Source organism: Pinus tabuliformis, chromosome 7 (genome assembly GCF_031772625.1).
Source record: "Pinus tabuliformis cultivar Carrire ecotype Pingquan chromosome 7, CPIR1, whole genome shotgun sequence".
Classification (NCBI taxonomy): domain Eukaryota; kingdom Viridiplantae; phylum Streptophyta; class Pinopsida; order Pinales; family Pinaceae; genus Pinus; species Pinus tabuliformis.
Window position 1 is genome coordinate 710536522 of NC_142293.1, and position 72089 is coordinate 710608610.

The 72089-nt window shown below is 38.9% G+C and overlaps 2 pseudogenes; both read left to right on the forward strand.

The window, feature by feature from the left end:
• Positions 1–35449: 35449 nt before the first annotated feature.
• Positions 35450–36082, forward strand: LOC149249488 (pyrophosphate-energized vacuolar membrane proton pump 1 pseudogene; annotated as a pseudogene).
• Positions 36083–51365: 15283 nt separating this feature from the next.
• On the forward strand, positions 51366–54122 carry LOC149249489 (ent-kaurenoic acid oxidase 1-like; annotated as a pseudogene).
• The last annotated feature ends 17967 nt before the right edge of the window (positions 54123–72089 follow it).

Here is a 72089-nt window from a genome sequence, read left to right on the forward strand (position 1 = left end):
TGGAGAAGCAAGAAGTGACTTAATGTTCCACTACTAGAATAGTGCCTCATCATTGTAACTATGTACTTGGATCTTTCACATAATTGAAACTAAATGAGCCAACACATTTTCATGCATGTATCGCAAATGTTTTAAGACTATTCTTGGGATGTTTACGGTATATTTTGTGTTCATATGTACTAGATAAATTGAACTATTTCGGTGGCTTTGGTACTCATATTGTTGAATGTGTGTTGTATTCACTTTAATAATTGTTATGTGAACTATTTTTCTAATAAATTTTTTCTTATTCTCGTGTCTCTCTCTTAGGTTAGTACTATTACTTCCTTCAAAAAATTCACTCTCGTCTCCCGCTTGTGAAGATCTCCTTTAACACATTGCAATCGGTGTTTCACAATGTAAACTTACTTGCTTGTTCAAGGTTTATGTATATAATCTCTTATGTTATCTGTTGAAACCAAGGTGAACCTTTGTGTTATGGTGGTTGGGTTGATACTCCGGATGGGGCTCCTATTTGAAATGGTGTAAGATATAATTGAGACTTCACATCAGGGAGACCCCCTGTATGTTGGCGGTATCTAGCACTGTCAGCACCTTGTCAGTAACTCTAATATTAAGGAGTATATAAACATCACAGGGATCTACAAGTCCCTTATAATCATGGGAATCATTCACAAACCATTACATTGCAACACACAAAAGTACATATCCTCATTGATAGTGTTGATAAACCCATTATCATGCAATATCATCATTCATCATTCGTATTGCACCAACATGTATAATATACAAGTAATCAACTTATATTAGTAGCTAGATGAATGGAAATTAAGAGAGGGACTTCAACTCTCCTCCCAATTGCAGGCAAAATACACTACTATCATTTCTTGGAGTTAAACATCCTCGAGGAATATTCAGACTTGTCAAATGAAGTGCTTAAGGGAATTTCACACCATTGATATCACAACATATGGGAATCCAAGGCACTTAGTGCCTCCAGCTAACAACGAAGAATCCAAAGAGCACAATATCTCCACCCAATAATCACTTTCAGGAATCTAGAGCCCACAATGTCTCCACCTAGAATCCAATATGAATCTAAAGTACACCAGGATTCCACCTGATAGCTTTCAATGGAATCCATAGTCCACCTTTAAGGTCTCCACTTGTGAAAACACCAAGATAAGTCCCAAAGTACTCAGGAATCCAAAGAACATAGTGTCTCCAACCAAAAAATCATTTCATGGAATCAAGAGCACTCAATGCTCCACCCAACAATCACTTACAGGAATCCAGAGCCCATATCCTCTCCACCTGATTCACACTACAGGAATCCAAAGCACACCATGGCTCCACTTGATTGTTGGGTTGTGTTATATTCTTTCCACGACTACCCCACGCGTGGGGGCAGTAGCCCCCCCTGTACATTGTGTGGGGCACTATTGGGGGGTATGCAAGGGGGCGGTAGCCCCCCTGCATGGGGTCAAGGGTAGCGCCCTGGGAATTTTTTTTTGGACCCTATATTAGGTGGGCAGACCTACCTATAATTTTGTGCATGGATTTCGCACATGGTTTTGGGCATGATAGTTTACTATCCATGGTATTTTGTAGATTCGGTCAAGGGAACTACGGCTATGTTCTAATCCAGGGTTAATGGATTAAGGTTTATGGATGCTTCGGCATGTATATATATGTATTGTAACATTGAAAGGAAAATAATGAAAAATCAATCTGTTGTTCCTGATTTTGGGATCTAGGGGAAAATATTTGTGTATATATGTTTTATGTTTTATGCTCTCGCCAATATTTATTTTCTGTTTTTAGAATTCGTATGCTGGTAATTTCTTTACGGGGTTAAAACCTACATTTGGTATCATAGTTGTTTTGGCTACAAGGGGATACCTTTACTGCTGAGGGGTTTTTGCTTAGGCCTGTGGTAGACCTTGTTCAGTGGGTGATCTGCAGGATAGATTCTTGTGGCGAAAGAAGACGGCGGGTAGTGGAAAGATAGAGATCGAGAAATTTAATGGTTAGAGTTTTGAGTTGTGGAAACTCAAGATGGAGGATCTGCTGGTGGATAAAGATCAATGAATCACAGTAGATCCGGGTACTAAACAAACAACAATGTCAGGTAAAGACTAGGTAGAGTTGGAACAGAAGGTAAAGAGCACAATATGATTATGTGTCTCAGATTCAATATTGTTGAATATATCAGGGAAAGCTTCGATGAAGCTTTGTGGGACAAGTTAGGGACTTTGTACCAATCTAAGTCTCTAGTGAATCAACTGTTCCTATGGAAAAAGTTGTATAACCTGAGGTGAAAGATGGAGACTCGATGGCAGAGCATCTGAACGCATTTAATACTTTGGTAAACCAATTATTATCTATTGATATTAAAATTTCATATGAAGATAAGTGCATCAGTTTGTTGTGTTCTCTACCAGATTCGTGGGATAGTCTGGTTGTTGCAATAGGTATCAATGCATATGCCTTGCAGTTTAATGAAATAGTCTCATCCTTATTGTCGGAGGAGATGAGACGGAAAAACATGGAGGGCCAGAATGGTGATGCCTTGTCATCATTGCTAAGTTGTAACTTGTACAAATTTCATCATAATGGTCAATATGTGTCCATGTGTCATGCCACATCATCATGTGGAATGTAATGATGTATTCTTAAAAAAAGGAAAAATTGTAATGTGTGGAAGTCCAAGAGTCATATTTGGAACATGAAGAGTCACATAGTCATATATGTCCAAAAGTCACATAAAGAAGTCCAAAGGTCATTTAGAATTTCAAAACTTGTTTAGAATTTAAGAGGTCATATTAAAAGTCTAAGAGTCATGAGGGTAAACCAAGAGTCAAGGGGAGATGAAAGGTCATCCCTCTTATTATAAAAGTAACCTCATAACTCGCTTAAGCTTTGGTGATCTAGTATTGGCTTCTCTACTTAGCATAGGAGAGAAAAGTATTCTTTGGAGAAGCAAGAAGTGACTTAATGTTCCACTACTAGAATAGTGCCTCATCATTGTAACTATGTACTTGGATCTTTCACATAATTGAAACTAAATGAGCCAACACATTTTCATGCATGTATCGCAAATGTTTTAAGACTATTCTTGGGATGTTTACGATATATTTTGTGTTCATATGTACTAGATAAATTGAACTATTTTGGTGGCTTTGGTACTCATATTGTTGAATGTGTGTTGTATTCACTTTAATAATTGTTATGTGAACTATTTTTCTAATAAATTTTTTCTTATTCTCGTGTCTCTCTCTTAGGTTAGTACTATTACTTCCTTCAAAAAATTCACTCTCGTCTCCCGCTTGTGAAGATCTCCTTTAACACATTGCAATCGGTTTTTCACAATGTAAACTTACTTGCTTGTTCAAGGTTTATGTATATAATCTCTTATGTTATCTGTTGAAACCAAGGTGAACCTTTGTGTTATGGTGGTTGGGTTGATACTCCGGATGGGGCTCCTATTTGAAATGGTGTAAGATATAATTGAAACTTCACATCAGGGAGACCCCCTGTATGTTGGCGGTATCTAGCACTGTCAGCACCTTGTCAGTAACTCTAATATTAAGGAGTATATAAACATCACAGGGATCTACAAGTCCCTTATAATCATGGGAATCATTCACAAACCATTACATTGCAACACACAAAAGTACATATCCTCATTGATAGTGTTGATAAACTCATTATCATGCAATATCATCATTCATCATTCGTATTGCACCAACATGTATAATATACAAGTAATCAACTTATATTAGTAGCTAGATGAATGGAAATTAAGAGAGGGACTTCAACTCTCCTCCCAATTGCAGGCAAAATACACTACTATCATTTCTTGGAGTTAAACATCCTCGAGGAATATTCAGACTTGTCAAATGAAGTGCTTAAGGGAATTTCACACCATTGATATCACAACATATGGGATTCCAAGGCACTTAGTGCCTCCAGCTAACAACGAAGAATCCAAAGAGCACAATATCTCCACCCAATAATCACTTTCAGGAATCTAGAGCCCACAATGTCTCCACCTAGAATCCAATATGAATCTAAAGTACACCAGGATTCCACCTGATAGCTTTCAATGGAATCCATAGTCCACCTTTAAGGTCTCCACTTGTGAAAACACCAAGATAAGTCCCAAAGTACTCAGGAATCCAAAGAACATAGTGTCTCCAACCAAAAAATCATTTCATGGAATCAAGAGCACTCAATGCTCCACCCAACAATCACTTACAGGAATCCAGAGCCCATATCCTCTCCACCTGATTCACACTACAGGAATCCAAAGCACACCATGGCTCCACTTGATTGTTGGGTTGTGTTATATTCTTTCCACGACTACCCCACGCGTGGGGGCAGTAGCCCCCCTGTACATTGTGTGGGGCACTATTGGGGGGTATGCAAGGGGGCGGTAGCCCCCCTGCATGGGGTCAAGGGTAGCGCCCTGGGAATTTTTTTTTGGACCCTATATTAGGTGGGCAGACCTACCTATGATTTTGTGCATGGATTTCGCACATGGTTTTGGGCATGATAGTTTACTATCCATGGTATTTTGCAGATTCGGTCAAGGGAACTACGGTTATGTTCTAATCCAGGGTTAATGGATTGAGGTTTATGGATGCTTCGGCATGTATATATATGTATTGTAACATTGAAAGCAAAATAATGAAAAATCAATCTGTTGTTCCTGATTTTGGGATGTAGGGGAAAATCTCTGTGGATATATGTTTTATGTTTTATGCTCTCGCCATTGTTTATTTTCTGTTGTTATAATTCGTATGCTGGTAATTTCTGTACGGGGTTAAAACCTACATTTGGTATCATAGTTGTTTTGGCTACAAGGGGATACCTTTACTGCTGAGGGGTTTTTGCTTAGGCCTGTGGTAGACCTTGTTCAGTGGGTGATCTGCAGGATTGATTCTTGTGGCGAAAGAAGACGGCGGGTAGTGGAAAGATAGAGATCGAGAAATTTAATGGTTAGAGTTTTGAGTTGTGGAAACTCAAGATGGAGGATCTGCTGGTGGATAAAGATCAATGAATCACAGTAGATCAGGGTACTAAACAAACAACAATGTCAGCTAAAGACTAGGTAGAGTTGGAACAGAAGGTAAAGAGCACAATATGATTATGTGTCTCAGATTCAATATTGTTGAATATATCAGGGAAAGCTTCGATGAAGCTTTGTGGGACAAGTTAGGGACTTTGTACCAATCTAAGTCTCTAGTGAATCAACTGTTCCTATGGAAAAAGTTGTATAACCTGAGGTGAAAGATGGAGACTCGATGGCAGAGCATCTGAACGCATTTAATACTTTGGTAAACCAATTATTATCTATTGATATTAAAATTTCATATGAAGATAAGTGCATCAGTTTGTTGTGTTCTCTACCAGATTCGTGGGATAGTCTGGTTGTTGCAATAGGTATCAATGCATATGCCTTGCAGTTTAATGAAATAGTCTCATCCTTATTGTCGGAGGAGATGAGACGGAAAAACATGGAGGGCCAGAATGGTGATGCCTTGTCATCATTGCTAAGTTGTAACTTGTACAAATTTCATCATAATGGTCAATATGTGTCCATGTGTCATGCCACATCATCATGTGGAATGTAATGATGTATTCTTAAAAAAAGGAAAAATTGTAATGTGTGGAAGTCCAAGAGTCATATTTGGAACATGAAGAGTCACATAGTCATATATGTCCAAAAGTCACATAAAGAAGTCCAAAGGTCATTTAGAATTTCAAAACTTGTTTAGAATTTAAGAGGTCATATTAAAAGTCTAAGAGTCATGAGGGTAAACCAAGAGTCAAGGGGAGATGAAAGGTCATCCCTCTTATTATAAAAGTAACCTCATAACTCAAGAAAATGGGCTTTTGGAGGCTTAAGCTTTGGTGATCTAGTATTGGCTTCTCTACTTAGCATAGGAGAGAAAAGTATTCTTTGGAGAAGCAAGAAGTGACTTAATGTTCCACTACTAGAATAGTGCCTCATCATTGTAACTATGTACTTGGATCTTTCACATAATTGAAACTAAATGAGCCAACACATTTTCATGCATGTATCGCAAATGTTTTAAGACTATTCTTGGGATGTTTACGGTATATTTTGTGTTCATATGTACTAGATAAATTGAACTATTTCGGTGGCTTTGGTACTCATATTGTTGAATGTGTGTTGTATTCACTTTAATAATTGTTATGTGAACTATTTTTCTAATAAATTTTTTCTTATTCTCGTGTCTCTCTCTTAGGTTAGTACTATTACTTCCTTCAAAAAATTCACTCTCGTCTCCCGCTTGTGAAGATCTCCTTTAACACATTGCAATCGGTGTTTCACAATGTAAACTTACTTGCTTGTTCAAGGTTTATGTATATAATCTCTTATGTTATCTGTTGAAACCAAGGTGAACCTTTGTGTTATGGTGGTTGGGTTGATACTCCGGATGGGGCTCCTATTTGAAATGGTGTAAGATATAATTGAGACTTCACATCAGGGAGACCCCCTGTATGTTGGCGGTATCTAGCACTGTCAGCACCTTGTCAGTAACTCTAATATTAAGGAGTATATAAACATCACAGGGATCTACAAGTCCCTTATAATCATGGGAATCATTCACAAACCATTACATTGCAACACACAAAAGTACATATCCTCATTGATAGTGTTGATAAACCCATTATCATGCAATATCATCATTCATCATTCGTATTGCACCAACATGTATAATATACAAGTAATCAACTTATATTAGTAGCTAGATGAATGGAAATTAAGAGAGGGACTTCAACTCTCCTCCCAATTGCAGGCAAAATACACTACTATCATTTCTTGGAGTTAAACATCCTCGAGGAATATTCAGACTTGTCAAATGAAGTGCTTAAGGGAATTTCACACCATTGATATCACAACATATGGGAATCCAAGGCACTTAGTGCCTCCAGCTAACAACGAAGAATCCAAAGAGCACAATATCTCCACCCAATAATCACTTTCAGGAATCTAGAGCCCACAATGTCTCCACCTAGAATCCAATATGAATCTAAAGTACACCAGGATTCCACCTGATAGCTTTCAATGGAATCCATAGTCCACCTTTAAGGTCTCCACTTGTGAAAACACCAAGATAAGTCCCAAAGTACTCAGGAATCCAAAGAACATAGTGTCTCCAACCAAAAAATCATTTCATGGAATCAAGAGCACTCAATGCTCCACCCAACAATCACTTACAGGAATCCAGAGCCCATATCCTCTCCACCTGATTCACACTACAGGAATCCAAAGCACACCATGGCTCCACTTGATTGTTGGGTTGTGTTATATTCTTTCCACGACTACCCCACGCGTGGGGGCAGTAGCCCCCCCTGTACATTGTGTGGGGCACTATTGGGGGGTATGCAAGGGGGCGGTAGCCCCCCTGCATGGGGTCAAGGGTAGCGCCCTGGGAATTTTTTTTTGGACCCTATATTAGGTGGGCAGACCTACCTATGATTTTGTGCATGGATTTCGCACATGGTTTTGGGCATGATAGTTTACTATCCATGGTATTTTGTAGATTCGGTCAAGGGAACTACGGTTATGTTCTAATCCAGGGTTAATGGATTGAGGTTTATGGATGCTTCGGCATGTATATATATGTATTGTAACATTGAAAGGAAAATAATGAAAAATCAATCTGTTGTTCCTGATTTTGGGATCTAGGGGAAAATATCTGTGTATATATGTTTTATGTTTTATGCTCTCGCCATTGTTTATTTTCTGTTTTTAGAATTCGTATGCTGGTAATTTCTGTACGGGGTTAAAACCTACATTTGGTATCATAGTTGTTTTGGCTACAAGGGGATACCTTTACTGCTGAGGGGTTTTTGCTTAGGCCTGTGGTAGACCTTGTTCAGTGGGTGATCTGCAGGATTGATTCTTGTGGCGAAAGAAGACGGCGGGTAGTGGAAAGATAGAGATCGAGAAATTTAATGGTTAGAGTTTTGAGTTGTGGAAACTCAAGATGGAGGATCTGCTGGTGGATAAAGATCAATGAATCACAGTAGATCCGGGTACTAAACAAACAACAATGTCAGCTAAAGACTAGGTAGAGTTGGAACAGAAGGTAAAGAGCACAATATGATTATGTGTCTCAGATTCAATATTGTTGAATATATCAGGGAAAGCTTCGATGAAGCTTTGTGGGACAAGTTAGGGACTTTGTACCAATCTAAGTCTCTAGTGAATCAACTGTTCCTATGGAAAAAGTTGTATAACCTGAGGTGAAAGATGGAGACTCGATGGCAGAGCATCTGAACGCATTTAATACTTTGGTAAACCAATTATTATCTATTGATATTAAAATTTCATATGAAGATAAGTGCATCAGTTTGTTGTGTTCTCTACCAGATTCGTGGGATAGTCTGGTTGTTGCAATAGGTATCAATGCATATGCCTTGCAGTTTAATGAAATAGTCTCATCCTTATTGTCGGAGGAGATGAGACGAAAAAACATGGAGGGCCAGAATGGTGATGCCTTGTCATCATTGCTAAGTTGTAACTTGTACAAATTTCATCATAATGGTCAATATGTGTCCATGTGTCATGCCACATCATCATGTGGAATGTAATGATGTATTCTTAAAAAAAGGAAAAATTGTAATGTGTGGAAGTCCAAGAGTCATATTTGGAACATGAAGAGTCACATAGTCATATATGTCCAAAAGTCACATAAAGAAGTCCAAAGGTCATTTAGAATTTCAAAACTTGTTTAGAATTTAAGAGGTCATATTAAAAGTCTAAGAGTCATGAGGGTAAACCAAGAGTCAAGGGGAGATGAAAGGTCATCCCTCTTATTATAAAAGTAACCTCATAACTCAAGAAAATGGGCTTTTGGAGGCTTAAGCTTTGGTGATCTAGTATTGGCTTCTCTACTTAGCATAGGAGAGAAAAGTATTCTTTGGAGAAGCAAGAAGTGACTTAATGTTCCACTACTAGAATAGTGCCTCATCATTGTAACTATGTACTTGGATCTTTCACATAATTGAAACTAAATGAGCCAACACATTTTCATGCATGTATCGCAAATGTTTTAAGACTATTCTTGGGATGTTTACGGTATATTTTGTGTTCATATGTACTAGATAAATTGAACTATTTCGGTGGCTTTGGTACTCATATTGTTGAATGTGTGTTGTATTCACTTTAATAATTGTTATGTGAACTATTTTTCTAATAAATTTTTTCTTATTCTCGTGTCTCTCTCTTAGGTTAGTACTATTACTTCCTTCAAAAAATTCACTCTCGTCTCCCGCTTGTGAAGATCTCCTTTAACACATTGCAATCGGTGTTTCACAATGTAAACTTACTTGCTTGTTCAAGGTTTATGTATATAATCTCTTATGTTATCTGTTGAAACCAAGGTGAACCTTTGTGTTATGGTGGTTGGGTTGATACTCCGGATGGGGCTCCTATTTGAAATGGTGTAAGATATAATTGAGACTTCACATCAGGGAGACCCCCTGTATGTTGGCGGTATCTAGCACTGTCAGCACCTTGTCAGTAACTCTAATATTAAGGAGTATATAAACATCACAGGGATCTACAAGTCCCTTATAATCATGGGAATCATTCACAAACCATTACATTGCAACACACAAAAGTACATATCCTCATTGATAGTGTTGATAAACCCATTATCATGCAATATCATCATTCATCATTCGTATTGCACCAACATGTATAATATACAAGTAATCAACTTATATTAGTAGCTAGATGAATGGAAATTAAGAGAGGGACTTCAACTCTCCTCCCAATTGCAGGCAAAATACACTACTATCATTTCTTGGAGTTAAACATCCTCGAGGAATATTCAGACTTGTCAAATGAAGTGCTTAAGGGAATTTCACACCATTGATATCACAACATATGGGAATCCAAGGCACTTAGTGCCTCCAGCTAACAACGAAGAATCCAAAGAGCACAATATCTCCACCCAATAATCACTTTCAGGAATCTAGAGCCCACAATGTCTCCACCTAGAATCCAATATGAATCTAAAGTACACCAGGATTCCACCTGATAGCTTTCAATGGAATCCATAGTCCACCTTTAAGGTCTCCACTTGTGAAAACACCAAGATAAGTCCCAAAGTACTCAGGAATCCAAAGAACATAGTGTCTCCAACCAAAAAATCATTTCATGGAATCAAGAGCACTCAATGCTCCACCCAACAATCACTTACAGGAATCCAGAGCCCATATCCTCTCCACCTGATTCACACTACAGGAATCCAAAGCACACCATGGCTCCACTTGATTGTTGGGTTGTGTTATATTCTTTCCACGACTACCCCACGCGTGGGGGCAGTAGCCCCCCCTGTACATTGTGTGGGGCACTATTGGGGGGTATGCAAGGGGGCGGTAGCCCCCCTGCATGGGGTCAAGGGTAGCGCCCTGGGAATTTTTTTTTGGACCCTATATTAGGTGGGCAGACCTACCTATGATTTTGTGCATGGATTTCGCACATGGTTTTGGGCATGATAGTTTACTATCCATGGTATTTTGTAGATTCGGTCAAGGGAACTACGGTTATGTTCTAATCCAGGGTTAATGGATTGAGGTTTATGGATGCTTCGGCATGTATATATATGTATTGTAACATTGAAAGGAAAATAATGAAAAATCAATCTGTTGTTCCTGATTTTGGGATCTAGGGGAAAATCTCTGTGTATATATGTTTTATGTTTTATGCTCTCGCCATTGTTTATTTTCTGTTTTTAGAATTCGTATGCTGGTAATTTCTGTACGGGGTTAAAACCTACATTTGGTATCATAGTTGTTTTGGCTACAAGGGGATACCTTTACTGCTGAGGGGTTTTTGCTTAGGCCTGTGGTAGACCTTGTTCAGTGGGTGATCTGCAGGATTGATTCTTGTGGCGAAAGAAGACGGCGGGTAGTGGAAAGATAGAGATCGAGAAATTTAATGGTTAGAGTTTTGAGTTGTGGAAACTCAAGATGGAGGATCTGCTGGTGGATAAAGATCAATGAATCACAGTAGATCCGGGTACTAAACAAACAACAATGTCAGCTAAAGACTAGGTAGAGTTGGAACAGAAGGTAAAGAGCACAATATGATTATGTGTCTCAGATTCAATATTGTTGAATATATCAGGGAAAGCTTCGATGAAGCTTTGTGGGACAAGTTAGGGACTTTGTACCAATCTAAGTCTCTAGTGAATCAACTGTTCCTATGGAAAAAGTTGTATAACCTGAGGTGAAAGATGGAGACTCGATGGCAGAGCATCTGAACGCATTTAATACTTTGGTAAACCAATTATTATCTATTGATATTAAAATTTCATATGAAGATAAGTGCATCAGTTTGTTGTGTTCTCTACCAGATTCGTGGGATAGTCTGGTTGTTGCAATAGGTATCAATGCATATGCCTTGCAGTTTAATGAAATAGTCTCATCCTTATTGTCGGAGGAGATGAGACGAAAAAACATGGAGGGCCAGAATGGTGATGCCTTGTCATCATTGCTAAGTTGTAACTTGTACAAATTTCATCATAATGGTCAATATGTGTCCATGTGTCATGCCACATCATCATGTGGAATGTAATGATGTATTCTCAAGAAAAGGAAAAAATGTAATGTGTGGAAGTCCAAGAGTCATATGTGGAACATGAAGAGTCACATAGTCATATATGTCCAAAAGTCACATAGAGAAGTCCAAAGGTCATTTAGAAGTTCAATAGTTGTTTAGAATTTAAGAGGTCATATTAAAAGTCTAAGAGTCATGAGGGTAAACCAAGAGTCAAGGGGAGATGAAAGGTCATTCCTCTTATTATAAAAGTAACCTCATAACTCAAGAAAATCTTTTGGAGGCTTAAGCTTTGGAGATCTAGTCTTGGCTTCTCTACTTAGCATAGGAGAGAAAAATATTCTTTGGAGAAGCAAGAAGTGACTTAATGTTCCACTACTAGAACTAGTGCCTCATCATTGTAACTATGTACTTGGATCTTTCACCTAATTGAAACTAAATGAGCCAACACATTTTCATGCATGTATCGCAAATGTTTTAGGACTATTCTTGGGATGTTTACGGTATATTTTGTGTTCATATGTACTAGATAAATTGAACTATTTCGGTGGCTTTGGTACTCATATTGTTGAATGTGTGTTGTATTCACTTTAATAATTGTTATGTGAACTATTTTTCTAATAAATTTTTTCTTATTCTCGTGTGTCTCTCTTAGGTTAGTACTATTACTTCCTTCAAAAGACTCACTCTCGTCTCCCGCTTGTGAAGGTCTCCTTTTACACATTGCAATCGGTGTTTCACAATGTAAACTTACTTGCTTGTTCAAGGTTTATGTATATAATCTCTTATGTTATCTGTTGAAACCAAGGTGAACCTTTGTGTTATGGTGGTTGGGTTGATACTCCGGATGGGGCTCCTATTTGAAATGGTGTAAGATATAATTGAGACTTCACATCAGGGAGACCCCCTGTATGTTGGCGGTATCTAGCACTGTCAGCACCTTGTCAGTAACTCTAATATTAAGGAGTATATAAACATCACAGGGATCTACAAGTCCCTTATAATCATGGGAATCATTCACAAACCATTACATTGCAACACACAAAAGTACATATCCTCATTGATAGTGTTGATAAACCCATTATCATGCAATATCATCATTCATCATTCGTATTGCACCAACATGTATAATATACAAGTAATCAACTTATATTAGTAGCTAGATGAATGGAAATTAAGAGAGGGACTTCAACTCTCCTCCCAATTGCAGGCAAAATACACTACTATCATTTCTTGGAGTTAAACATCCTCGAGGAATATTCAGACTTGTCAAATGAAGTGCTTAAGGGAATTTCACACCATTGATATCACAACATATGGGAATCCAAGGCACTTAGTGCCTCCAGCTAACAACGAAGAATCCAAAGAGCACAATATCTCCACCCAATAATCACTTTCAGGAATCTAGAGCCCACAATGTCTCCACCTAGAATCCAATATGAATCTAAAGTACACCAGGATTCCACCTGATAGCTTTCAATGGAATCCATAGTCCACCTTTAAGGTCTCCACTTGTGAAAACACCAAGATAAGTCCCAAAGTACTCAGGAATCCAAAGAACATAGTGTCTCCAACCAAAAAATCATTTCATGGAATCAAGAGCACTCAATGCTCCACCCAACAATCACTTACAGGAATCCAGAGCCCATATCCTCTCCACCTGATTCACACTACAGGAATCCAAAGCACACCATGGCTCCACTTGATTGTTGGGTTGTGTTATATTCTTTCCACGACTACCCCACGCGTGGGGGCAGTAGCCCCCCCTGTACATTGTGTGGGGCACTATTGGGGGGTATGCAAGGGGGCGGTAGCCCCCCTGCATGGGGTCAAGGGTAGCGCCCTGGGAATTTTTTTTTGGACCCTATATTAGGTGGGCAGACCTACCTATGATTTTGTGCATGGATTTCGCACATGGTTTTGGGCATGATAGTTTACTATCCATGGTATTTTGTAGATTCGGTCAAGGGAACTACGGTTATGTTCTAATCCAGGGTTAATGGATTGAGGTTTATGGATGCTTCGGCATGTATATATATGTATTGTAACATTGAAAGGAAAATAATGAAAAATCAATCTGTTGTTCCTGATTTTGGGATCTAGGGGAAAATCTCTGTGTATATATGTTTTATGTTTTATGCTCTCGCCATTGTTTATTTTCTGTTTTTAGAATTCGTATGCTGGTAATTTCTGTACGGGGTTAAAACCTACATTTGGTATCATAGTTGTTTTGGCTACAAGGGGATACCTTTACTGCTGAGGGGTTTTTGCTTAGGCCTGTGGTAGACCTTGTTCAGTGGGTGATCTGCAGGATTGATTCTTGTGGCGAAAGAAGACGGCGGGTAGTGGAAAGATAGAGATCGAGAAATTTAATGGTTAGAGTTTTGAGTTGTGGAAACTCAAGATGGAGGATCTGCTGGTGGATAAAGATCAATGAATCACAGTAGATCCGGGTACTAAACAAACAACAATGTCAGCTAAAGACTAGGTAGAGTTGGAACAGAAGGTAAAGAGCACAATATGATTATGTGTCTCAGATTCAATATTGTTGAATATATCAGGGAAAGCTTCGATGAAGCTTTGTGGGACAAGTTAGGGACTTTGTACCAATCTAAGTCTCTAGTGAATCAACTGTTCCTATGGAAAAAGTTGTATAACCTGAGGTGAAAGATGGAGACTCGATGGCAGAGCATCTGAACGCATTTAATACTTTGGTAAACCAATTATTATCTATTGATATTAAAATTTCATATGAAGATAAGTGCATCAGTTTGTTGTGTTCTCTACCAGATTCGTGGGATAGTCTGGTTGTTGCAATAGGTATCAATGCATATGCCTTGCAGTTTAATGAAATAGTCTCATCCTTATTGTCGGAGGAGATGAGACGGAAAAACATGGAGGGCCAGAATGGTGATGCCTTGTCATCATTGCTAAGTTGTAACTTGTACAAATTTCATCATAATGGTCAATATGTGTCCATGTGTCATGCCACATCATCATGTGGAATGTAATGATGTATTCTTAAAAAAAGGAAAAATTGTAATGTGTGGAAGTCCAAGAGTCATATTTGGAACATGAAGAGTCACATAGTCATATATGTCCAAAAGTCACATAAAGAAGTCCAAAGGTCATTTAGAATTTCAAAACTTGTTTAGAATTTAAGAGGTCATATTAAAAGTCTAAGAGTCATGAGGGTAAACCAAGAGTCAAGGGGAGATGAAAGGTCATCCCTCTTATTATAAAAGTAACCTCATAACTCGAGGCTTAAGCTTTGGTGATCTAGTATTGGCTTCTCTACTTAGCATAGGAGAGAAAAGTATTCTTTGGAGAAGCAAGAAGTGACTTAATGTTCCACTACTAGAATAGTGCCTCATCATTGTAACTATGTACTTGGATCTTTCACATAATTGAAACTAAATGAGCCAACACATTTTCATGCATGTATCGCAAATGTTTTAAGACTATTCTTGGGATGTTTACGGTATATTTTGTGTTCATATGTACTAGATAAATTGAACTATTTCGGTGGCTTTGGTACTCATATTGTTGAATGTGTGTTGTATTCACTTTAATAATTGTTATGTGAACTATTTTTCTAATAAATTTTTTCTTATTCTCGTGTCTCTCTCTTAGGTTAGTACTATTACTTCCTTCAAAAAATTCACTCTCGTCTCCCGCTTGTGAAGATCTCCTTTAACACATTGCAATCGGTGTTTCACAATGTAAACTTACTTGCTTGTTCAAGGTTTATGTATATAATCTCTTATGTTATCTGTTGAAACCAAGGTGAACCTTTGTGTTATGGTGGTTGGGTTGATACTCCGGATGGGGCTCCTATTTGAAATGGTGTAAGATATAATTGAGACTTCACATCAGGGAGACCCCCTGTATGTTGGCGGTATCTAGCACTGTCAGCACCTTGTCAGTAACTCTAATATTAAGGAGTATATAAACATCACAGGGATCTACAAGTCCCTTATAATCATGGGAATCATTCACAAACCATTACATTGCAACACACAAAAGTACATATCCTCATTGATAGTGTTGATAAACCCATTATCATGCAATATCATCATTCATCATTCGTATTGCACCAACATGTATAATATACAAGTAATCAACTTATATTAGTAGCTAGATGAATGGAAATTAAGAGAGGGACTTCAACTCTCCTCCCAATTGCAGGCAAAATACACTACTATCATTTCTTGGAGTTAAACATCCTCGAGGAATATTCAGACTTGTCAAATGAAGTGCTTAAGGGAATTTCACACCATTGATATCACAACATATGGGAATCCAAGGCACTTAGTGCCTCCAGCTAACAACGAAGAATCCAAAGAGCACAATATCTCCACCCAATAATCACTTTCAGGAATCTAGAGCCCACAATGTCTCCACCTAGAATCCAATATGAATCTAAAGTACACCAGGATTCCACCTGATAGCTTTCAATGGAATCCATAGTCCACCTTTAAGGTCTCCACTTGTGAAAACACCAAGATAAGTCCCAAAGTACTCAGGAATCCAAAGAACATAGTGTCTCCAACCAAAAAATCATTTCATGGAATCAAGAGCACTCAATGCTCCACCCAACAATCACTTACAGGAATCCAGAGCCCATATCCTCTCCACCTGATTCACACTACAGGAATCCAAAGCACACCATGGCTCCACTTGATTGTTGGGTTGTGTTATATTCTTTCCACGACTACCCCACGCGTGGGGGCAGTAGCCCCCCTGTACATTGTGTGGGGCACTATTGGGGGGTATGCAAGGGGGCGGTAGCCCCCCTGCATGGGGTCAAGGGTAGCGCCCTGGGAATTTTTTTTTGGACCCTATATTAGGTGGGCAGACCTACCTATGATTTTGTGCATGGATTTCGCACATGGTTTTGGGCATGATAGTTTACTATCCATGGTATTTTGTAGATTCGGTCAAGGGAACTACGGTTATGTTCTAATCCAGGGTTAATGGATTGAGGTTTATGGATGCTTCGGCATGTATATATATGTATTGTAACATTGAAAGGAAAATAATGAAAAATCAATCTGTTGTTCCTGATTTTGGGATCTAGGGGAAAATCTCTGTGTATATATGTTTTATGTTTTATGCTCTCGCCATTGTTTATTTTCTGTTTTTAGAATTCGTATGCTGGTAATTTCTGTACGGGGTTAAAACCTACATTTGGTATCATAGTTGTTTTGGCTACAAGGGGATACCTTTACTGCTGAGGGGTTTTTGCTTAGGCCTGTGGTAGACCTTGTTCAGTGGGTGATCTGCAGGATTGATTCTTGTGGCGAAAGAAGACGGCGGGTAGTGGAAAGATAGAGATCGAGAAATTTAATGGTTAGAGTTTTGAGTTGTGGAAACTCAAGATGGAGGATCTGCTGGTGGATAAAGATCAATGAATCACAGTAGATCCGGGTACTAAACAAACAACAATGTCAGCTAAAGACTAGGTAGAGTTGGAACAGAAGGTAAAGAGCACAATATGATTATGTGTCTCAGATTCAATATTGTTGAATATATCAGGGAAAGCTTCGATGAAGCTTTGTGGGACAAGTTAGGGACTTTGTACCAATCTAAGTCTCTAGTGAATCAACTGTTCCTATGGAAAAAGTTGTATAACCTGAGGTGAAAGATGGAGACTCGATGGCAGAGCATCTGAACGCATTTAATACTTTGGTAAACCAATTATTATCTATTGATATTAAAATTTCATATGAAGATAAGTGCATCAGTTTGTTGTGTTCTCTACCAGATTCGTGGGATAGTCTGGTTGTTGCAATAGGTATCAATGCATATGCCTTGCAGTTTAATGAAATAGTCTCATCCTTATTGTCGGAGGAGATGAGACGAAAAAACATGGAGGGCCAGAATGGTGATGCCTTGTCATCATTGCTAAGTTGTAACTTGTACAAATTTCATCATAATGGTCAATATGTGTCCATGTGTCATGCCACATCATCATGTGGAATGTAATGATGTATTCTTAAAAAAAGGAAAAATTGTAATGTGTGGAAGTCCAAGAGTCATATTTGGAACATGAAGAGTCACATAGTCATATATGTCCAAAAGTCACATAAAGAAGTCCAAAGGTCATTTAGAATTTCAAAACTTGTTTAGAATTTAAGAGGTCATATTAAAAGTCTAAGAGTCATGAGGGTAAACCAAGAGTCAAGGGGAGATGAAAGGTCATCCCTCTTATTATAAAAGTAACCTCATAACTCAAGAAAATGGGCTTTTGGAGGCTTAAGCTTTGGTGATCTAGTATTGGCTTCTCTACTTAGCATAGGAGAGAAAAGTATTCTTTGGAGAAGCAAGAAGTGACTTAATGTTCCACTACTAGAATAGTGCCTCATCATTGTAACTATGTACTTGGATCTTTCACATAATTGAAACTAAATGAGCCAACACATTTTCATGCATGTATCGCAAATGTTTTAAGACTATTCTTGGGATGTTTACGGTATATTTTGTGTTCATATGTACTAGATAAATTGAACTATTTCGGTGGCTTTGGTACTCATATTGTTGAATGTGTGTTGTATTCACTTTAATAATTGTTATGTGAACTATTTTTCTAATAAATTTTTTCTTATTCTCGTGTCTCTCTCTTAGGTTAGTACTATTACTTCCTTCAAAAAATTCACTCTCGTCTCCCGCTTGTGAAGATCTCCTTTAACACATTGCAATCGGTGTTTCACAATGTAAACTTACTTGCTTGTTCAAGGTTTATGTATATAATCTCTTATGTTATCTGTTGAAACCAAGGTGAACCTTTGTGTTATGGTGGTTGGGTTGATACTCCGGATGGGGCTCCTATTTGAAATGGTGTAAGATATAATTGAGACTTCACATCAGGGAGACCCCCTGTATGTTGGCGGTATCTAGCACTGTCAGCACCTTGTCAGTAACTCTAATATTAAGGAGTATATAAACATCACAGGGATCTACAAGTCCCTTATAATCATGGGAATCATTCACAAACCATTACATTGCAACACACAAAAGTACATATCCTCATTGATAGTGTTGATAAACCCATTATCATGCAATATCATCATTCATCATTCGTATTGCACCAACATGTATAATATACAAGTAATCAACTTATATTAGTAGCTAGATGAATGGAAATTAAGAGAGGGACTTCAACTCTCCTCCCAATTGCAGGCAAAATACACTACTATCATTTCTTGGAGTTAAACATCCTCGAGGAATATTCAGACTTGTCAAATGAAGTGCTTAAGGGAATTTCACACCATTGATATCACAACATATGGGAATCCAAGGCACTTAGTGCCTCCAGCTAACAACGAAGAATCCAAAGAGCACAATATCTCCACCCAATAATCACTTTCAGGAATCTAGAGCCCACAATGTCTCCACCTAGAATCCAATATGAATCTAAAGTACACCAGGATTCCACCTGATAGCTTTCAATGGAATCCATAGTCCACCTTTAAGGTCTCCACTTGTGAAAACACCAAGATAAGTCCCAAAGTACTCAGGAATCCAAAGAACATAGTGTCTCCAACCAAAAAATCATTTCATGGAATCAAGAGCACTCAATGCTCCACCCAACAATCACTTACAGGAATCCAGAGCCCATATCCTCTCCACCTGATTCACACTACAGGAATCCAAAGCACACCATGGCTCCACTTGATTGTTGGGTTGTGTTATATTCTTTCCACGACTACCCCACGCGTGGGGGCAGTAGCCCCCCCTGTACATTGTGTGGGGCACTATTGGGGGGTATGCAAGGGGGCGGTAGCCCCCCTGCATGGGGTCAAGGGTAGCGCCCTGGGAATTTTTTTTTGGACCCTATATTAGGTGGGCAGACCTACCTATGATTTTGTGCATGGATTTCGCACATGGTTTTGGGCATGATAGTTTACTATCCATGGTATTTTGTAGATTCGGTCAAGGGAACTACGGTTATGTTCTAATCCAGGGTTAATGGATTGAGGTTTATGGATGCTTCGGCATGTATATATATGTATTGTAACATTGAAAGGAAAATAATGAAAAATCAATCTGTTGTTCCTGATTTTGGGATCTAGGGGAAAATCTCTGTGTATATATGTTTTATGTTTTATGCTCTCGCCATTGTTTATTTTCTGTTTTTAGAATTCGTATGCTGGTAATTTCTGTACGGGGTTAAAACCTACATTTGGTATCATAGTTGTTTTGGCTACAAGGGGATACCTTTACTGCTGAGGGGTTTTTGCTTAGGCCTGTGGTAGACCTTGTTCAGTGGGTGATCTGCAGGATTGATTCTTGTGGCGAAAGAAGACGGCGGGTAGTGGAAAGATAGAGATCGAGAAATTTAATGGTTAGAGTTTTGAGTTGTGGAAACTCAAGATGGAGGATCTGCTGGTGGATAAAGATCAATGAATCACAGTAGATCCGGGTACTAAACAAACAACAATGTCAGCTAAAGACTAGGTAGAGTTGGAACAGAAGGTAAAGAGCACAATATGATTATGTGTCTCAGATTCAATATTGTTGAATATATCAGGGAAAGCTTCGATGAAGCTTTGTGGGACAAGTTAGGGACTTTGTACCAATCTAAGTCTCTAGTGAATCAACTGTTCCTATGGAAAAAGTTGTATAACCTGAGGTGAAAGATGGAGACTCGATGGCAGAGCATCTGAACGCATTTAATACTTTGGTAAACCAATTATTATCTATTGATATTAAAATTTCATATGAAGATAAGTGCATCAGTTTGTTGTGTTCTCTACCAGATTCGTGGGATAGTCTGGTTGTTGCAATAGGTATCAATGCATATGCCTTGCAGTTTAATGAAATAGTCTCATCCTTATTGTCGGAGGAGATGAGACGAAAAAACATGGAGGGCCAGAATGGTGATGCCTTGTCATCATTGCTAAGTTGTAACTTGTACAAATTTCATCATAATGGTCAATATGTGTCCATGTGTCATGCCACATCATCATGTGGAATGTAATGATGTATTCTTAAAAAAAGGAAAAATTGTAATGTGTGGAAGTCCAAGAGTCATATTTGGAACATGAAGAGTCACATAGTCATATATGTCCAAAAGTCACATAAAGAAGTCCAAAGGTCATTTAGAATTTCAAAACTTGTTTAGAATTTAAGAGGTCATATTAAAAGTCTAAGAGTCATGAGGGTAAACCAAGAGTCAAGGGGAGATGAAAGGTCATCCCTCTTATTATAAAAGTAACCTCATAACTCAAGAAAATGGGCTTTTGGAGGCTTAAGCTTTGGTGATCTAGTATTGGCTTCTCTACTTAGCATAGGAGAGAAAAGTATTCTTTGGAGAAGCAAGAAGTGACTTAATGTTCCACTACTAGAATAGTGCCTCATCATTGTAACTATGTACTTGGATCTTTCACATAATTGAAACTAAATGAGCCAACACATTTTCATGCATGTATCGCAAATGTTTTAAGACTATTCTTGGGATGTTTACGGTATATTTTGTGTTCATATGTACTAGATAAATTGAACTATTTCGGTGGCTTTGGTACTCATATTGTTGAATGTGTGTTGTATTCACTTTAATAATTGTTATGTGAACTATTTTTCTAATAATTTTTTTCTTATTCTCGTGTCTCTCTCTTAGGTTAGTACTATTACTTCCTTCAAAAAATTCACTCTCGTCTCCCGCTTGTGAAGATCTCCTTTAACACATTGCAATCGGTGTTTCACAATGTAAACTTACTTGCTTGTTCAAGGTTTATGTATATAATCTCTTATGTTATCTGTTGAAACCAAGGTGAACCTTTGTGTTATGGTGGTTGGGTTGATACTCCGGATGGGGCTCCTATTTGAAATGGTGTAAGATATAATTGAGACTTCACATCAGGGAGACCCCCTGTATGTTGGCGGTATCTAGCACTGTCAGCACCTTGTCAGTAACTCTAATATTAAGGAGTATATAAACATCACAGGGATCTACAAGTCCCTTATAATCATGGGAATCATTCACAAACCATTACATTGCAACACACAAAAGTACATATCCTCATTGATAGTGTTGATAAACCCATTATCATGCAATATCATCATTCATCATTCGTATTGCACCAACATGTATAATATACAAGTAATCAACTTATATTAGTAGCTAGATGAATGGAAATTAAGAGAGGGACTTCAACTCTCCTCCCAATTGCAGGCAAAATACACTACTATCATTTCTTGGAGTTAAACATCCTCGAGGAATATTCAGACTTGTCAAATGAAGTGCTTAAGGGAATTTCACACCATTGATATCACAACATATGGGATTCCAAGGCACTTAGTGCCTCCAGCTAACAACGAAGAATCCCAAGAGCACAATACCTCCACCCAATAATCACTTTCAGAAATCTAGAGCCCACAATGTCTCCACCTAGAATCCAATATGAATCTAAAGTACACCAGGATTCCACATGATAGCTTTCAATGGAATCCATAGTCCACCTTTAAGGTCTCCACTTGTGAAAACACCAAGATAAGTCCCAAAGTACTCAGGAATCCAAAGAACATAGTGTCTCCAACCAAAAAATCATTTCATGGAATCAAGAGCACTCAATGCTCCACCCAACAATCACTTACAGGACTCCAGAGCCCATATCCTCTCCACCTGATTCACACTACAGGAATCCAAAGCACACCATGGCTCCACTTGATTGTTGGGTTGTGTTATATTCTTTCCACGACTACCCCACGCGTGGGGGCAGTAGCCCCCCCTGTACATTGTGTGGGGCACTATTGGGGGATATGCAAGGGGGCGGTAGCCCCCTGCATGGGGTCAAGGGTAGCGCCCTGGGAATTTTTTTTTGGACCCTATATTAGGTGGGTAGACCTACCTATGATTTTGTGCATGGATTTCGCACATGGTTTTGGGCATGATAGTTTACTATCCATGGTATTTTGTAGATTCGATCAAGGGAACTACGGTTAGGTTCTAATCCAGGGTTAATGGATTGAGGTTTATGGATGCTTCGACATGTATATATATGTATTGTAACATTGAAAGGAAAATAATGAAAAATCAATCTGTTGTTCCTGATTTTGGGATCTAGGGGAAAATCTCTGTGTATTTATGTTTTATGTTTTATGCTCTCGCCATTGTTTATTTTCTGTTTTTAGAATTCGTATGCTGGTAATTTCTGTACGGGGTTAAAACCTACATTTGGTATCATAGTTGTTTTGGCTACAAGGGGATACCTTTACTGCTGAGGGGTTTTTTCTTAGGCCTGTGGTAGACCTTGTTCAGTGGGTGATCTGCAGGATTGATTCTTGTGGCGAAAGAAGACGGCGGGTAGTGGAAAGATAGAGATCGAGAAATTTAATGGTTAGAGTTTTGAGTTGTGGAAACTCAAGATGGAGGATCTGCTGTTGGATAAAGATCAATGAATCACAGTAGATCTGGGTACTATACAAACAACAATGTCAGCTAAAGACTAGGTAGAGTTGGAACAGAAGGTAAAGACCACAATATGATTATGTGTCTCAGATTCAATATTGTTGAATATATCAGGGAAAGCTTCGATGAAGCTTTGTGGGACAAGTTAGGGACTTTGTACCAATCTAAGTCTCTAGTGAATCAACTGTTCCTATGGAAAAAGTTGTATAACCTGAGGTGAAAGATGGAGACTCGATGGCAGAGCATCTGAACGCATTTAATACTTTGGTAAACCAATTATTATCTATTGATATTAAAATTTCATATGAAGATAAGTGCATCAGTTTGTTGTGTTCTCTACCAGATTCGTGGGATAGTCTGGTTGTTGCAATAGGTATCAATGCATCTGCCTTGCAGTTTAATGAAATAGTCTCATCCTTATTGTCGGAGGAGATGAGACGGAAAAATATGGAGGGCCAGAATGGTGATGCCTTGTCATCATTGCTAAGTTGTAACTTGTACAAATTTCATCATAATGGTCAATATGTGTCCATGTGTCATGCCACATCATCATGTGGAATGTAATGATGTATTCTTAAAAAAAGGAAAAATTGTAATGTGTGGAAGTCCAAGAGTCATATTTGGAACATGAAGAGTCACATAGTCATATATGTCCAAAAGTCACATAAAGAAGTCCAAAGGTCATTTAGAATTTCAAAACTTGTTTAGAATTTAAGAGGTCATATTAAAAGTCTAAGAGTCATGAGGGTAAACCAAGAGTCAAGGGGAGATGAAAGGTCATCCCTCTTATTATAAAAGTAACCTCATAACTCAAGAAAATGGGCTTTTGGAGGCTTAAGCTTTGGTGATCTAGTATTGGCTTCTCTACTTAGCATAGGAGAGAAAAGTATTCTTTGGAGAAGCAAGAAGTGACTTAATGTTCCACTACTAGAATAGTGCCTCATCATTGTAACTATGTACTTGGATCTTTCACATAATTGAAACTAAATGAGCCAACACATTTTCATGCATGTATCGCAAATGTTTTAAGACTATTCTTGGGATGTTTACAGTATATTTTGTGTTCATATGTACTAGATAAATTGAACTATTTCGGTGGCTTTGGTACTCATATTGTTGAATGTGTGTTGTATTCACTTTAATAATTATTATGTGAACTATTTTTCTAATAAATTTTTTCTTATTCTCGTGTCTCTCTCTTAGGTTAGTACTATTACTTCCTTCAAAAAATTCACTCTCATCTCCCAGTTGTGAAGATCTCCTTTAACACATTGCAATCGGTGTTTCACAATGTAAACTTACTTGCTTGTTCAAGGTTTATGTATATAATCTCTTATGTTATCTGTTGAAACCAAGGTGAACCTTTGTGTTATGGTGGTTGGGTTGATACTCCGGATGGGGCTCCTATTTGAAATGGTGTAAGATATAATTGAGACTTCACATCAGGGAGACCCCCTGTATGTTGGCGGTATCTAGCACTGTCAGCACCTTGTCAGTAACTCTAATATTAAGGAGTATATAAACATCACAGGGATCTACAAGTCCCTTATAATCATGGGAATCATTCACAAACCATTACATTTCAACACACAAAAGTACATATCCTCATTGATAGTGTTGATAAACCCATTATCATGCAATATCATCATTCATCATTCGTATTGCACCAACATGTATAATATACAAGTAATCAACTTATATTAGTAGCTAGATGAATGGAAATTAAGAGAGGGACTTCAACTCTCCTCCCAATTGCAGGCAAAATACACTACTATCATTTCTTGGAGTTAAACATCCTCGAGGAATATTCAGACTTGTCAAATGAAGTGCTTAAGGGAATTTCACACCATTGATATCACAACATATGGGAATCCAAGGCACTTAGTGCCTCCAACTAACAACGAAGAATCCAAAGAGCACAATATCTCCACCCAATAATCACTTTCAGGAATCTAGAGCCCACAATGTCTCCACCTAGAATCCAATATGAATCTAAAGTACACCAGGATTCCACCTGATAGCTTTCAATGGAATCCATAGTCCACCTTTAAGGTCTCCACTTGTGAAAACACCAAGATAAGTCCCAAAGTACTCAGGAATCCAAAGAACATAGTGTCTCCAACCAAAAAATCATTTCATGGAATCAAGAGCACTCAATGCTCCACCCAACAATCACTTACAGGAATCCAGAGCCCATATCCTCTCCACCTGATTCACACTACAGGAATCCAAAGCACACCATGGCTCCACTTGATTGTTGGGTTGTGTTATATTCTTTCCACGACTACCCCACGCGTGGGGGCAGTAGCCCCCCCTGTACATTGTGTGGGGCACTATTGGGGGGTATGCAAGGGGGCGGTAGCCCCCCTGCATGGGGTCAAGGGTAGCGCCCTGGGAATTTTTTTTTGGACACTATATTAGGTGGGCAGACCTACCTATGATTTTGTGCATGGCTTTCGCACATGGTTTTGGGCATGATAGTTTACTATCCATGGTATTTTGTAGATTCGGTCAAGGGAACTACGGTTATGTTCTAATCCAGGGTTAATGGATTGAGGTTTATGGATGCTTCGGCATGTATATATATGTATTGTAACATTGAAAGGAAAATAATGAAAAATCAATCTGTTTTCCTGATTTTGGGATCTAGGGGAAAATCTCTGTGTATATATGTTTTATGTTTTATGCTCTCGCCATTGTTTATTTTCTGTTTTTAGAATTCGTATGCTGGTAATTTATGTACGGGGTTAAAATCTACATTTGGTATTATAGTTGTTTTGGCTACAAGGGGATACCTTTACTGCTGAGGGGTTTTTGCTTAGGCCTGTGGTAGACCTTGTTCAGTGGGTGATCTGCAGGATTGATTCTTGTGGCGAAAGAAGACGGCGGGTAGTGGAAAGATAGAGATCGAGAAATTTAATGGTTAGAGTTTTGAGTTGTGGAAACTCAAGATGGAGGATCTGCTGGTGGATAAAGATCAATGAATCACAGTAGATCCGGGTACTAAACAAACAACAATGTCAGCTAAAGACTAGGTAGAGTTGGAACAGAAGGTAAAGAGCACAATATGATTATGTGTCTCAGATTCAATATTGTTGAATATATCAGGGGAAGCTTCGATGAAGCTTTTTGGGACAAGTTAGGGACTTTGTACCAATCTAAGTCTGTAGTGAATCAACTGTTCCTATGGAAAAAGTTGTATAACCTGAGGTGAAAGATGGAGACTCGATGGCAGAGCATCTGAACGCATTTAATACTTTGGTAAACCAATTATTATCTATTGATATTAAAATTTCATATGAAGATAAGTGCATCAGTTTGTTGTGTTCTCTACCAGATTCGTGGGATAGTCTGGTTGTTGCAATAGGTATCAATGCATCTGCCTTGCAGTTTAATGAAATAGTCTCATCCTTATTGTCGGAGGAGATGAGACGGAAAAATATGGAGGGCCAGAATGGTGATGCCTTGTCTGTACAAGTATGGTCACAGAACATAAACAAAAATAAGTCCTCGAGTGGAAGATCTAAATCTAGAGGGAGATCTAAATCTCCAGGAAAACCTGTAAAGGTGTGCTAGAAATGGGGAAAGGAAGGGCACTTCAAAAGGAACTGTAAATCTAAATCTCCTGAGAAACGAAAGGGATCTGATGATGTTCCTTCCGTAGAGGCGAAAGCCACCTCAGATGAAGATGGGGATGTGTACTTGGCTTCTTCTTCAAGTACACATGTAGATCATGAGGCATGGTTAATTGACTCATGTGCATCCTTTCACTTCACTCCCCATAGAGAGTGGTTCTACGATTATGAGAAATATGATGGAGGTGATGTCTTCTTAGGGGATGAAAAGAAGGCTAGAATCATTGGTCGCAGAAAAATCAAGTTGAAGTTACAAGGTGGAAGGATTAGAACACTTTCGGGTGTTCTGCATATTCCTGCATTGGCTAGAAATCTGATTTCTGTAAGAAAGTTGGATGATGCAGGTGTAAAAACAGTGTTCAAGAAAGATACCTGCAAGATGGTTCAAGGAGCAATGGTATTTATGTGGGGAGTTTAGATTGGAACTCTACAAGATTTAAGGTAGCACTTTTATTGATGGGTGCAACAGTTCTATGGTTCCAAAAAGTGGAGCAGAAAATCTAGTGGTCTCTGGAGAAAAGACCATGTTATGGCATCAACGACTTGGACATATTGGAGAGAAGAGCCTTCAAATACTTCATGGTAATGGCATGATAGAAGGTATGTCTAATATCTCTCTGGATTTTGATTTATGTGAAAATTGTGCATATGGGAAGCATAATTGGGTGAGTTTCCCCTCTGGTGCTAAGAGGGCAAAATGAATATTAGAGCTTGTGCATAGTGATGTATTTGGACATGTGTTGGTTCCATCACTAGGTAAGTTTGTGTACTATGTAACATTTATAGATGACTTATCAAGGAATACATGGATATATTTCCTCAGGAAGAAATCTGAATTCTTTGACAAGTTTAAAGAATTTAAGCCTCTAGTGGAAAGCCATACAGAGAATAAGATAAAGGTGTTGAGGACAGATAAAGATGGAGAGTTTTGCAAGAATGAATTTGAAGAGTTCTGTAAGAAGTGTGGTACAACACGGAAGAATACTACTCCATACACACCTGAGAAAAATGGAGTTGCAGAAAGAATGAACAAGACGTTGTTGGAAAGGGCAACAAGCATCCTCAGTGGTGTCGGGTTAGGATAGGAATTCTGGGCAGAGGCGGTCGAAACTACATGTTACCTAGTCAACATATCACCTTCATCAGCGTTGGAGGATAAGACTCCACAAGAGGTATGGACTGGTAAGAAACCTTCTCTTTCACATATGAGGGTATTTGGATGTGATGCATACGTACATGTTCCAAAGGAGAAAGGAACAAAGTTGGATAGTGAGGTTGTGTACAGCCGAGATGTGGCATTTAGAGAGGAAAAAGATGTTAATAAACATGAATTCCTATCAAAGGAACCTGAGAAGATAGAGTTTGAGCTAAAGGAGGAAGAATCAAACTCTACAACAGAAGAGGAATCAGAAGATGAAGAGCCAAAAACTCAGTCTGTGAGAAGATCGGTTCGAGAAAGAAGGTAACCGGAAAGGTATAGTCCATCTACTTTCTATTCAAATTTTTCTTTATGTATTACTGATAATGGTTCTAGAACTGTGAGGGAAGCAATAGATTCAGAGGATGGAAAACTCTGGAAATAGGCCATGGTTGATGAAATTGCATCTTTGCACAAAAATGAGGCTTGGGATCTGGTGGAGTTGTCAGCTGGAAGGAAACCCATTGGTAGCAAATGGGTTTTCAAGAAGAAGATGAATGTAGAAGGAAAGGTGGAGAACTACAGAGCTCGGTTGGTAGAAATGCTTATTCTGAGGTGCTGAGAATTGATTTTGGTGATATTTTTTCTCCTGTTGATAAGGTAGCTTCTATTAGATTACTTTTATATGTTGTTGCTTCTTTTTATTTTGAGGTAGAGCAGATGGATGTGAAGACAACATTTCACGGGGATCTGGAAGAAGAGATCTACATGAAGCAACCTGAAGGCTTTGCGGTGAAGGGCAAGAAAGAACCAGCATGTAAGTTAAAAAAGTCTTTGTATGGGTTAAAACAGTCACCAAGGATGTGGTATCAAATATTTGATACATTTATATGGCGACTTGGCTTCACCAGAAGCAAAGTAGATCACTATGTGTATTTTAAATTAATTGGTGACCATGTTATTTATCTGGTTTTGTATGTGGATGATATTTTGCTGGTTGGAAATGACAAAGAAATTATCCAAGATTGGAAGACCTAGTTGTCCTCCGAATTCGACATGAAAGACCTTGGTGCTGCAAACTATATTTTGGGCATGGAAATTAAACGAGATCGAACAAAGAGGAAGCTCTGGTTAAACCAGAGAAAGTATTTCGAGACAATACTGCAAAGGTTTAATATGTAGGATAGTAAATCGATGAAGGTTCCTATTCCTGTAGGTGTAAAGTTATCTATTGAACAGTGTCCCTAGACACAAGAAGAGGAAGAGGACATGTCTCGTGTTCCCTATGCAAGTGCAGTCAGTAGCCTGATGTATACAACAATCTGTACTAGACCAGACATTGCACATGTAGTGGGAGTGTTGAGCAGGTTTATGTCAAAACTAGGGAAGGAGCATTTGGCAGTAGTGAAGCGTGTTTTCACGTATTTGTGTGGCACTGGTGATTATGGTTTGTGCTACCAAGGAAGACCAAGATTGGACAGAGTTTTGGACATTTGTGGCTTTATTGATGCAAACTGGGGTGGAGATCTAGATCAAAGAAGATCTACAAGTGGGTATGTGATGAGCCCCAAAAATGTACAATTATTTGGGCTCATTCAACCTCCTAATTTGGCTTAGTCTACCATTCTCATTTGTTTATTGCATGTTTTTTATTATTTTTATGTTAATAGAGTGAATTTGGTTAGTCATTATGCCAACAAGTCTAATGGGTGCTTTGTGTAGCCTTTTTGGTCAACTTGGAGACAAAATTGAAGGTCTTAATGAGCACTTGGCAGCCAAATTCGTGGGAGAACAAGCTAGAGGATTTGTAGGAAGGTGTCCCCCTCATTTATGGGCCCTTACCTCGAATTCTCCACCATCAGCTCGGAGTTCAAAGGCCACCAAATCAATGAGCACAAGGGCAGCCAAGCAAGTCAAGTTGGACTGCTGTTAACTACAAGTCTTGGGCAGCCAAGTCCCTAACTTTTAGGAGGACTGTTGGGTCCTCAAATTGTATAAATAAGAAGGCTTGGGGCCTCATTTTGGTTAGCTAGTGGTTGGTCATTTTTGTTAGCTAGTTGGTAGTCATTTTTTGTAGCTAGTAGTTAGTCATTTCGTAGCAGCTAGTTAGTCAATTTGGTTTTTGCTCTTTGTAAGCCAGTTTTGGCATGACATTAGACTTTTGATTATGAATAAAAGCAAGCAGTTTTGGATCAAATTTTGAGTTTTTAAAGGAGCCTAAAGCTCTCGGGGTTGGGCCCAACCTGAGAGCTCAGGCCTCCTTCCTTTGTATCAATATTGTTCCTTTAGCATTTCGTTTCCATTTTCCTTTACATGCATTTGAGTATAGCTGCTGATTTAGATTTCCTGTAGAAGTCAAACATATTGGTTTTATCAGTTAGAACTGTTGTAGTTGTTTGGAAGTAGGCTGAGGCATTACTTAGATCCATTCATGCACTTTCATATTTAGCATTGCTTCTTCATTCCACTGCCATGCATGAGTTTCCTTCACAATTTATATTGTTGTTCATTGATTTTATGTCACAGGTCGCTCAGGTTGAAGCATTCTCGTTTTGGTGACACTCATAAGCATTTGTTTCATCTACACTGCTTTCTCTCGTTCCATCACTTCGTCCTCCACCTTGATCACACCTGCAAACACATCTTTGACCTCTGCTCCGCTCTGTCATCTCCCAAAGTCTTTCACTCCTCACGTAATTCCATTCTCTAGCCCTTTCGTTGACATAGCCCTTTACCTTTCATCCTCCTCCCTACACTCACTTCCCATCCTATTCTTCCACTTCTAAAGCCATCACCAGCCTTATTCCTACCTTACACATCTCCCCCTACCATTCCATTACTCCTCCATCACTCCAAACACTCACGGTAGGTCATCCTGTAGCCATTTGTAAACATCCTGTAGAAAACAGAGTATCCTGTAGGATCCTCCACAGCCATCCTGTAGGAGGCCACTCTCTCGGTTGCTGAGCATCTGAATGCGAGGAACCTCTGTGGATGGATGCCAAGGATCCCTAGGGACCTCTCCTAGCCTCCCCAACCTATCCCACGCTTTCCTTCCTTCTCCATCCCATCTGCACAACCAAACCCTAGTTAGCACAAGATCACCATCATTCCACACACTTAAAAGAAAAATACAAAAACATAACTTTCATGATGCAAGCAGTTTAGATCCATGCATTTTCAGTTGTTAGAGGTAGTGACAGCATTGGTAGAAGTTGCATTTACATTCCTTGCATTGTAGAGGTCAGACTAGTTAAATTAGGGTTTCTTAGGTTTACATGCTTTGATTTGCTTTCAGTTCATTTTTGTCAAGTAAAGTAGCTTTCCTTTGAGATTAGCTTTCGTCCATCAATTAGCAAGCTTCTTCTGAGAGCCTATAGAAGTTGGCTTGAGCCCTAGCGGACTTGTGCCAGCTGACCAAGTGACAGCTGCGACAAGAGCTAGTACTTGTGCATATAGCATCGTCGCTTCCAAGTTTGTACGAACTACCGGGTTGATAAAATGAGAGACAGGAAGCCCCAGGAGTTGTAGCATTATTGCTACAATACTGGAGCTCACCATCTTTTTGGCGCCGTTGCCGGGGAAGCGGCAGAGTATTGGTGATTGTTGCTATTCTTCTATTTTCTACTACAACCTTCTTCTAAGTAGTTTATTTCATTTCCATTATGCAATTTCATTGATGCAAAAGTAGATTAGCCTTTCTTGTTTTCCTAGATTAGTATTTCCCGCTTTCATAGATTAGCATTTCCTGCTTTCCTAGAATAGCCTTTCAATTCCGCATTTCAATTCTGCAAGCGTAGATTAGTGTTTCAATTTCGCAAGTGTAGCCTAGCATTTCATTCTTGCAATTTCATTTGAGCAAAATAGATTAGTCCTTTCCTGCTTTCATTTCAATTTCGCAAGATAGTTAGTTGCAGTTCAATCTATTTCATGCCTTGTAGGAGTAGAGATAAGTTAGAAAAATGATTGCACAACACCCCCACTGCTTCACATAGCCAACGTTCTTCTTCGATGGCTGTGATGAAAGAGCCCCTGGGTGGACATCAAGACATATCTGAAGAACCTACAGGGGAGAAGAAGAAGAAAACATTCCTATGAAGCAAATGGCTACAAGTAGAGATGTTGGGAGCAACATCTTGTCCAAAGATGAATTTGAAAATCAGATCAAAGATTTCAAGAGTGATATGAGGCAATTTCTTGCCATGCAACTGGATACCTTGCGGATCCAAAAGAAGCAAGAAGAAGCCAAGAGGGCTTTGGCCATTTTTTGTCCTAGGTGCCTTAAAAAGCATCCTAGGAACGAATGTCCAATGCACTCCCTAGAAGTGTGTTTCATCTGTGAAGAATACCATCCTACAGATCAGTGTCCTTCCTTGCCCAGAATCAAAGCTACATATCAGAGAGCCAAGGGAGCCACTGAATCACTTTGTTATATGAACCAAAGGAGGCCACATGGACCCGTACCCTACCAGCAGGAACTACAAGGGACACCCGAGACCTATTATGACCCTTACCAAGCCACCTTCATGCCTTCTTGGGGTCCCCCTGCTAATCCTTCCTGGTCTACACCTCCTCCTTGGTCATATCCTCCTTGTTCCTTCACAGATCCATATTATGCCCAACCAGTTGCTCATTCATTTCACTCTTATGCTCAGCCACAACCTCAGTGGAATGCACCTTATCAGGAGTGGAGGCCCCAGTATAACTCTCATCCCGCTCATTTTCCTCCACCACCTGCTCATCCACAACCATTGCCTCCTCCTCCACCAAGGCAACCCCGAATGCCTACCCAACCACAATGCCATCCATCTCCATCTCAATTTCACACCTCCACTCAACCACCCGTACCACCATTTCCAAAACCATGCAATGGAGCAGCTCAACCCAATTGCAAATCTGAGGCACAACATGTGCAAATGATTCCTCTTGAGCTCAATGATGTTCACCAAAGCTCAGGAAGAGTGTTGCAAAACAAAGATTCTATTGAAGGACCAAAGGAAAAAGAAGATTCCAAAGAGGAGATCAAAGAACCATGGGCTGCACTTGATAAAGAGAAGACATCAGAAGCAGAGACAAAGAAAGCTTCCTCATGGTCACCATCAAATCCTCCATGTACTCAAGAGAAAGATCAGCAAAAAGAGGAAGATGAGAAAGTCATGTTAGAAGGTGACATGAAGAATGATCCAGATCAGCAAAAGGACCAAGGATATCAAAGCTATATTGAGACATGGTTTCAGAAGGTCACTCAGATGCAGCAGTACTCTCTTCCTCAGCTATGTTTTGTACTTTCAAAGTCAGATCATGTTGTCTCTGAAAGTTGGATAGTTGTCAAAGCATGCATTCCGAGCCTTTACATCATCTTGTCTCTAATCTCGATGTGCACATGGCTCCATTGGAAGTATTCTTATACTTGAAAATGATTTTGTTTTTCAAGTAGGGTAGGGTAGAAAAAAAAAAAAGGAAAAAAGAAAAAAAAAGAAAAAAGAAAAAATGAAAAAAGAGGAAAATAGAAATCTAAGGTGAAAACCTCCTCGGAGGCGCCTTAGATTGGCTCATTGATTGAAAACCTCCATGAGGCGGTCAATGGGTTGGAAAAAATAGAGAAAAGAGAATAAGATCTTTGGGTGAAAACCTCCCTTGGAGGCGCCCAAGGCAGGCAATTAGGGTGAAAGCCTCCATGAGGCGCCCTAGTTGTTTTTCAAAAAAAAAAAAAAGAAAAAAAAAAAAAAGCTAATCTCCATTGAATAATTTCATGTTGCAACAGTGACATTGCAGGTTGCAAGAAGGACATTGTAGATCAGGTGGATCACTCAAAACAAAGACAAAGGAGTTTTTGTGCCTTCTACAGGAAGTTTCGTATCTTCTACAGGAAGCTTACAAAAAAGCCAAATTGATCTCCGAGGAGGACTTGAAGGCTTGGAAAATGTCCATGAGGCCTACACTCATCTATGTTTCCACTCCTCACCCCTTTTCCATCATTCTTTTCATGTCATTATGCTTCTTTCCTCCAAACTGTGTTTTCTACAGGATGCTCTATATTTCTACAGGAAACATCCTGTAGAACCTTTGGACGAGCCAAATTCAATCTCAAAAATGAATCTAATGGTGGGAATCTGTTGATTAGGCCTACAAGCACTGGTGTGTCCATCCCTTGCCTTTCTCCATCATTCGTCCACCTCCTTGTGCCTCTCATTGCGCTTCTACAAGATCTTCCTGTAGAAATTGTGGGAAACTAGGCATGCATTTCAAAAAGTGGTTTTGCAAGCATGGTAGCTTCCTCAAAGGTTCAAGAGTCCTCTTGCAGTCTTCCAACTCATCCTCCACCATCTCCATACCTGCATCACAAAAAAATTCATTTTGTCATCCCATGCAAGCACATGCAAAAAGCCTTGAGGCAAAAATCCATAGAACCAAATTTGTTTTTGCCATAACTTGAAAACCATTCATCCATTTGACAAACCGCTTTATGGGGAATTCTACAAGGTTGATGACAACATGCCTGAGCAGTTTCATGCAATTCCGATGCACGGTTTCCAAGAAATCAGCCTCCATCACCATCAGCCATTTTTGCATTTTCTCCATAACCGTGCATTCGTTTCAAAACCTATTTCATGGGGATATGCATGTGAGTGATGGTAACCTACCCAAGCAGTTTCAGCCGATTCTGATGCACGGTTTCCGAGAAATCGACCTCTGAATTCTTCAGCCATTTTCCATTTTTCTCGAAATCCGTGCATCCATTGATCACGAATTTGCTATGGGAGATGCATCATGATGGTAGGAACATGCCCACCAAGTTTCAGCTCAATCCGGTTTGCCGTTTGGGAGAAATGGAAAAAAGAAGTTCTGGTCCTGTGAAAATTCAATGGCAGCAGGTTCAGGATGCAGATCTGAACGTGGAAATGAATTCTTGTTGCATGCATCTGGCTAGAGGACACCTGCACAAGAAAACCAGCCATGGATTAGCAGCCCAGCCATCATGCAACCATAAAATCAAATGCATGCAGCAATGACAGCCCACAGCAGCTCACGGCAGCCATTCAACTTCGAGGTATGTGACAAACCCATTCTTCTATTGCATAAAATTAATTTGGAAACTGCATGAATGAATGAGATGGTGGAATTAAGCCACGGATTAGCGAGGCTCAACCGATTGTCTTCTCTAGCGCTCAAGGCAAAAATCACGCAGCATGATCGGCCATTCACGTGAAAATTAAAAAAAAAAAACACAGTTAATGGTAGTTGAACTCCAGTGAACAGGATGTCAATTAATTAACAGAGAGAAGAAGACATGCAGTTCATAACATCACTGCAGTTTGAAAAATCTAGCGCACATGTTTTTGCCACCTCATCACCAAATCACGCAGCAATTCAAGGCGGCTTGGCTGAAACTCATGAACTGCTGTTCATCTGCACTTTCCACGTCCTCAACTAAAGTGTGCATAATCAGTTAATTGGTTCTCTATCATCAACTCATTTGATGATTGTTTTATTTCTCTCCGAAATTGTTGCAATGATCATGATTCACTCGAAGTGTATTCGAATTCAGATGGAGATAAACGAAAATTAGCAGAACATCTTAGAGAAAAATATATGAAATGGTTAGCAAAACTTATTTAAACATCTTCAAATATGGTCTCGGTGGTTCTTCCATGGCTCTGTTTGACAGCGTAGGTGGTGGTATTTGCACCAAAGCAGCAGATGTAGGTGTTGATCTTGTTGGCAAGGTTGAGAGGAACATTCCTGAAGACGATCCACGCAACCCAGCTGTCATTGCTGATAATGTTGGTGACAATGTTGGAGATATCGCTGGTATGGGATCAGATCTATTTGGGTCCTATGCTGAATCTTCCTGTGCAGCTCTGGTTGTTGCATCCATATCATCATTTGGAAACTCTCATGATCTTACTGCCATGTGTTATCCCTTGCTTATTAGTTCAATGGGTATCATTGCTTGCTTAATCACAACTCTGTTTGCAATTAACATATTTGAGATCAAGGCTGTGAAGGAAATTGAGCCTGCATTGAAAAAGCAACGTATTATCTCCATAGTAGTAATGACTATTGGCATTGTTGCTGTAAGCCTAGTTGCATTGCCTTCATCCTTCACTATCTTCAATTTTGGTGCCCAAAAGGTTGTAAAGAACTGGGAGCTTTTCTTTTGTGGTGCTATTGGTTTGTGGTCTGGCCTTGTTATTGGTTTCGTCACTGAATACTGCACTAGTAATGCTTACAGCCCTGTCCAAGATGTTGTCGATTCATGCAGGACTGGAAGCAGCAACTAATGTTATATTTGGGTTGACTGTGGGATACAAATCTGTTATTATTCACATATTTGCTATTGCAGTAAGCATTTTATGAAGCAAAGAAAGCTGCCGCAGTCGGAAAGTATTGTCATGTCAGGAACAGAAACGTGAATCAAGGTTAACCAATGGAAAAACAGTGATTTAAAGGCCTGGAAACACTTTTTCCCATCCAGCTTCGGCATGCAATATCTATTCTCGGGCAGTTCATTGAAGCTAGCAGACTGTTTCTACAGGAAGCTAGCAGACTGTTTCTACAGGAAGACAGAGACTGTTTCTACAGGAAGCCAGCAAAGAGTTTCTACAGGAAAGTTTGAAAAGCGGGAAGCCAAAGGAGAAATTGGCCGAGATGCTAGCCAAGGAAGTCACCAAGGCCATCAAAGACAAGGGGAGAGATTTGGTTGCTCAGAGGATGAGCAACACTTTCAGTAGGGGGGTGATGATGAGCCCCAAAAATGTACAATTATTTGGGCTCATTCAACCTCCTAATTTGGCTTAGTCTACCATTCTCATTTGTTTATTGCATGTTTTTGATTATTTTTATGTTAATAGAGTGAATTTGGTTAGTCATTATGCCAACAAGTCTAATGGGTGCTTTGTGTAGCCTTTTTGGTCAACTTGGAGACAAAATTGAAGGTCTTAATGAGCACTTGGCAGCCAAATTCATGGGAGAACAAGCTAGAGGATTTGTAGGAAGGTGTCCCCCTCATTTATGGGCCCTTACCTCGAATTCTCCACCATCAGCTCGGAGTTCAAAGGCCACCAAATCAATGAGCACAAGGGCAGCCAAGCAAGTCAAGTTGGACTGCTGTTAACTACAAGTCTTGGGCAGCCAAGTCCCTAACTTTTAGGAGGACTGTTGGGTCCTCAAATTGTATAAATAAGAAGGCTTGGGGCCTCATTTTGGTTAGCTAGTTGGTAGTCATTTTTGGTAGCTAGTAGTTAGTCATTTCGTAGCAGCTAGTTAGTCAATTTGGTTTTTGCTCTTTGTAAGCCAGTTTTGGCATGACATTAGACTTTTGATTATGAATAAAAGCAAGCAGTTTTGGATCAGATTTTGAGTTTTTAAAGGAGCCTAAAGCTCTCGGGGTTGGGCCCAACCTGAGAGCTCAGGCCTCCTTCCTTTGTATCAATATTGTTCCTTTAGCATTTCGTTTCCATTTTCCTTTACATGCATTTGAGTATAGCTGCTGATTTAGATTTCCTGTAGAAGTCAAACAGATTGGTTTTATCAGTTAGAACTGTTGTAGTTGTTTGGAAGTAGGCTGAGGCATTACTTAGATCCATTCATGCACTTTCATATTTAGCATTGCTTCTTCATTCCACTGCCATGCATGAGTTTCCTTCACAATTTATATTGTTGTTCATTGATTTTATGTCACAGGTCGCTCAGGTTGAAGCATTCTCGTTTTGGTGACACTCATAAGCATTTGTTTCATCTACACTGCTTTCTCTCGTTCCATCACTTCGTCCTCCACCTTGATCACACCTGCAAACACATCTTTGACCTCTGCTCCGCTCTGTCATCTCCCAAAGTCTTTCACTCCTCACGTACTTCCATTCTCTAGCCCTTTCGTTGACATAGCCCTTTACCTTCCATCCTCCTCCCTACACTCACTTCCCATCCTATTCTTCCACTTCTAAAGCCATCACCAGCCTTATTCCTACCTTACACATCTCCCCCTACCATTCCATTACTCCTCCATCACTCCAAACACTCACGGTAGGTCATCCTGTAGCCATTTGTAAACATCCTGTAGAAAACAGAGTATCCTGTAGGATCCTCCACAGCCATCCTGTAGGAGGCCACTCTCTCGGTTGCTGAGCATCTGAATGCGAGGAACCTCTGTGGATGGATGCCAAGGATCCCTAGGGACCTCTCCTAGCCTCCCCAACCTATCCCACGCTTTCCTTCCTTCTCCATCCCATCTGCACAACCAAACCCTAGTTAGCACAAGATCACCATCATTCCACACACTTAAAAGAAAAATACAAAAACATAACTTTCATGATGCAAGCAGTTTAGATCCATGCATTTTCAGTTGTTAGAGGTAGTGACAGCATTGGTAGAAGTTGCATTTACATTCCTTGCATTGTAGAGGTCAGACTAGTTAAATTAGGGTTTCTTAGGTTTACATGCTTTGATTTGCTTTCAGTTCATTTTTGTCAAGTAAAGTAGCTTTCCTTTGAGATTAGCTTTCGTCCATCAATTAGCAAGCTTCTTCTGAGAGCCTATAGAAGTTGGCTTGAGCCCTAGCGGACTTGTGCCAGCTGACCAAGTGACAGCTGCGACAAGAGCTAGTACTTGTGCATATAGCACCGTCGCTTCCAAGTTTGTACGAACTACCGGGTTGATAAAATGAGAGACAGGAAGCCCCAGGAGTTGTAGCATTATTGCTACAATACTGGAGCTCACCAGTATGTGTTTAACCTATTTGGAGGTGTAGTCAATTGGATGAGTAAGAGATAGTCTGTAGTGGCACTTTCAACTATAGAGGAATAATACATGGTAGCCACGCATGCAAGAAAGGAAGCAGTTTGGTTGCAAAGATTATGTTCAAGTATGGGGTTAGTACAACGAGCTATAAGGATAGACTGTGATAGCCAAAGTGCAATTTTCTTGGCAAAGAACCCTGCTCATCATTCAAAGACAAAGTACATTGATGTTCAATATCACTTTGTGAGGGATATGGTTGATGACAAAAGGTGTTGCTACTGAACGTGGACACTTTGAATAATATTGCAGATGCATTGATAAAGTCTATGAGCATTGAGAAGTTCTCTTGGTGTAGAGAAACAATGGGCTTTGAAGGGTTGGATCAATGACTAAGCTCTCCTGTGGCTCTGTGTGGAAAAAAAACAACAAGTGGGAGAATGTTGGGTTGTGTTATATTCTTTCCATGATTACCCCACGCGCGTAAGGGTCACAGGGGGGTATGCGGAGGGATGATAGCCCCCCTACACAGCGTCCAAGGCAGCACCCTGGGAGTTTTTTTTTGGATGCTATATTAGGTGGGCGGACCTAATTATGGTTTTGTGTATGCATTTCGCACATGGTTTTGGGCATGATAGTTTACTGTGCATGGTATTTTGTAGATCTGATCAAGGGAAATACGGTTATGAACTAATCCATTGTTAATGGATTGGGGTTTATGGATGCTTCGGCATGTATATATATGTATTGTAACATTGAAAGGAAAATAATGAAAAATCAATCTGGTAGTCCCGATTTTGGGATCTAGGGGAAAATGTTTGTGTATATATGTTTTATTCTCTCACCATTGTTTATTTTTTGTTTTTAGAATTCGTATGCAGGTAATCTCTATACGGGGTTAAAACCTACACTGATAGCTTTCACGAGAATCCAAAGTCCACCTTCAAGGTCTCCATGTGTGAAAACACCAATAGAAGTCCCTAAGTACCCATTATCGCCACTTGCTAAGCAGGAGTCCAAATTCCCCTGTCACTCATCCTTCTCGATCCCCACAACTTCTCACACATTGCTAATGTGTAGTCTTCCTTGCTATAATGCAACCATTGTGCTTGAGCTTCTCATGCGCTCCTCCACGTGCATGTGTTTTTTTCTCCTCCACTCTATAGTGATTGTATTCCCATCTATTTTTCATTATTTGTTGTGAGAGTGTCTCCTCCCCCTAGATGTCTTCCCTAATTTTCTCTTGTGTGTTGGCCAACACCATGTCCCACGAGATTGACTTGTCCTTGTCTCATGCACCCATACGCCAATTTAATGCTTGTACAACTTTTGTTTAATGCAACAGGGATATAAGTGGAGATAAATTGTAGCATTCAAAGTTTGGCTATTTCCCCAAGCCATTCACAAGCAACTTTTCCTCCCAAACTTTGAATTTGTGTCCTCTCTCCCAATCTAATCATTTTCATATTATCACAATTACACATGAAAATATTTACATGATGGGGCAACCAAAAAGGGTTGTCACGTATCACATATAGGAGTCAAGAAGCATGAGAAAAATGCTTATGAAATCTTCTTTATATATGAAGTGGGTTTGATGCAAAAGATTTTTTATTGGAATTATTATAATGATATCTCACAATGACTATATCTCTATTATATAGATGAGATGTTGAAGCTATCCGAGTAGGACAAATGATGGTTCCTAAGATGGAAAGCGCAAAAAAAAATATTATTACTACATAAATGTTGTGGTATTCCATTATCATCGTTATTATGAGAAATATGCAACATAGAGCAACCAAGGCCCCCCTTAGCTATAAGAGTCTATAAGTCTCCATACTCTTCCTACGTGAAGAAGCCCTGGAAAATGATGGATTGCATGTGGGACTATTTAGCAGAGAAGGGGATGCTTGAGCCTCAAGGGCGAGTGACTGCAAGGAAGAAGAGACTTGACTAAATAATATAGCTACGATCATGAGCACATAGGGTATGCATAGGAAAAATAATGAGTTGAGTCTATCCATGTTGGTCAAAGTTATCATTAATGTCAATATGGCATTATTGAAGATGGATAAATCCTAATAATTCCCTAACCCTAATTGGTTGGAAGCCCTAGCAGAATGTCCCATGGATGTTGCCCTATGAATGAAAAGCCATCTTGAACAAAGACATGAGGACTTAAACAAACTTGAAGCAAAAATTGGTCAATACAAAGAATCTTGTTGGGAATCATGATTGTCGTTAGACCCAAACCCTCAGGTGTTAGTCAATCACATCGCCAAAGATAAGGATCCATGAGAGGTGGTTAGTCCATGTCACCAAACACGTGGGGAGCGTTGGTTTATCTAATGTCCAACAATTCCCCCCCAAAGCGAGTCAGTTGTGTATCGAACTCGTGACCCACGCTTTGATACCACTTGCTGGGAATAATGATTGTTGTTAGAACAAAACCCGCAGGTGTTAGTCAATCATATCGTCACGAGAGGTGGTTAGTCAATGTCGCGAAACACACAAGAAGTGTTGGTTTATCCAATGTCCAACAATCCATGGGAGCCATATGGATGTGAATACACAATCATATATATGAGTATTATGTTTGAATAAATACCTTATCCTAATTTGGAAAATTCATGGAAATGCTTATGTATGGAAAAAGGTTTTAATATGTATACCAATAAATGTTGTAGGCATTTATTGATATGGGGAAGTCTTGGGGTGACTAAACAATGAAGGAAAATGGCAAGGGAAAGATAAATGAGGAGGACCATGTTGTTAGCATAACCTAAGAAGCATTGAGGAATGTTGTTGTAATAAAAGAGAACACCTAGGAGGGTGTTGCTACAATAAAAGGAAAGGCAAGAGTTGGTGTGAGCACTAAGGGAAAATTTTCCTTTAAGGGGGAGGGGATTGTAACAACCCACCTTGACCCCCAAGTTAATTTGTAATTAATTGTAATTAGTTATGTTAATGGTATTATATTGTTTATATGAACATGGATGTGTCACTATTCTGACAAAGACTAATTGGATAAACTAGGAACAATATATTTTTCATTAATCAAATTTGTTGAACACCTAACTAGGAATTGTGAGCACCAATACGAACTATGATACCATGAGTGGGGGAAAGATGAGGGGGTCACAAGAATTTTTTTCTAGGAAACCCTTGCCATGAAATTCAAATTCAATTTTGAACTTTCTCCCTCTTAGCCAAGAGCCCATTAACAATGAATGACTAGGTTGTTGGAAGAGTCACCCTCATAAATGTAGAAGCTAAGAGGAAATCTAAAATGGTGCTTCAAAATTTAATGAAAGCAATGGGTTGAGTCCATTCCCTGGAATTAGAAATTAAACCACATATCTGCCTAAAAAACTAAGAAAGACATGTGGGATGCACAACAACAAACTATATTAATTATGGAAACTTTTGGAAGGGGGCAGAGACTCACAAATAGAAAATTGTGTGAAACAATCATTCACATAGGAGAGATACCATACACACAAACAAAGTAGAGGTACACAGGTGCCTAGAGCAACAAATACATGAGTACAATGTTGCCATTCCCAACTGAAAATTTTGTGGGGGTGTTTTGGCTGATTACGTTGAGTTTTGGGTCAACAAATACACCAAGAAAAGTGTTAATCATGCATCGTAACAATACTAGTTTGTTTTTGGTCCTCCAAAAATGAATTTTGCATGCCAAATATTTATAGGAGAGGTCTGGAACTTAGCTAAGAAATGGGGCTCACAAACTAATGTGTGTTGGGTGAGCATGATAAGAAATGGGAAAGGAAATTGTTGAGAGACTTTACAGTAGCAAAGGGATTTCCATATTGCTATGTTAGCTAGCTAGGAGACCCCTAGTTTAGTAGGAAAATGAACTCTCTAATGTTTACAAGATAGTAAATGAGAGTTGCCTTCCTCTAATGCATTTAATTGAGTGTGGGCAATTTTCCCTTTGTGGTATCATGGCCTAGCTAGGTAGTGGATTTTTGTAGAGTGCAATGGTGCAATTGAGCCTAAGGTTGGGTAGAAAAAACTCCCTCCCATATTGGTTGCCAACAAGAAGTAATTCCATATAAGTACTTGGGTGTTTTAAATCTACAGTGTGATGTTTAACTTATGCTATGAAAAAATATGCTCATGGTTATGTAGATATATTGTTGCCTATTGAGTTATGATATTGGTTGTACATGTACACAATGGTATGTTGAATTTTGATGAAAAATATGAACATTAAATTCCTTCTTGTTATATACAATTGTTGCTTTATTTTTATTTTTTTCAATAAAATGGGTAGCATTTTCATTAATAAAGCTGGAAACGGGCCAGGTCCCTTACAGTCATGGAGAGCATGCTCTCATAATTGTTCAACAAATTAACCAAAAGAAAGACCTCGTTGCTACCTGTGTTATTTACATACATACTCTTTACATATTTTATACGATAAACCTTCCAAAAGACTCCACCATACGCTACTGTTCGACAAAACATAGATTTTAACAAGAGAGAGACAGTTGCTCCGCAACTTTCAAAGTCGACTTCTCCCAAAGCTTCATCAGGAGGCATGATGAGTTCTTCGATTCCACCTACCCCGGGATCTAGGCCATGATTTTCAGCGCCAGCGACCCCATCAGCTTGAGGAGTAGAGCCATCCCTGAAACCAAAAACTTCTTTCAACACACCCATGGTGGTTGTCTCTGCCTTTACTTCAATATTTTATAGCTTATGGCTTAGGTTCAAAATGTCTGTAGTCAAGAGTTGCGTGGTTTTTTGAAGCAATTCCATATCCTTACTGAGACCAGATAGTTGGACATACAAGACTATCATGTTTTCATTGATTTCCTTCATAGTTTCCTTGATAACTTGCTTGCAGGAGCTATCAACTATATCCCCTATATTCCCACTGTGCCCAGCTTCCACTGCATCGCTGCCACTTCTGTTGCTTGTTGAGGCCATTTTCCTGGCTATTCTCCCCTGTATCGGTAACATCTTATGGTTTATCTGCCTCAACCAGTAGCTATAAATAAGTGCATGGTCCTTCCCGACATTCCTTCCTATCTTATCAACCATATATTGAATATTTCCTCTATGCCATGGCGAAGCTGCTACCATCCATCTCCATCACCGCCAAAACCTACCTGGTTTGAAATGCGATGGTACCTACCCTACCCTCGATTGAATCCATATTAACTAACCAAGCAAATGACCAAGGACTAAAATCACACATGTCATGGTTCATGGCCTCCTTGCTCCCGCGTTCACACCTGTGCAATAACTTCCTACCAACCGCCCCCTCTCCCAATGCACTGCAATAAAACCTCATAATGTTATCCATCGTAAATACTTATTTATTCTTATGCAGGCTCGTACTCTAGCTATACTGCACAGATCTTGTATTTTTAAACCACATTATGGGATATGACATATATCGCATATATTGTTAATTCATATAGAACCTTGCTCTAACTCCACACCAATGTTGGCTCGCACGTCCACCGCTTGGTTTTTGGCTCACTTTACATGGAAAAAAATGTAATTTTCAATTTTCTTTAGGAGATACATTATCCTTATAAGAATTGGATAGGCTTCTGACTCAATGAGGTTCTCATGCTTAGCGAGGCTCCAACATTTTTGGATAATCACCATAAAATAACCAACAATGATCAGGTTCTTGATGCCCTTAGAGATGTTGTTTTTCAAGCCTGGCCAGAGAGAGAGAGCTTATGCTTGATTGTTCGTGGCATTGCCGAGTCCCCATGCGAACTTTAATTTAGCCTTTTCTTCAAGGTTTATTAGCACCCCTCCTGCTCTAGCCTTCTCAGGGTTACATTTCGAAGCTCCATCAAAATAAAGATGGACCTAACCAATATTTCTTTTCCATTCAACAAAATCCTCCCCGATCAGTCTTATACAGAAGGGAGGAAAGACATGATATTTTGAACTTGGATCTTGGGAATTGGAACTAGAGATTCTGAGCCACTCTATTTCATTAGTAGCCAATTCATTTAGGTCTGAAACATCAAACCCCCTAGATGTAATCACCTCGAAGAGAAGCATCGTACCTTTAATTGTTGTAGTGTCTATAATACAACATTTATCTTGAAAGATTGCTTGGTTTCGACAGAGCCAAATCGACCAATAAAGATATTTGGGAATCGCCATCCAGCAACGCCTTAAGAGAGAATTCGGGGAGCAGGGGAATTTGTGCTTCCAATGTATAAACACCTCATTCCAATCCTCAACAATGGGGGCAGAGTGTAGCAAGGGCACTAAAGCGAACTTCCAGGCATTCACAAAGAAAGGACATTGGCAAAAAAAATGCTTGATAGATTCCTCCGCTTTACCACATAACACACAGCGTGAGGGACCATGTATGTTCCTTTTCCTTAAGTTTTTTGTCGTAAGGATTTTCTTGTGCACCATTTCCCAACAAAAGATATTGACCTTAGGAAGCCCATCCCTGTTCCAAATCTTCCCCCAGATTTTTGAGGGAGGGGGGAGGAAGGGTTCTTAATGAGAAGAGCGTAACCATATTTGACTGTATATTTTTTACTCTTGCCTCCCAGCCATACCCGACTGTCCAATTTGCTTGTAATGATAGGCACAAACCCCTTTAGTCGATTGATCATGGAATGCCAATGATTCAACAAATGGATGGGCAGGTCCAAAGCCAACCACCCACACCACAAACCTTGGTCGTCCCAGCAGGATATGTCTGCAAGACGATTATAACCATGCTCTTCCATCCACTTAGAGAAATCCACAAACCTAGGACAGGAGACGAGGTCGGACAGGGGATAGCGATCTTACCATAGGTGAATGTGTTTCCCATTGCCTGGCTTCCAACCCAGATGTTCCATCATGAATGATGACGAAGCTTTACACAATATCCATATTTTTGAGCCTTTGCCTTCCCATAGTTCTCCTTTTGGTCTAATAAGATGATTTTTATGAAAATATTTTCTTGTAAAAGCCTTTTTCCACCACTCATTGGAGTCTGAGAGGAGTCTCCAAACCAATTTTCCCCCAAGAGCCAGGTTCATAAGTTCAGGGTCCTTGATTGCTAATCCGCCTAAGCTCTTTGGTTGTCTTACCAAATTCCAATTGACAAGGTGGAATTTGTGGTTGTTACCTTTTCCCCCTTTCCATAGAAACTTTCGAATTAGCCTGCTTATTTATTGATTTATATTATTTGGCACTAAAAAACCAACTTTGAGGTACACTGGGAGAGAGGAGAGAACATATTTGATGAGAATAACTCTCCCCGCCAAGTTGAGCCACCTTACTCCCCAGGAATGCACTCTTTTCCTTATTTTCTGGATTACAATCTCCCAATCTTCCCCAGTAGCCTGCTTAAAGGGAATGAGAATCCAAAGGTAGGAAAATGATATCCGATTAACATCCACCTAGTAAGCAAGTAATTTCCATCAAAGTCACCTCTGGGCAGTTCCAACCAATCAATTGACATTACAATTTTTTTGTCAATCCCCCGGATAAAAGGAGATACCAATCCATAATCTTTTTGAATCTTAAGGCAATCGCTAAGGAGGCACCTCCAAGCAAGAGGGTGTCATCAGCAAACTGAGAGTGATTTATTTCATGCACATTCCTTGTAATGCTTAGGCTAGGGAGAGATCCAACCAGCCTCTCAGACTCGAGGTTGCGACTCAGCGCTTCATCCATAATTATATATAAAAGAGGAGACATAGGACATCCTTGCCAAAGGCCTCTAGAGGCAGTAAAGAAGGGGGTCGAGCGTCCATTAATCAAGGGAGAAATCCAAGGAGAACCAATACAAGTGTTAATCCATAAAATGAATTCATTGTTGAAACCTAATTTTTCCATGACAAGAAAAAGAAAGGAGTGATTTACCCAATCAAACACATTTTCCATATCCAGTTTGATAACCATTCCAGCTTCTCTTGCTTCTTTACTAGAGTGGATTGCCTCTTGAACTAGAATGATATTATCAAGAATATTTTGATGTTGCATGAACCCGCCTTGATTCTCAGAAATGAAGGAAGGAAGTAGAGGCTTAATCCTGTTGGCTAAGATTTTCATCAAGATTTTATAGGAAGAGTTACACAATGAGATAGGGCAAAATATTGAAAAGGAAGAGGGGTTGGCTTTTTTACTCTGCTATGATTCAACATTCTGATAAGATCCTTTTTTATAATGTTCTAGTATAGTTGACAAAAACAAATGGAGAAACCATCTAGACCTGGTGCTTTCTTAGGATTGAAGGACCAAACCGTGTTTCGAACTTCTTCTTCCATTATTTCACCTAAAAGAACCTGATTGGCAGATGGGGAGATTACTTGTGGCATTTCCCACAGAAAATCATTGGCACTATCGAGAGGGATATGATCTTTATGGAGGAGAGATTTGAAAAATTTAAAGGCCTCATTTTTTATTTCTGCAAAGGTGTTGGCCTTCTACCTTCCTTCAGGCTTTATCTCCCTTATTCTATTTTGATTCTCACGAGACATGGCCTATTTGTGAAAGAAGGATATGGTTGAGTCCCCTGCTTTTAACCAAAGACTACCTTGCCGACTTAGATTAAAAATCTGTGTGGAATGGTCCTTTTCCTTTTGGATGTGTTTTTCTTTTATCTGTGCTTCCTCCATCATCTTATAGTGCTCGTCTAATTCTTGAACTTTTTCTCTCCTTTTTTTACCCATGGGTTGATAATTCTCTTTCAACCACTTCCTCGACTCTTTTTTGACATTCTTTAGCTTGGATTCCCAAACAAAACTGGGGGAGCCCTGAACTAGAAACAACCAAGCCTGCTTCACCAGTCCCCAACCTCTTCAAAGAGGCATGAGTTTGCATTAAATTTGAATGGCAACAGCCCAAAGTTTTTTATCTTCTCCAAGTTGATCGTGATGGGTCGATGGTCTAAGTCTCCTTGTGCTTCGATAGTCGAAGAGCAGATAAGACCTTTGAGGAGCCAACTATTGTGAATCAATAAGCGGTTCAGGCAAGCTATTATAAAGTGTTCTCGAGACTGTCTGTTGGACCATTTATATTTCCCAGACTTGGGCTTGATATCTATTATATCCCATCGCTCTATTATCTCCTCCATTCTATCTGTGAACGAATTCCTGGTCGAAGTCCCTCCTCTTTTCTCTACAATACGACTATTGTAGGTATTACCTTATTGCGATACGACTATTGTAGGTATTACCTCAATTTCCTTGAGCAATTATGAATGCCAATTTAATGCGAAGAGGTCAATAATGGGTCCCTCAATGAAATAATGTAGCCAAGAAAGTGATTACTAGCCAAGATTGATCATGGATATACTATCTTAATTGGCATTATGAACTCAAGCACAAGAATAAAATATATTTTATTTATGATGGAGACTAAGGTATGAAAATCTTTAAAGTACATCTAAATACAAGAAAATATAATTTCCACTAACGAATGGTGATTCCTTGAAATTAAGTTGTATAAGTCAATATTGAGTTATCAATTATTCTAAACGGTAGACAAGTTTTGAGACCTCAAGTTGTTACATATCTACAAATTAAAGTGAGATGGTCTTAAAATACAATTATAGCTCAAAATCCTTGCAAGATTACCTCCTCAAAAGAATTTAATCCGAAAACTTGAATTTTAACATCAACTTTATAATGGGCTTTTGGAAACCCTAATTATCTAATTTAAACTAGAGTGACAATTCTCACTTAAAATTTGTTAACTAAGAACCAAACTAATCATTTATTCTTACAACCAAAACCAAAACCAATTGTTAAATCCTATTAAGACATTAAAATATACAAGCTTATCACTTTATGTTTACATTTGTCTCCTCACTTATATGGGTAAGTCCTTGGTCTAGTGTGGCTTGAACTATTTATTGTGAGAAAAAAGAAACTCACTTCATGTATGTGTATAATAAAAATGTATCCTTGCATATAATCTTATATGCAAAATATTTGCATAGTTATAGGAAGTGTAGTAACTCGCATGGTTAATGGAGGTATAATAACCCTCGGTAGAAATTTAAGTACTACTAAGAATGTGTGAACTACTAAGAATGTGTGATCTTTTTAGTATTTGCTTTTATATATATATATATGATTTTCTAAAACTATATACATGAAAAAATTATATGCGAAGGAATTTTGAATTGTCTATTTCTCCGTAAATAACACATTAATTATATAATTTCACAACACTTATACGAAAAGTATACGTGATTTTTAAGGTTATTCAACAAAAGACTACATGTTCCGACTTGGTCTTCGTTTTCTTCTGGCTCGAGCTGAGGAGTCTTTCCTGGTCATCAGCAAGGTCAAGACTACTTTCCTCCTCCTGTTCAAAGTTCCGTGTTATCCTCGCCAGCTCCAATGCGAACCCCGCCGCCATTACCAACCCCATCGTCGTTGCCATTCTCGGCTTGAACCATTGTTTCCATTCAGAATTCCAACATTTCATTCGTCAGCTGAAGATGGTCCAGCTTAATTTCCAGAATTCCCAATCTCCGAGTTAACAATTCATTCTGAGGCCGAGATTCAGCCATAATCATTTATGCATGCCTAGAAATCAGAGAAATAACTAACTCCAAGGCGCCAGCCATCTTTGCAAGCGCAAAACCTAACTCTTCCTCAGAATTCCCAAAATCACGCTCCATAATGTTGAGGATACTCCAGACTTGTTGACAGCCTTGACAGATTAAAACTCAGATTGCAAGTTCTTTATGTCCCTGCTCACCTCAACGGTTTATATATACCATCGAACTCATCTTCCTTGATTTGGATCCACTGCCTACGCCATTAATACTGCCACTGCCTACGCCATTAATACTGCCTCAGCTCTCAGATCCCAAATGTTTTGAAGCAACCATGGAAAGATTGCGCTCCAAACATGGAACACACATGCAAACTGAGCTTCACATGCAGAGGAATGAGCCTCGTACATTCGAATGACATTAATAAACACAATTTTCCTTCTGCATCTGTCCTTCGCCCAACAAATTGTGACGATTGCTACCCAGTTAGACGCAAGGGCAAAGCTCTCCATGTTAGCCACAAGTTGTCTCAAATTAACATATATTAATGGGATGGCAGGGTAAAGCAAAGTCGATTCATACGATATGACCCGGCTCCTAATCCACGCTGAATGCCTATGAGCATCGAAGTAGCAAAATATTTGATTCGGGTCATCATGGTATTGCTTTTGGGATGAAGCCTCTTTCATCCATCCTCAATAAATCTTGTTCGATAAATCTTGTTCCGGGAGAACAACCTGATTAGTTTAGGGGCTGCACTCAATGAATCTCATGTGAGTTCATGGGATAGTAAACAATACTCTTAATTTGACTACATATTGGAAAAAACCCCCAAAAGTCACATTATTTAACCCCCTGCCAATACAAACCCTTATACCTTCCAAATTTAAAAACCCATACTTTCACTAGATATTGTAGGTATCCATTTTTTCATTAACATTTTTTACACCCTTTTATATTTTTCCATTAACTTTGGGCTCCATTTTTATACCTACCAATATAAAAACCCTCTACCCCTATATATCCCCCAATATATTATGTCAGTTTCTCCTCAATAAATATCCCCCAATATAAACCCACATGGTATGGTATTGCTCCCTAAGTGAACCCTTGTGGATTAGCTAAACAATCAACTACTAAATTGAGGTTTCTTTTGACGTGAAAAAATTTAATCATATCAAATTTTATCCACTATAAATTTGATTATGTGCAAAATAGGAGATAGAATTTGTTCATCTTTTCTTTTGATTAACTATTGGATCACAATTTTCTAGTCACCTAAGACCATTAATTTACTAAGTCTCCTTGAGTAAGTCAATTCCAATCCCTACCATAATGCTAAATATTCAACCTGGTTATTTGTTGATATCCCTAATCCCAAACAAATTGAATCTCCCTTTCTTTGTTGGGGTGAAAGATAACCCTTCCTGCTCTGCCTCGCCAGACTGGTGCATATATTATCATGGCACATATATGCATTTATATTATTTGAAATATTAATATCATTATATTAAGCAATGAATTAAAGTTTGATTTAAGACTCAATTGTATGGTTAAATGTAAAATGATTTAATTAAAGCATAATTGATGACATGGAAAGGTTAGGTGTTCTTATTGTCAACTTCACACTACCATCGAGTGACACGTGGATTTGGGTTGCCACGTCATATACCATGTGTCACATGTACAATAATTCTAACATGAAATCAAGTATGAAATCTTCAGAGGGTCATAACTTGGTGACCTTGACTTCGATTTTGATCAAATTTAGTTGATGGAAAGACCTTGATGAGTAAAATGTGAAGGTGGCCTTGAAAAAGAGGTTCGAGATGAGCAATACAAGTGATAATTGTGGTGTAATGATGGTATAGTGTGATATTAGAGTTAATGATTGTATTGGTAACATAAACAATTCAGTGCCTTGAACCCTTAGTAAGGTATAGAAGGGATTGGGTATATTACATACTTATGGATATTTGAGACTAATTTTGCTAGGTTTATGAATGTGGGAAAATATTTCCATAGAGGAGGTGTTTGATAATCTTATATGTGGCAAGGAGGGTTTGAGTAGCCAAGATACACACGAGAGGTTGTGGGTGTGAGTTATATGCCGCTTACAACTCCTACAACCCCTTTTCTCAACAACATGGAGAGATCGTATAGTTTCAAAAGCCAATGCATTCTTCATTCTCCTCTGAAACATTTGATCAAAATGTGTGATTGAGCTATATATGTGACTACAACAATAGAGATTAGATCTTATGCACTTATGAAGATAGTGGGTTTGGTATCCACGACTGTGAATAAACTTTTCTAGAGATTTTATTTCAAGCAATCCAATTGCCTTTGTTTCATGCTTTGTTTCCATGTAGGCAACACCATTGTTTATTTGCAAACTTCCATGGAAAATTTGAAAATTCATGTTGTATGGAAGCTAAGTTGATTAGAAGATTGAAAATGTTTGTGCACACAAATAAACATATATGTGTGTTTTGACTAGATTTTCTTGCTATAGCTAGGAGTATTTTGTCATATGGTTGTGAACATGGGTTGTGCAAATTGGGAATTTAAATTAAGTTTCCTACATGATTATATGAGGTTGATTATAATGTTCAATGTGTAATTATTGTTATTTTGTAATCAAACTAATAAAAGATTATACTTAAATTTTGATTATTTTTATTTTTCACGTTTAGGGACATAATATGCACAATTTTATTTTAAATGGTTATGAATCCCATCCATGAAATCGTTTTTTTTCTTTCTTTCTTTCCCAAAATCAACTAAGCTGGTGTGTTCAAGGCATTCATGTTTGGAAAGCCAGCACTTTTAGCAACAATTATTCAAGCCTTTAGGCAAATTTTGATGGATGATGCCCACTTCATACCTAGGTGGAATAAGTCCACATTAAGCTTATGGGCAATAAATCCTTTGTGGGCATTTCCCAAGACGAACATAAGCACCTCCACAAGCTCACAACAACCCCAAATAATGGACTATAGGCCCTATCAAAGTATATGAGTTGGATAGAGGTACGAGTAGTTTTAATTTTAGAAAACTAGTCCAAGATGGATAAGATTAATCTTCTCTTTGAAATTAGAAGGGTAATAATAAATTCTCATTAGATATACAACAATCACTTCATTCTCATTTTGCCAAATATCACAACTTTTTGAGTTTATGCAATTAAATTACATTCAATCTAATTGGATACATATTTATTTGCTACTATCCAAATGCAATAGGAAATTTTACATGTGAATATGGTACTTTGAATCTGGGTGTTAGAGCTACGAAATCAATCTGTGAGGCATTGATTCAATAAATTTTTCAATATTGGTTTGGTTGTTGCTTCACCTATAGAAAATTTCTTCTTCATTTTGCTTTGTTGCTTTAGCTATGTCTTTTTTATTCGACAGAAGAGACCCATTAATAAAATGTTAGCTCATACAATGGAAAATGGTTATTTAAATGGTTAAACATGCATAGAAAATTTTATTTAAATGGTTGAATAGACAAAAATAAGCTTAGTAGTAATTCTTCAATTAATAACTGACAAAAAGAAGTCATGTAAAGAGAAAAATGATGAAAAAGATTGGTTCTAGCATAGGAGGAGATTATTGACTCATTTGTTATGTATCTAAATATTGGGCATGAGCCCCTAGCACAAGTGACCATGTCAACCATTATTTTTCTACTAAAGCATTAAGAATTCTATGCCAAAGCCAAGGTGAGCACTAGCCATTTTCTTGTATTTTATACTCAAATTGGAATTCTTTATAGTGTTAAAGCTAATAAATGAGGTGTTGTGTATATTGAGCACAATAATATTGTGAAGAGAAGGTTAGAGATACAAAGGCACGTGATGTTCTTAAAGCTTTGGAAAATGCATTACCTTCGGAAGGTAAGGCTCCTTCAAGATGTGCTATTATTGAATGGACTATTATTAAGATGAAACAACTTCTATTTTTTATAGCTGACATTAAAGAAAGCATTTGAAAGGTGTTTAATGTAGGTCATTGATGAAAGCCTCTAGTTAGTGAACATTTTGTTCGTGGTTTTTAAAGAGACTATAAATGATGTTGAATTCAATGGTATACTACTTAGTATTTCTCCATCCTTTAGCAAATAAGGCATTACATGAGATTAGATTAGATCATATGTTTTTAGACTTGCAAATTCTTGCACTATATTATTGTTAGTCCAAATTTTAGAATTCCAAACGGTTCGAGACACACATATGGCTGAGAAATGTATACCTCAACCCTTGTGTTTATCATGATCCAATGACATTCAACTTAAAAAGATGGAATTTAAATTTGATCAACCCTTTGTTATTTGCATGTCTTTGATCATTTCAATCCTTTGTGCTTACAAGAAGTGGGAGTTAGTAGATGAAAATTGATATGTTGTTCCTTCCAATTGTCTTTAGAGTTTTGTTCCCAAGGCAACAATGTTCATCCATTTTGAAGAAAAGAAGCAAAGAGTGTCTTAGAAATGAGATAGCAAAGATGGAAATATTTTACTCCATTACATGCTTCTTCACTATGAGTACGTGATGGTATGTTCTCATATTATCATTATTTTCTTTCATTATGAGTGGATGTAGTAAAATGACAATTCTAAATTATAAGGACGTTTAGTAAAAAATGTTGGGGTTTTCATTGTTAACATGTTGAACATATTGATATGTTTACTACTTGATAATACTTTTTATTTATATTTATGGTTCATGGTTAGGAGTGTAGAGTAGAAAGGCAAACACCTAATTCTCAGATAAGATATTTGCCTTTTCGTATCTCAATCATGACATATAAAGTACCATGGAATATGAGCAGTTGGTATAAGGTGGGTAAACATAAATTTGTTTTTATATTACTATTACTAATATTAATGATGATCTAATTTTAACGTCACAACTAAGCTATGCACCAAATTGGTGTATGAAACCCTTTTGTTTGTGAGATAAGAGACCCCTTGTGCATACTGATTTGACTGCTAAAGTCTATGAAGGTGTGCATACCCTACCGCACTATGGGTTTGAACTTGTGACAATTGGGTAAAGTTGTTTTTAATGGTCTAAGTTGTAGTAAGCGGAATGGAATTAATATTTGTGAATCTATTTAGACTTGTTGTGGGGGGGGGGGGGGGGTTAAGGAATATTTGGGATAATGCAAACTAAGGCTTAATTTTCGAGTCCCTAAGAAGATCCATCTTTAAGACAATGGTTGAAGAAAGATGAGCCAAAACGGAAGAAAAAAAAAAATCAACTAAAAAACCCCTAAAATAAAAATACATATAATAAATTAATTAATTTAAATTAAAGAATTCCTTAAAAATATATTAATAATACCTATAGTCTCAATATTTAGAATAAAAATCTCAACATATATAGTCTTAAACAAACCTATAAATATTACTATATATATAATAGTAATGCATTATACTAAATGATATAGTATTATAACAATAAATGTATATTAATTAAAATAATAAATGCATATTAATTAAAATCATATTATATTATAAATTATATTAGATAATGTAACTAATATTACATATTATTATTATTATGATTAATGTATATTAAAATTAATATAATGTAATTAATATTATATGTTTTTAAGTTAAGGGGAGTGAGTCATACTTGAGAGGGTTATATCTCAGAAGAAGTAGAGCTAGTAGAATTAATCTTTCGAATTAGAGGAAACTAATTGCTACTAATCTTGACACCACCATCCCTATTGAGATTATATGGATGTTTCATTATCTCAAGGGCTTCCCTGATTTTCCTCTTTTGATAGTGGTCTTCCATAGCAATGATCTTAACATTCTCCAGGCAGATATGATGCTTAGTTTTCAAAGAGTGTCCAACAAGGGCTAAAGTGAAACACCGTTCATTTTTAATGTTAGCTCCATGTTCTTTCAGTCTTCTTTGAAAGGAGCTTCCTCTTTCTCCAATATAACTTTTACCACACGAGCAATTAATTTTATAAACTCCTTTAAGCTGATGATGGTCAATATTGCCTTTCACATATTTCATTCTTTGCTCGATTGTTCCTACTGTTGTGAACTAAGTGGTTATATCTTTCTTACCCAAAATCCTTGGAATCTTGTCTATTAATCACTAAATGTAAGGGACGTAGACCTTACCATTGTGTGCTTGAGGGTCTTGGGAGCTAAGCTTTCCTTCAACTCTTCTCATAGCCTTCGTAATGTCGTTGTTCTTGTATCCTATATTCTTAAATAATGTAGTCAATGTTTCTTTTCTTCATCCATGTGATTGGCATAAGGTATTCTAAGGGCCCTAACAACAAGAGTATTAATACAATGTCATATTATTGAACGATATGACAATGCAATTTTAAATTTACATAGTTTAAATAAATTCCCATCTCAAATTAAACAATCCTAGTTTTGGTAAGTGATCATTCAATCATTAGAAGATTCCTTTTCAATCAAAGTGCAAAAATGGACGTGTTGGTTCTCTTTTACATGGACTACAAATATTTAGAAAAATATGTAGACAAGTTGTTGAGACACAAGGAGGAGATCAAGATTCATTAAAAGAGCCCAAACTTCTCTATATTGTGATGGAGGAGGTTAGTACCCATGTATGCACCAATTCTTCATGGTTCTAAAGTTCACATTTCATTTGGCATCCTACAATGAGAGGTATGAGATAATGGGTACCACTATACTGAGCGGTATTCACACTCTAGCTAACAACAACACTCCTCTTGGAGCTGCCTCTTTCAAGCTCCATTTCAACTTGAGAGATATGGATGTAAAATATTTGAAATTATAGATAAGAGGTATTTGGCCATGAATCTCTTGGATTCACTGCATCATATGAATGCATATATTTTCAAATTGAATATCAGGTCTCTTGAATTTATTGACTAGTTTCAATGTAATACCCTAATTTTGATTGCAATATCAATATTGTGTAAGTATATGATGAATGTCCAAAAATTGAACCATGTAATATGTAATATTTTACATTGAATGATAATAAAAATAATGCATCATCAACAATAGAATAGAAAGAAAAGAGAATGGGAGATTATGACTCCACGATAGGGGAGAGACAGGTAGGTTTGAGTAGGATAAGGGGAAAGGACCTTAGTAAGTTACTTAACCCAAAGTGTTCGACAACCTTAATTATGTACCTTAATTATCAATTAAATATTTTTTCTTTTACTAAACCTTGGGGGAAGGTTAGTGAATGAAGGAGGCACATAAATCTTATAATTATACATGTTTCCTTCATGCCATGCAACTTAAGCTATACCTTTTTTCATGCAAGAAAACGATCATTTGGTTAAACATTGTGAGGGTTCATCAAATGTTGTTTTGATTTTCATTTGAATTAACAAATAGGTTGAACTATCAAGAGTTCAAATTACCCTATGAACTATCATTAGGTTGGGGAAAATTGTTGATTTATCCTTAAGAAATCTACTGTAAGAATATTGTAATCAAATTATGGAAAGCTACAATCACAAATTATGTGAGAATTATGGTTGTATGGATGATAATCACTCTCGTTGAGAAATTTTCCATTGTCGATAATCCCTTAAATCTTACTAGTGAGATTTCCTAGCCACCTTATGCTGGAAGCATGAAGAGAAGTGGGATAGCCCAAGGTACCATTGAGTAAAGCAAGGGATCCCATTCCTTGGGTTTGTGTAGGTTGAAGAGGAAGAAGGTTGTAGATTGGGATAGATGTGGGTGTAACTATTGGTAGTGAGACTAGGACTTGAGTTGTGAGGAGAATTAGAGCCTCTCATAGTAAGAGTTAGTCCTTGTGGATTCATTGCCTTAGCTCTAGGGTAGGCTCCATTACAAAGAGAACCCCTACAACAAGGAGACTATGGTTGGGTGGAGCATCCTTCTTCTATATCCAGTTGGTGGAAATTATGGGACATATAAGTGTTCATGGATGTACATGTGCGTTGTATTGACTTAATGTTGAGTTATTATGGTTTATGTCATGGTTTGAATTAAATTATGGTTTGTTCAAATATGATTGCCTCTATTAGCTTACATTTGTAAATTATGGTCTCTTGGATAATTGAATGATTTTTTTTTATTTTTTTTTTAACATCATTGGTTGCTATGTTGCATTTCGAAAAAAGAGGGAGATGGAAACTGCTCCCCTGTAGTACATAATTATTCACCGAGTGAAGCTAGGAAAGAAGGATTTACAACAACAGGATCCTCCAGGTTCCCGCCACTTAGGCTTTGAAATGAAAGCTAAACTGGAATATATCCTAACAAATTGGAGCGCTAAAAGACAACATTTGCAGAACATTATCTATCAATAATGAAATGGTTGATATGCCTGACTATGATAAATGGAAAGAAGCCTGATGTGCCTGTTTGAAACACCTGGCTGATCTGCGCCAAAAAATGAAGAGAAATATGATATCCCTGTTTGTAGTGCCTGTCTGACCCGCATCAAAGAAATAGCTGAGAACAAATCCTGATAAGAAGGGAGGCCTGGAACGTTGTCTTGGTGGCTCTGATCTTTGAGCGCTGTAAGTGAAATATGCTGCCCGGAGGGAGGATCATTGAAGGAGGGGCGTCCAAAAATTCCAGAGGAAGGGGATTCTGAGACAAAAGACTTAGACAGGTCCGCAGGAACCGGGCGTTCAATTGAACAGAAAGGGGAAAAGGTAGAATTAAGGGAGAGAAGGGGCTGAAACAAGGGTGCGGGTGAGGGAGGGCCTGAAGGGAGAGAGGGAACGGTCGACTGACTGATATCTCATGCAAATGGATTTCCTGAGTGCGCCAGATCCCTCTGTATGTCTTGGTCACAGTGAGAGATTTATAATTCATCGGATCTTCCATCATGTCAGAACTTACAAGCTTATTGCAAAGCTGATTGAGGGAAAAGCTTTTCACAGTCATGGAAAATGGTGATAAGTCTCCACTCCGTTGCAAACTAGACAGCCCTGAGGTCTGGCACATGCCTTGTTGGCCTGTTTGTCAGCATTTTTGTTTAAGCTGCGCAGAATATGATGAAAGCGCAGATCTTCCATAGGTTGAGCTAGAATGTGGCAGCGACTTAAAATCTGCTGGAGAAACACATTTATGGAGTCTCTCTTCTGGACCATTGAACTAATAACCACTGTCGAATCTCCGAAGATGAAGGCTGCATCTGTACCAAGCTTCCCAAGCTGAATAAGTCCCTGGTATAGGGCCAGGGCTTCTGCCCTGTTGTTGGAAATGTGGCCGAGACCCCATTCATATGATAAAACAATGTCCCCATTAGCATTAAGTATCACTCCTCCAGCCCCTGCAGCCCCAGGGTTCGACTTTGAAGCTCCGTAAAAAAAAAGACAGTACCTGTTGCAATTTTGGATCCAAGCAGCAAACTCATTTTCTTTGAGTCTAATTTTCCAATTGTGAGGGACAGCATTTTGCCTGTTGCGAGCAGTGCTACCTATCTGCCTGCTGTTGTTTTTGTCCAACAAGTGACCAATAAAGCTTCGTTCTTCCACACTGAGCTCGGTGATGTCTACATTCCTCTGGTTCTTAGCTGATATGGTTTCAAGGGCGAGACCCTTTGCTTTGCTGCATAGACTTCTGGTATTCAAACCCTTGTCCTTAAAAACTTTTCGATTGCGGGCCAACCAAATATTCCATAACATGGTGTAAGGGAGAATATCCCAAACCCTCTTCGCAATGCTATTCTTCCTTCGCTGCCAGGGGTAATTCTTTTTCCACTTGTGCAGAATTTCTCCTATGGTATCTTGACTGGTCCACGGAGTCTGATTATTCTGGGACAAGTTTCCCCAGCATTCAATAGCGAAGGGGCAGTCAATAAAGAGGTGGTGGATGGATTCCTCAGCAGCCAAGCAGTTGGGACAGCGAGAGGGGCCGATAATTCCATGCTTTTGCAAGTTTTCGGCAGTAAGAGTTTTCCCTTTGAGAAGAGTCCATATAAAAAATTTGATTTTTGGGAGGGCCTCAGACTTCCAAACAACCTTCCAATGATTCCAGATTGGCATGGGATGATTGCTGCTGCAGAGGAATTGATGGGCAGCCTTAATGGTATAAACAGATCCAGAAGGGTCCCAACTGAATCCATCTGAGGTATTCTTTTTGACAGGGGCTATACTATGCAAGTGAGATTGGAGAGCTGACAAACTATCTTTGAGATCATTGGGTATAACAGGGAAGGACCATCCAGACCATAGTAGGGATGAAGGATCCCACTGAGAGATCTGATCCAAATGATGGATGCCAGTTCTTTCAAAAAAAGAGAGGATGGGATTGACTCCAGCTTGCGTATTAATAGGTTGTTGTCCCATGATTTTGTCCGCTCCAATATTGATGCTTGTTCCTCCCTTAGGAATTTTGGAAGTATTTTGGGCAATTATAGGAATTGCTTTTTTGCATAAGCGCCAGATTTTGGTGGAGTCTCTGTTGGGGATGTCTTGATCGAGGAGCTGATGCCTTGGAAAATTCAGATATTTAATTTCCAATACCCTTTTCCACCATGCAGGAAGACCAGTTATGAATCTCCAAACCATTTTTCCTCCGAAAGCTAAGTTAAGATATCTGGGGGATCTGATGCCAAGGCCACCTCGATCTTGGGGCTGAATTACTTGCTTCCAGCTGATCAAATTAAACTTCTTTTTGTCTTGTTTCCCTCCTTGCCACAAGAAATGACGGAGGATGCCTTCCATTTTGTGATGAAAGGAAGCAGGGGCTTGAAGGAGAGTAAATTGGTATAAAGGCAAAGAGGATATACTGGATTTCAGAAGGATGAGGCGACCAGCTGGGTTAAGCCATATTGAACCCCACTGCTGTACTTTCCTTTTCATCTTATCAATTATGGTGTCCCAGACTTCTGCCCTCAAGGGCCCTACGCTTACAAGAATGCCCAAATATGAAAAATGAGTCCAATCATAGTGGCATGAGACCCCAAATGTTGTAGCAATATTATGAAGGACCTGCGATGTTGTATTCCAACCGTAAATACAACTTTTTTGCTGATTGACCAGACCACCAGAGTAATCCATGAATTTATCCAGAAGAACTTTGAAACGCCTGGCTATTGTGATAGAAGCCCCTCCAATTAGCAAGGTGTCGTCTGCAAATTGAGAGTGATTTATATTCTTGACTCCATTCCCAAATTTTATTCCTGTTATGAGACCGACCCTCCGATGGAAATCCAACGCTTTGCTAAATGATTCAGCCATTAGAATAAAAAGATAAGGTGAGAGAGGGCAACCTTGTCTTAGACCACGGGAGGATTGGAAAGCTTCACCTGGTCTGCCATTTACAAGAGGGGTGATCCATGGCCCGGAAATGCAGGCTTTGATGAGGTTAAGGAAGCTTGCATCAAAACCCATCTTCTTCAAGACGGCTAAGAGAAAAGAGTGCCTCACTCTATCAAAAGCGTTGGCCAAATCAAGTTTGAGAACAAATCCTTTCTCCTTCCTGGACTGGCTCGAGTGAATGGCTTCTTGTACTAGGAGGATGGAGTCAGTTATATGACGATTTGCTAAGAACCCCCCTTGATTTTCAGAAATGAGGGATGGAAGAAAGGGTTTGAGGCGAGAGGCGATGACTTTGGACAGGATTTTGTAGGAAGAATTACAAAGGGATATAGGACGGAATCTGGCAAATGAAGAGGGTCGGTTTTCTTTGGGTATGAGGGCCAGATGAGTGGCGTTGGTGTACCCCCCTATTTTGCACTTTCGCTGGATCCATTTTAACATTTTTATCAAATCTTTTTTTATGATTCCCCAGAATGTTTGATAGAAACATATGGGAAAACCATCAGGACCTGGGGCTTTGTCAGGCTGAAGAGCCCATACCGTTCTGCTGACTTCTTCCTCATCAATCTCTTTGGTTAAACTGTCATTTATTTGTTTACTTATCCCTGTAGGCAGATGTTGTAATAGCTCAGTATAATCCTCTTGTTCTTTAGTTTCTGTTAGGAGGTCTCGAAAATGCTCTGTTGCTGTCCTCCGGATGGCGTCCTAGTTTACTTGCCTGTTACCTTCAACATCTATAATGGAGCTTACACTGTTCCTTATCTTTCTGGCTGTTGTTTGTTTATGAAAAAAAGTTGAGTTCCTGTCTCCTCCTTGCAGCCACAATTGCCTCGATTTTAGCCTCCATTTTAATTCCTCTGCTCTTTTAACTCGGTAGAATTGTGAATAGAGGTCACTTTCCTGTTGTTTGCTTTCTTGGGAGAGGCCAAACTCCTCTATCGCTCTTTGCGTGTTGTTGAGGTTGTTTTTAAGCTCCTTTTTAACCTCTTCAGGCTCTTTATAGCTCGTTTTGGCCCATTCTTTAATTGCATGTTTGGTTTTTTTAATTTGGACTCCCAGATGAATCCAAGGGACCCTTCGACATGCTGCCTCCAGGTACTGAGGACGATTTCATCAACTACTGGAATGTCGTTCCAAAGGGAGCTATACCTGAAGGGAATAGGCCCAAGATTGCTGTGATTTTCCAGCGTTAGCGTGATAGGGAAATGATCTGAGACAGGGCATGTCAAAACGCTGGTGTATCCAACAGAGAACATGGAAAGTAGCGAAACGTTGATTAAAATTCTGTCTAATCTCTCCATAATATTACCTGCGCCAATCCTGCGATTGCTCCATGTGTATCGCCGATTTTTGGGTACAATGTCCACAAGTTCGGATTCTTGCATGATGTTTTCCAGATGGGTTCTATAGGGGTCAGAAGTGAAACTGCCGCCTCTCTTTTCGTTGGCATGGAGGATAAGGTTGAAATCGCCTCCCAAAATAATGTTGGAACTCCCTTCTTCATCGATGCTGGACTTTAGATCGCGCCAACAGCAATCCTTATCTTTGTAGTGGTTGGGCACATAAATATTGTATATGATTACAGTTTTCCTATCTTCTTTGTTTTCCAAGACTATTTTGATCCAGTGTTGGTTGATGGTTGCCGAATTACAGTTCCATATGTTCTGGTTCCAGATAGTGGCTATTCCTCCTGAAGCTCCTCTTGCTTCACTGATACTTCCTTTATACTGATTCTGCTGTTCTATGATACTGTTCATTTCCCTCTGACCTTGCTTTGTTTCTTGCAGCAAAATGATTCCAGGTTTCTCATGATGAATGAGATCTCTAAGGGCTGCTATCTTGGAGGGGTGCCCAAATCCCCTACTGTTCCAAGACAGTATTTTTATCATTGTAAATGTGATGTCCGGGGTGGTGCTCGCCCCCCTTGTTCCTTGTTATCTGTATCTTTGTCATGCTGACCCAGGATGAAAGATTCTATGGGTGTCTGAGTTCCCATAGCTATATCTTTCTGTGTGTTCTCATCCCGATGCTGCTTGGCGGATTTCCTACCCGGTCCAGGCTTCTTGAAGGTTTCACTAGATCCTCCATGGTCTTTGGAAGAGCTCCTGGTGATTCTGTTTAAGGGAGGATCCAAAGGGGGCTGAGAGGAGATGATCAGGGGCAAGGTGGATTTGGAAGAGCTTTGGGGGAGGCTTTCATGAGAGGGAGGGTCTAGGGGTTGGCTTTCAGGGAGAGAAAGGATAGAGAAGGGATTAGATGAAGGAGGCGGAGGAGGGGAGCGGGGGGAGATTTGGAGGGTGCAGGAGAAGAGGGGGAAGGATGACCTACTGCAGAGGCCGATGGATCAGCTTCAAAGGTAATTTTAACCAGGGAGGCTGATTTCTTTTTTTTAACCACTTCCCATTGTTCCTCTTGAGGACCGTTTTCTACATTAATAAGCTTAGTACATCGATTTGCAAAGTGGCCGTATTCGTGACATACCTTGCACTTGAACGGGATCTGCTCGTAATCCAGCTGCTGAATATGGCTCCAATCGTCCACTTTGAGCTTGATGGCTTCAGGGAGGCCTTTGCCGAGATCCACTTCAACACAAATCCAGGCACAAGCTTGCATGTTGTCTTTTGGCTCGCTTCGATCTACATATTTACCAACTGCATTCCCAATGGCTCGAACTGAATCATCCCCCCAACAGTGAAGGGGAAGATGAGGGATCCGAACCCAGACCGGGACAGCACTGGGGACATCGAGCTCAGGGTCAAAATCAGGTGTCCATTTGTTGAGATACAGGCCCCTAGAATCCATGAAATAGGGTCTGTTTCTAAAAATTAAATCCTTGTCTTTTTTGGATTCAAAGTGAAATGTGAAGTACCCTTTCCCGTAGAACCTGATGGATATCTTCCCTTGTATTTTATCAGACCAGTTTCTCTCAACCCATCTCTAAACGGTTTTCGGGGAGGGCCACAGGCCCGTAAACTGACCGATGAGTCCTTTTTCTGCCAGCGAAAGAGCGGCAAAGCGAGGTAGTGTAGGAGGCAAAAGAACTTCTTGAAGGCCGTCTAATTTCTTGACAAATTTTGAGACAACAGGACGAGGGCGCTGAGGAGGCAATGAATTCACTAAGTTGGAGAACGCCTGTTTGATATCGACCCCCTCCGGTGGAGCCTCCGGAGGGGCCATGGGCGATGAGCGATAGGCGGAAAGCCAATCTACTGCGCAGCAGGTAACCCTAGGCAGTGCGCGCAGCACCAGCGTTGTCAGTTCAAATGTAGGATAATTGAATGATTTCACTATGTTGCATAACTTTGTATTATTATGCCTGTATATCATAGTTTTTTTTTTGACATGATCAGATATTGTTTGTATTTCCAAAAAAATGGAGAAAAAGGAGCATGCTCCTGTTACATTCGTGAGAGATTAGAGTCAAGCTTTAGAAGGAAAATGGGAACGCAGTCCTTGATACAGTGCTTGAGTCCCAAAATTCTATTGGTACCTATAACTATTATTGCATATTGCCTTACATATTGGCTTGATAACAAGATAAATTTACAAAACATATTACTTGATATCTATTGTAGTACTTGAAAATGCTTAATATTGGTTTACTGAGTGCTCCTGATAGGATTTCTGCTTTTTTCCTTGACAAACTGAATTTTCTCCCTCCTAACTCAGAGTGGAGTTTTTGATGAAAGCCACAGCTTCTTCCAGATGCACACACTTATTTTTTAATGCGATTATTTCCACTTTTTGGCTTTCAAAGTTCTTCTTTTGGTAGCTAAATTCCATTTTCATCTCTAATCTGAGATCTTGAATTGATTCTTGGAACCTGCTAATCATGAATTTGTTGGCCTTATAGGTGGCACAACCATCATTCCTAGCAGCTTTCTCTACTGGATTAAATTCCATCTTTATAGCTTGTTTCTCTGTGATTTTGGAGTGCTTCATGTGTTTCCTGTGAATGTTGTTCTTTAGTCTTTTTTCAGTTCCCTTGTTGTGGTGTATCTTCCTCTGCTTTATGTTGTCTGCTTTATTTTTCCCTCCCTTTGTACTGTTGAAGAGCACTGTAAAACTTCCTTACTACTGTTGGAAGCACTGCCTGCTTTGAAATGGGTTGTTTTGAAGACTTCAGGATTGAAGGGAAGCTCTTTCTTTATATCTTTCTCACTTAAAGAAACAGAGTGTTCGAAGTGGATCGCTGAGAGAGGGTTGATGGGTGAGGATCTTTGATTTTTATGTGCTGAGGATCCAGTGAGGCGATGGGGAAAACTGGAAGCAAAGGTTACAGTGATCTTCTTAACGTTATTACCGTCAGGAGATGGAGAGGAGAGCTCATGCTTTGATAAGGGAGGGCAATGGAGATAACTGATATATGGACACTTCTTGTGATCCTTTGCGCACAGAGAAGTGTATCCAGCGTTTGCACTTATGGAGGGAGGCTCATAGCGATGACTAGACGGATAAGAATTGATGGTTAAGGGACTCAGAATATTGATCAGATGAAGAGAGTGCAAGGTGAAGATTTCTTGAGGTCAATGAGAGGAATGAAACATAATGATTTCATAATTCTTTTTGGCAAGGCTACAATGAAGGGGAGAAGGGGAATGTTCGCGATTTCAAGAGGGGAGTCTATAGCAATGACTGTCGTGGAGATGACAATTCGCATCACCGTTCCAATGCACGAGAAGCTTATCCGCCTTGGTCTTCGGACTGATATCAAACTTGGATACTCTCAAGATTTTTTGTTGTGATTCACGGGGATTGCTTATGGATTGAGCTGTTGAAATATCTCTGCATTAATTTGTTGTTGTCCTTTGACTGTTCTTTTTGTTGATCTTTTGGCTTTTTTTAAGGAGTGTGTTTTTTATCATGATAACTAATTTGATGGAGCTAAGGGATTGAATTGTGATAAAACTCCTCATTTCCCTGATATCTTCTTCACTTCTATCAGTTGCCTTATTAGCATAATGATCTGTTGTTTTGTTATGCTCTCTTAAAATATTCTTAAATGTGACCTTGCCTGCATTGTCCAGGTTGTTTCTTATTCGTTTATATATCCTATTCATGGTTGAATTTGTAGGATTTTTATTGCTTGCCATTGCCTCTATGATGATCGTTGAGTCTCCCAATATTATTGGGTCTTTGATGGCTCTCTTTTTAAGTATCCTTGAGCCCAGTAGCAAGTTGTAGGCTTTTGCTTTGTTGTTTGTAGTTTCTCCCAATCCCCATTCATAGGAGACCATCGCTTTCCCCCATGGGTCAATTATAATACCTCCAACACCTACTTTCCCCAGGTTGTTTTTAGATGCCCCATCAAAGAACAAGCAATATCTTTTTTGGTTTTCTTTCCAGGTTGTGAATTCTTCTTCATTTAGTCGGATTTTCCAGTTCTGGGATGTAGGAGTGTTCATGAGACTTTTTTCTTTTTTTTTTCGTTGTTTTTATTGTTGCTTTACTAATCTAGTCTCTTTCTTCTTGCTGTAGGAGATTGTAGTCAATTGTTGTAGTGCCTTTCATATTTAGGAATTCAGATGTCAGACCCCATGTTTTTGATAATATTCTCCCTATTCTTGGTGCCTGATCTTTGAAAATGCTCTTGTTCCTTGAGAGCCAAATTTGCCAGCAAATAACTGCTGGGAGACATTCCCAGAACCTATTTATCATTGCCTTTTTCTTTGTTGAGTAGGGGTATGTCTTTTTCCATTCTCGAAAGAAATCCAAAAAAGTTTTGGAAAAATTTAGGTTGATTTCCAGGGGGCTTGATAGTTGTTTCCAGCACTCTTTTGTTACCATGTAGTCCAGAAAGAGATGCTGAATAGTATCTTCTTCCTTCAGGCACATCGGACACCTGGATGGACCATAAAAACCTTTTTTTTTTAGGTTTTCAATGGTGAGAATTTTCCCTTTTAACAGGGTCCATATGAAGATTTTGATTTTAGGGAGACTTTCAATCTTCCATACTGACTTCCATGGTGCCCACTCTTGTTGGTTCTGCTATTCTTGAAGAGCTGTGTAGCCTGTCTTAACTGTGTAGCATCCTCCGCTTGGATCCCATGCAAAAGTGTCTTCTTCCTCAATGCTTGTTGGTGTTGCTCCTTTGAGGTGTTGCCTAAGGCTATCCCATTGACCTTTCAGATTTGGGGGAATTCTTGTGATGTGCCATTCTTGCCAATTTTGATTTTCCCATTTGGAGATTGAGTGTAGAGTTTTCAGGCCTCTATCATTCATCCATTTTTGAATGTCTTCATGGCCCAAGTGGAGGTTTAGGGGCTCCTTCCCCATAATTCTGTCCTCCCATATTAAGACCGTTTTCCCATTGCCTGGAATTTTAGAAATATGATTGTTGATTAGAGGTGTTATCTTCTTCACAAGCTTCCAAACTTGTGTGCACGGTCTTATTGGAATATTTTTAGTCAATAAATTTGTTCTCGAGTGGTTCATATATTTTGTGGCTAGAGTATTTTTTCACCAGCTCTCCTTACCTGTTATCATTCTGCATATGATTTTCATTCCTAATGTAACATTCATTAGGCTAGGCAGTCTTATGGATAAGCCTCCTTTTTCATACGGTAATGTTACTTGCTCCCATTTTACCAAACTAAAATTTTTGTTCTCTTGTTTCCCTCCCTGCTAGAGGAAGCCTCTTACTATTAATTCCATTTGCTTATGTGCATTTTTTGGTGCTCGAATTGTAGCATACTTATATATTGGGAGCGCCATGAGTAAGGATTTAATCAAAATTACCCTACCTGCCATGTTCAGCCACATCATACCCCATTTTTGGATTTTATCTTTCATTTTTTCAATTTGTTTGATCCATAGTTATGCTTTCAGATTCTCTTTTGAGATGGGTAGTCCTAGATAAAATAAGTGAGTCCACCTTTCTTGAATAGGGATCTCAAGAATCTGTGAGATCCGTTGCATGATTCTGGGAGAGGTATTCCAACCATATATTCTGCATTTTGTGTTGTTTAAGAGACCACTAGAGACCTGCAAAAAATTATCCATAACTTTTTAAAATCTTCTAGCAATTATGCTTGAGGCCCCTCCCAACAAGAGTGTATCATCCGCAAACAGAGAGTGGTTAATGCTTTTGACTCCTTTTGTGATTTGCAGTCCAGTAATGGTTCTTTCTCTCCTTTGTTTTTCTAGTGCTCTGCTTAGAGTATTTTCCATTATGATATAGAGGAAAGGAGATAGAGGGCACCCTTGTCTCAAACCTCTTGTGCTTTGGAAGAAGTCACTTGGTCTTCCGTTTATAAGTGGTGCTATCCACGGGTCCGTGATGCATGCCTGGATAACCTCTATAATTTCTTTTGAGAACCCAAATTTTTTTAGAACAACCATTAGATATGGTAGGCTGACCTTGTCAAAAGCATTAGCCATATCTAGTTTTATGATAATTCCTTTTTCTTTTCTCTGTATGCTTGAGTGAATGGCTTCCTAGACAACAATAACATTATCGATAATCTGCCTGCTTGGAACAAAGCCTCCCTGATTTTCCGATATTATTTCCGGGAGCACTTTCTTGATTCTGTTTGCTATGATCTTTGTTACTATCTTGTAGGAGGAGTTGCATAGGGAGATTGGTCGGAATCTGCTGAAGGTGGAGGGATTGGATTCCTTTGGAATTAATGCCAGATAAGAAGATTTTGTGTTGCCTCCCAATTTTTTTTTTTGAATACATTCCTTACCATTCTTAAGAAGTATTTTTTTTTTATGGTTTTCCAATGCTGCCTATAGAAGGCTATTGTGAATCCATCTAGGTCTGGTGCCTTATCTGGGTGGAGACTCCATATTTCTGCCATTACTTCTTCTTCTGAGATTTCTTTCATTATTTCTGCATTTTGTCCTTCTCTTATCTTTTTTGAGTGTGCTGTAGGAAATTCTCATAGTTTGTTGTTTCTTCATTCGTTGTCAGGAGGTTTTTAAAGTGATTATGTGCTGCTTTTTTCAGCTCCTCTGCTCCCTTAATTTCTTGCCCATTCACTTGGATTTTGTCAATCTGGTTTCTTGCTCTTCTTATTTGCATGGAGTTGTGAAAAAAGGTTGTGTTTTTGTCCCCTGCATTCAGCCAAAGACTTCTTGACTTCAATCTCATCTCTTCTTCTTCTTTTCTATTTTCTCTGTAAATTTCCCAGAAAAGTTCCTTTTCTTGTAGATAGTCTTGTTTATCCTCCTCTTTATTTTCCTTTGCCTCTTGCATGCTGTCCATTTTTTTATTCAGCTCTGCTTTCCTTTTTTTATTTTGCATTTCATTTTCCCTTGCCCAAGTTTTCACTTCTGTTCTCAAATTTTTTAATTTTGTTTCCCACACAAAGTGAGGCGAACCTGTGACCTTCTGTGCCCATACTTCTGAAATTAGATTTCTAAAATCTTCATTGTTGTCCCATATTGGGCTGTACTTGAAAGGTAAAGGCCCTTGGTTATCCATTTTGCCTAAAATGATTGCCACCGGCTTGTGGTCTGATGTCGTGGTGTGAAGAATTTTTTATCTTGCTGAGTTGAAGCTTGAGATGATGTTTTCTTGAACCAATATACAGTCCAGCCTCTCTTTTATATTTCTTTTTCCCACCCTTTTATTATTCCATGTGTACTTCCCATTGCTTGGTGGGATGTCAATTAACTTGTTTTGTTCCATGATTGTTTCCAGAGCCTCCCTGGATGGATCTGCATGGTAGGACCCTCCAAATTTCTCCTCAATATTTTGAACCAAGTTAAGGTCCCCTCCCAGGATCACTTTTCTATTTTGAGCTTCATTTAGAGTTTCCTGTACTGTGCTCCAGCATTGATCTTTTTCCCTGTAGTGATTTGGGGCATAAATGTTGATGAAGCTGTATTGTTCCTTGGTGTTTATTTCCTTAAGGTCTGTTCTGATCCAATGTTGCTCCTTTTTTTGTTGCATCATTTCCCATTTTCCTTTCTTCCATAGTGTACAAATTCCTCCTGAGGCCCCTATAGCTTGTACTGTTGTTCCTTCATAATTTTTAAATTTTTTATATATATATATATATATATATATATATATATATATATTCTTATTATTGGCTGCTTGTTTTGGTCTCCTAAATCATGAATATATCTGGGGTTTCTTTTGCTAATATATCTCTTGTTGCATTCACTTTGAAGGGTGTTCCCAATCCACGACAATTCCAGGAGACCATGATCATTACTTATTTGTTTGGTGGGATGAGGGACCTTTCCCTCTATGCTGATTTTGGTTTTTGTCATTATTCCCAGAACTTTTCCCAAAGAAGGAATCCATTGGTTGCTGCGTGCCTAGTGCCATCTCCTTAGCTGTTGCTTCATCTCTCAACTCCTTGTTAGATTTCCTTCCTGCTTTTTTTATGTTCAAAGGTTTGAAGGGACTCCTTGGACTGATTTCTGGTTAATATTCGATCCACTAATGGGGGAGGGGGAGAGCGGAGGTTTATAGGGATTGATGGCATGATAGGGGAGTTGGGTGGGTGTGGAGGGGATCGAGGAGAGGGGGGAGCTGATGGCTCTTCCAAGGGACCAAAGGGATTGGGGTTTATAAGAGATGAGGGGATTTCTGCATTGGGTGAGGGCGAGGAGGGTTCAGTGGATGCTTGAGGTTGTGATGAGGAAGGAAGGGGCTGTTTATTGGATGATTTCTTCCATTTGACTTGTTCCCATTTGTTTTTCGGTTCTTCTGCATTTTCATTTTCTTTCTTTTTTGAACATCTATTTGCAAAATGATCGTATTCATGACATACCTTGCACTTGAAGGGGATTTGTTTGTAGTCCAGCTGTTGTATATGCATCCATTGGTCGACTTTGATCTTTATTGCTTCCGGGAGGCCTTTCCCTAAGTCCACTTCTACGCAGATCTTGGCACATGCATGCATGTTCTCCTTTGGTTCACATCTATCTATGTATTTCCCCACTGCATTCCCAATAGATTTTACTGATTCATCTCCCCAGCAGTGAAGAGGAAGATGTGGTAATCTGACCCATATTGGCATAGCGCTGGAGATTTCCATTTCAGGGTCAAAATAAGGAGCCCATCAGTTTAGATATAGACCTCTCATGTCCATGAAGTATGGGCCATTCCTGAAGATTAAATCATGATCTTCTTTTGTTTCGAAATGGAAGGTATAATACCCTCTTCCACAAAACCTTATGGAGATTTTCCCATTGATTGACGATGTCCAGTTTCTTTCTACCCATTTTTGAACAGACTTGGGCGATGGCCATAAACCTGTGAACTAGCCAACCAAGCCACGTTCTGCAAGGGACAACGCTGCTCGTCGAGGGAGAGTCGGAGGAAGGGAGATTTCAGGAATATCATCCAGTCTCTTAACAAACTTGGTTACTTATGGCCTGTTTTTTGGAGGTTCCACTGCAGAGATGAGGGACGCAAACACGTTTGTAGATTCTTCATGTTCCTGTTGATGATCTGATGGTGGATCTCCATCTTCTGGAGAGTCCATTTGCTCCATTGGTGTGGCAGAAGGCCGCTGGAAGGTGGTTGTGAGCAGCGTGAGCCCAGGCTAGGTCACGGGATTCGCACAGCAGCAGAGGAGAGAAAAATTTGTTATGCCTGTATATCATAGTTATTAATAATAAAACAATGAGATATGTTAACAAGGAAAGAATAGTGCATGAATTTGGGTGGTCTTAAATAATACCCCATATTCTCAAAGTGCATAGAGGGTATTCAATATGTTGCATAATGGTATTAGACCTAATACGTACAAGATTGTGGTTGTATAGACTAGAAGTCAAGTGTATATGAAGTAGCCATAGTTTTCATGGCAAGCGTTAGACAAAATTTCACCATGAGAGTAATGGAGGGAAATAGTGAATAAGCTTGCAAATGTTGAATTGAGTTTTTCAATTAAGATATTGGAAGGACACCAGAGAAATGGGCTAGCTTATGGTGGGATGAATGAAGAAATTCTTAAATTTTAGAGTTGGATTTATGGAAATTTTAGGAAAATGTAGTTTATAAGATATGTGTTTGACAAAATGTCCATAAGGAGAAAGTATTGTATGGAGCCACAAATTCCATCTTATAAGCCCAAATTAGGTATGGGTGTAGTCATTGAAAGGTTAAATTTAGAGGATTTACAATTATTTAAAACTTGGGAAGAAAGAGGTAAACATACTTGAATTGATAATATTGATGAAGTGCATAATTACCAACAACTAAAAGAAAATGTTACAACCTAGAATTGAGATGTATTTAGCAATTGTATTGGTATGCACACTTGTAGAGTCAAAGCTACAACAAGGACATGTAAAGAATAAAATTGTAGAATATTATCGAAGATGAGACATGGAAAGTGGACAAATACCTAATATCCACAAATAAGTTATAGGCTTTAATATCTCCATAGAAGAGATAAAGTCCAATGAGCACATAAAGATAATATCTTCATTAGAGTTGATATAAACTATAAGCAACTATAGATGGAGATGTAGAGATGTCAAGATAATAATGGGAGGATGTTGAAATCTCAAGAGGAGAAAATGTATTTGAACATTCAACTACTATAGAGCTTGAATCATTTTGAAAAACAAATGAAGAATGTATATAGCTCAAGATATGAGGAAGAAGGTAGAATCCATTCAAGAAGAGAAAACCATGGAAGATCCTAACAGTTAAGAAGTGTTACCAAAACTCAAAGGCATCATTACTCACTAGCACAATCATATGCATGCAAAGTAACGAATAAGCCTAAAAGTGTCTCCATTCAATCACCAAAAGAGAAG